At 33.1% G+C, this 52,028-nt stretch overlaps 7 protein-coding genes across 7 annotated transcripts; 4 read left to right on the top strand and 3 right to left on the bottom strand.

The window, feature by feature from the left end:
* Window positions 1-8,923: 8,923 nt before the first annotated feature.
* Window positions 8,924-16,464, bottom strand: LOC117906175. Its single transcript, XM_034819136.1, has 3 exons — window positions 16,146-16,464; window positions 9,761-10,339; window positions 8,924-9,629 (listed from the first exon to the last, which is right to left on the bottom strand). The coding sequence occupies exons 1-3, from the start codon at window positions 16,284-16,286 to the stop codon at window positions 9,063-9,065; spliced, it is 1,287 nt and encodes a 428-aa protein (XP_034675027.1). The 5' UTR covers window positions 16,287-16,464; the 3' UTR covers window positions 8,924-9,062.
* Window positions 11,653-12,449, bottom strand: LOC117906176. Its single transcript, XM_034819137.1, has 2 exons — window positions 12,336-12,449; window positions 11,653-12,226 (listed from the first exon to the last, which is right to left on the bottom strand). The coding sequence occupies exon 2, from the start codon at window positions 12,062-12,064 to the stop codon at window positions 11,741-11,743; it is 324 nt and encodes a 107-aa protein (XP_034675028.1). The 5' UTR covers window positions 12,065-12,226; window positions 12,336-12,449; the 3' UTR covers window positions 11,653-11,740.
* Window positions 16,465-18,867: 2,403 nt separating the features above from the next.
* LOC117905767 (disease resistance protein RPV1-like) lies at window positions 18,868-20,277 on the top strand (the record flags this gene model as incomplete). The annotated part of the gene is made up of 2 exons (XM_034818641.1): window positions 18,868-19,355; window positions 19,518-20,277. Coding segments are annotated over 2 exons (1,248 nt in total), but the record flags the coding sequence as incomplete, so codon positions are not given.
* Window positions 20,278-20,536: 259 nt separating this feature from the next.
* Window positions 20,537-22,663, top strand: LOC117906178 (disease resistance protein RPP2B-like). The gene is made up of 2 exons (XM_034819139.1): window positions 20,537-21,367; window positions 21,529-22,663. The coding sequence occupies exons 1-2, from the start codon at window positions 20,579-20,581 to the stop codon at window positions 21,907-21,909; spliced, it is 1,170 nt and encodes a 389-aa protein (XP_034675030.1). The 5' UTR covers window positions 20,537-20,578; the 3' UTR covers window positions 21,910-22,663.
* Window positions 22,664-24,058: 1,395 nt separating this feature from the next.
* On the top strand, window positions 24,059-28,122 carry LOC117907927. Its single transcript, XM_034821605.1, has 3 exons — window positions 24,059-24,516; window positions 27,157-27,417; window positions 27,538-28,122. The coding sequence occupies exons 1-3, from the start codon at window positions 24,124-24,126 to the stop codon at window positions 27,724-27,726; spliced, it is 843 nt and encodes a 280-aa protein (XP_034677496.1). The 5' UTR covers window positions 24,059-24,123; the 3' UTR covers window positions 27,727-28,122.
* Window positions 28,123-34,535: 6,413 nt separating this feature from the next.
* On the top strand, window positions 34,536-35,677 carry LOC117907928 (ethylene-responsive transcription factor ERF020-like). Its single transcript, XM_034821606.1, has one exon. It carries the CDS (start codon window positions 34,543-34,545, stop codon window positions 35,029-35,031), a length of 489 nt encoding a protein of 162 aa, XP_034677497.1. The 5' UTR covers window positions 34,536-34,542; the 3' UTR covers window positions 35,032-35,677.
* A 3,112-nt stretch (window positions 35,678-38,789) lies between these two features.
* On the bottom strand, window positions 38,790-41,190 carry LOC117907884 (11-beta-hydroxysteroid dehydrogenase-like 5). Its single transcript, XM_034821556.1, has 6 exons — window positions 41,008-41,190; window positions 40,269-40,461; window positions 39,970-40,055; window positions 39,731-39,862; window positions 39,429-39,590; window positions 38,790-39,290 (listed from the first exon to the last, which is right to left on the bottom strand). The coding sequence occupies exons 1-6, from the start codon at window positions 41,188-41,190 to the stop codon at window positions 38,982-38,984; spliced, it is 1,065 nt and encodes a 354-aa protein (XP_034677447.1). The 3' UTR covers window positions 38,790-38,981.
* Window positions 41,191-52,028: the final 10,838 nt, after the last annotated feature.

The following is a 52,028-nucleotide window of genomic DNA, read 5'->3' as shown; positions in this document are numbered from 1 at the left end:
AAAAACCTAGAAGTCAATTTATTTTCTCTAAGTCACTACCTAGTACTAAACAAGTTTGGTTGATAAAGGATATGTCTAAATGTCAAGTTGTGTTTAATGCTCTTAAAGCTAAATCTTTTAGTGTGTGGTACCTTGACAATGGTTGTTCTAGACACATGATAGCAGACAAATCCTCCTTCACTTCTCTATAAAACTATGATGGTAGGTTTATTACTTTTGGAGATGAAAACCTAGCTTGTGTGAAAGAAAAGGGTAGTATAGCTATCCTTGGTTGTCCTAAATTGAAAAGAGTTTTTTATGTTGAAAGACTTAAAGCAAACCTCTTAAGCATTAGTCAAATGTGAGACAAAGACCATAAAGTGAATTTTCATCAAGACTTATGCGACGTAGTTAATAAAGAGATAAAGGTAGTCATCATAAGACATAGGACTATTGATAATTGTTATGCTATAAATCTAAACTCTAGGACACCCCTTATGTGCAGTAAAATTAAGCTTGATCCTACTAAGCTTTGGCATAGAAGATTAGGTCACATAAACTATAGGGACCTTGTACACTTAGTGAATACTAAAAAAAGTTAGAGGTATCCCCACACTTAGTGGTGAAGTTAAACCCATTTGTGGTGAGTGCATGAAAAGTAAACAAACTAAGAATGCACACAAAAAGGTTAAAGAGATAAGGACCACTAGACCTTTGGACCTTCTTTACATGGATCTTATGGGTCCAATGCGAACTAAAAGTAAAGTTGTTGGGGACCCTGGATTACTCCATTCCGATACCCTAGATCACATAGGGTGCATGTAAATCTATCCTAGGCTCTCCAAATCTATCGTAGCAGAGAAACAAGTATTCAAAAAAAATAAGGATACCATAGAAAACATAGATATAGAAAATAAAGTCACACCTTTGATTCGGATGTTCTTAAATCAATTCCAATCGATGTAGATAACTCTAAAGTCATAATGGATCTCGTAAACACCATGATCTTCTGCCCGATGACTCTTTCTTGTGTTTAGGCACTAAAATGGTGAAGATCTCAAGGGTGAAGGTTAGGGTTCTCTCTTTAGACTAAATGGGAAAATACCAAGACATGAAAACCCTAACCCCTAAAGAGGTATTTACAGACTTCCTACTAGGCTTAGGTCACTTAATCTAACCTAAAAAAGGTTGTTAATTAATTAATTAACTATACAAGACCCTAATTAATCAATTAGCCCAATCTAGAGATACCACTCACTTATCATTGTGCAACCTTGTGTAATTACCAAAATGTCCTTATACACAAAATTTAACTAAAAACTCATCAAACCCTCACAAACTATGTCATCAAGGAATATCAGCTCAAAGCGGGGACCACTAGGACCCATAAGAGTACTGACTCCCTCATAATCAAATTCTAAAATTTACTCAATATCTCACTATAAAGAGTCAACTGCACTCCAATACCCTATGTAAATTACAATGAGACACCAAGTGCTTAAGTTTGTGACCTACTATCCATTGCATGCAGACTCCCGTTAAACTGGTATTCATAATTTAACAAGGTAGTGCTATCACTTATCAAGTTACCTCTTAAATCCTTAAGTTACATATCTCACTTATTATATGATCAAATGACATACTCTAGTTCCAAAGAGCATATGTCAAACTCCACTAAAGAAATTACTATTACCATAGATTTTATGATCACATGTCCTTTGGATCACTCAAGGGAACACACTGTCTTAATCCCATGAGATATCATGGTGCCTCTATTAAGAATACTTATTACTACCAGCCTCCATCAACAATGACTCAAACCATACGAATATATGACCACTTTAGCGTCTCACCCATAGGTCAAAGCCTCCTATTGATTTTGGCATAGACTCAATATCCTCTCAAGGTTGAGAGTTCATGCAGTATAGTAGTTTAGTGAGTCATGACAATTGATAACCTTGCATCATGATTCACCGTAGGTCCTGTCCAATGTGCATCACATACATTAGTGCACTCACTATGGAAAACTCATCTCGATAGTTAAGACAAGTCACGCCTCCAATTAGGAAGTGGTCTACTACAGTCTCTACTGGATTGCCTAAATCCATGAACTAATTGTGGATAATTTATCTACTTACAAAGAACCCATGACTTGTATCTTCTATACAACTCCTAATACACTTAAGCCATGTACAACGTAAGATATGTGAGTTGAATGCTCGAATCAATGTCAATACACTAAAAGGATAGCAAGGGAATAGTTAAGTATAACTTTGTTACATCATGTCTAGCATTTAGGGGCTCAATCCAACACCATGTGCATGCACTATGACAACTGTAATGTTATAAATATCTCAAAGAATCATGTTCTTCATTCCCGTACTAAGCACATTGAAATTCGTCATCATTTCATTGGGGATCTTGTTGAAGAAAAAGTTGTTTCTTTAGAGTTTGTTCCCACTATACATCAATTGGTAGATATTCTTACCAAACCCCTAGTTTATTTTAGGTTTGAGTATCTTAGGAAATCCCTAGGCATATGTCTAATTGATTGATCGTCATAAGTATAGGCTTCAAAGGTATTGAGCTTAGTGTTTATATCTTTTTGTTTCTTTTGGCCTTATTTTGTTTTGGGCATATGATTTTTGTTTATTTATTTGATATATTAACATGATTTGTAATACCTCGAGTTTGTGATTTAGAGAAATATACTATATCTACAAGATTTGATGTGGATAGATTCATAGATATTTGTTAATTCACTATTGATGTATTGGATTCCTGATAATTAAATGTCTTTGTATGTTGGAAATTCAATATTAGCTACATCTTATACTTGATCAAGAGGGAGACTTCTTAAGTTGAACTCAAAAAGTAGACTTTGGTTGCTTTGGAAGGATCTGTTGTCATGCTCAAATCTTATTATCCACATACTTATTTAACTATGATCATTATTTGTTTCCTGAAGTGAATCAATACAAAATATTGAATCTTTAGTTAAGCATAACTCTTATTTTATTGTCCAAGATTCATGCTCTTAAAGGCATGCTGCTCAGTTACAACATTTGGAAACACCCTCAAAGTGGATAAAAAGGCAACCTTGAATCAAAACAAAAACAAAAATCAATTGATCATGGTGTCCAATGCCTCCACTTTTAAAAGAAAAAGAAAATAAAAGAAAAATATATCATATTAAAGGGGAGTCAAGTTGTGTTGTATATAGAACAATGAGGTCGTGTTAACTAGAAATTCAGCGATCTTAGTTCAAATTGATTGGATGTATTCTTTAATTTGACCAAAGACTTGACTAGATATCTTCTAAGTGATCAATTTCGAAATATAGAACTAGATAGTAAGTCATATTCCCTTGAAAATCAATACTTGTGTTTCTATGTTGGCTCTTTTATACATTGATGGTTATGCATTGGGTTTTCGAAACTAGGATTATGATTAACTCTAACCTTTGATCATAAAACTTCATTATTGATTGATTGATGTGTACTATCTGAAGTAACTTACTTAATCTATTACTAATTGAGCTCATGTTGAATGTATATTGACTTAATTTTTTGTTCATTTTAGTTTATTGTTAAAATTTGTTACAATTGGTGTCAATCCTAGTTTTAAATTTAGTTAGTTAAGTTTTCAATCCTTTGTTAGAATTGAAATTAGGCTCTAATATCTTAAGCGTTGCATCCAGCGCTCAAGCCTCATCCAACGGCTTTAACGCTCAAACGCCCTTAGTTACATCCAATGGCGCATCTATTGAGCGTCCCACTCAAGCTCTAATCTGCATTCAATGGTACATCTGAGTATAAAAACCCTTCTAGCGTGCCTTTTGACAATTCAGACATTTTCTTTTTTCTTTTAAGTGCTCTAAGATCTCGTCTCTTTATTATTTGAGGTCAGTTTTCTTTGTTTTTCAAGTTTTTGACTTCATAATATTGTTTTACAACTCATTTAGGACATTTCTAGTAATTTAGATTTTTTCATATTTTTCTCTATTTTCTTGTCTTTTCATATTCCACTAGATATGTCTAACCGTAGGCGTCAACAAGAAATGACTCCTCCTGGGTCACTTAAGCCCATTTAGGGCATTGCTCTTTAGGATTCTTTTGACTCTTTTGATCTCCAATAGAGTACTTTTACTCTCAAGAGGCACATGATAGTTTCTATGCTCAATTTCAGATTCGTTGCATTGAGGTCAAGCATTCTATCGACCTTTTTACCTTTCAGAACACTCTTTCCTCTACCATTCTTAGAGAGAGAGGGGGAGTTCTTGTTTACCTTACATGGTTTGTATTATCCTTTTCTCGTTCACATGTTCTATGATAACATGCATACCGTTTCTCCTTGTCGCTCTTTTTGGATGACCATGTTTGGTCAATCGTTTTAGATCACCTCTTTGTCAATCATGTGTGTACTTGGCATGCCTAGACTTGATGTGTGTCTTCCTTTTTTCTTTCTAAATGATCAGTTTCTTATTCTTGGAAGGCTTCTTTTTATTCTTGTTTTGTTATATGGTGCTCCTTGAGAGTTTTTTGTTTATATTCCTCTAGCTTACTTGGATTCTTGTTGTTTTCCTTACATATTCTTTATACCCTTCTTCCCATCATACCGAGATTCGTCAATTGACTACTCGTTTCATCCATGCAATCGTATCTAGAAAACAATTCGATATTAGTCAGGTGATCATCGATACCATCACGCCTTACCAAGACTTCTCCTTTCGTCGTAGTGCACTTCTTTTCGGGCTCCTCATCTCTAAACTATTGAAGCTTATTGGCTTTGAGATTGTTATTGCACAGAGGGTCCAAGCTGCTCATGCCTTATTGGATGAGAGCTCTTGAGTCAAACACTATAGCAATGTATGGTCCCTTGGCCCCTCCAATTCCTAATGGGCCTCAGGATATTGCATCAACTCAATAGGCTACTCAAGAAACACTTGTCGAGGAGGACAAGATTTGAGCCATGGAATAGGATGCACCTATACTAGAGATTGCTCTAAGGACTTGCTCTAATCAAGATCGTTCTAAATCAACTAAAGCTTCTCATGGAGCATCATCTTCTGCAACCCCGACTTCTCAGGACTATCATAAAAATGGTAAAGTAACAAGAATATAAACACGAGAGAACACACAAGAAATAAGCAAAGAATAATAATTTATATCAACAAAAGAATTTATAAATATAAACTAAATAACTAAGCATCCGATAGCAACAAAGTACAATTCAAAGTGCATATCCATCCCCCAATGATAAAGTATATGCATGATAAGAGCTAGCATGATCGAGAGAAATCTTCCACACGTGAAGATGAGAAATACTCTGAATAGGGTAGTATTGTAGTATATGCATGGTAAGATCTAGCATCACCCATCCCCAGTGATGCACAAGACTTTCTTATAGAATCTATCTCATGCAGCAAAACTTGATTGAATTGACCGTTGCTAACACCATCTCTATAGAATATGACTCTGTGAGGTTCTAAGGTCAAAAGAGGAATAGAATGCACAAACTCAATTTGATGACAATGCACGAATGAATAATATTGATCTAGAGACTTTCTGAAGGGTTCAAGTGTCTCAAATGGGGTCATCTTAACCATATCTAAGAGAATACTAAATGACGCAAAAACCAAGAAAATTTCAGAGAAAAACTAAACCATTAAAAATGTTCTAAGCAAAGTGTAGAACTATATTGTAAATTCTAAAACGCGAAAAAATGAAGAAAACTGACCTCAAATGACAAAGAAACGGAGTCCCCAATTGCTTGAGAGAATAGGAAAATGTTTTAAATGTCAAAAAGTGCGTTGGAAGGGTTTTATACTTAGACTGGATGCAAATTAGCACTCGAGTGGGATACTTAATGGATGTGTTGATGAGTGTAACTAAGAATGCTTAAGCGTTAAAGTCGTTGGATGAGGCTTGAGCATCAGATGCAATGTTCAAGCGATTATCAATTCTAACAAATGATAGAATACTCAACTATATGTGTATTTTCTATTATTAACATTTTTGGCCCAGTTAGCATCAAAATATTCAACAATCGCAAGACAAGAATCATAAGGATATCATAAACCATAATCAAGAGTCTCATGTATATAATGAATAATTCTTTTAACAGACATTAAGTGAGACTCTTTTGCAAAACTAAGGGCAAAGTCACTAGAGATAGCTCCAAAAACTATATCATCAACATAAATTTTAGCTACCAACAACTTATCATTGGACCTATTTATAAACAAGGTTCTATCAATTATCTCTCTTTCAAACTTTTTCTCTAGAAAATAACTTGTGAGCCTCTCATACCAAGCTCTAGGAGCCTGCTTTAATCCATAAAAGACCTTTTTAACCTATAGACATGATTAAGGAATTTAGGATCCTCAAAACCCTTAGATTGCTCAACATAAACTTCTTCACTTAGAATCTCATTTAGAAAAGCACTTTTAACATCTATTTGGTAAAACTTAATCCTCAAGGAACATGTTATTTCCAAAAGTATCCTAATTGATTCTAGTCTAGCTATGGGTGCACATGTCTCTTTATAATTAATCTTATCTATCTGTGAGTATCCTTTGGCAACTAGTCTAACTTTGTTTCTCACACTAATCCCATTTTCATCCTGTTTATTCTTGAATATCCATTTTGTACCTACGACATGTTTATTTTTAAGCCTAGAGACTAAATACCACCCATCATTCTTAACTCTTCTTGGAGTGTGGTAGTCCAAAATTCATCCCCTAAAGCTTCATCCACATTCTTTGGCTCCAATTAGGAGGTATAATATACAAGACCCATCTCATTTAATCTTGATCGTCAACTAATAACCACACATTCATTTACATTACCTATAACATTTCAGATTGGGTGGTTCTTAAGTATTCTGGATCTATGTTTATCCTTTATTTATTTAAGAGTGTCATCTAAAGGTACCACTTTATCATTATTAGGGTTAATGTCTCTTTCAAGGATATCGTTAGTGTAATTTTTCATGATCTCACAAGTCTTCAGGGTTATCCCCAATTGATTCCTAGGTTAAAATTTGAGTCTCAATTATATCCTGATCATACCCATTATCATTTATAACTATATTAGAAAACTCCTCGATAATTTGTGATTTTTTAGTATACACCCTATAGGCTTTAGTCATAGTAGAAGAGCCTAGGAATAGGTAAAAGCCATAAGGATTTCAATATTTTAAGTTTTCAAATTAGAGTTTGAGTGAAATTCATTTAAAATAGGTTTCTAAACTTGGCAGAACTGTCATGACCGCTTGAGTAGGATTGCCCACTTGAACGACCCCTACTGTTTTTGAAAAATCATTTTAAAATATTTTAAGTCCAAAAATGAAACCAAACCTTTTATACCTCAAATAAGTCTTATATGTTATAAGTCAAACCTTTTTAAATATATTTGTGGCTTCACAGTTAGACGAACAACAACCCTTGATCGTTAATAGAGAGCAAGTCACTATCTAAAAAGATTTTTATGAGCAAACATAAATTAGAACAAAATTGCCAAGATATAAATAAAACGCAATGTCCTAACAAGTTGTACTTTCCTTTCCTTTTCTTTATTTTATTTTCATTGTTAGCAAAGTTGTAAAGCTATATATATATAATCATAGAATGGATTTATAACATCTGTTTGTTTTGAGAATAATTTGTAAAATAACAAAATCACCTTCTATACAAATAAAATAAAGATGTTAATGAATCCTATATTGAATTTCAAATACTGAATTATAAGTATTGGAAATAATATCTAAAATTTAAGTGTTGAATGTAAATTGAATTATGATTAAAAAATATTGTGTCAACTTGATTTGATTATTTAGGGGAAAGAAAAGATAGAGAAAAAAATATATAACTTTTCTCTTCATTGTCTGTAGAAAACTTGAGTAAAGAAAATTTCTTGAACTCTATTTTACTTTAAGCATTTTATTTGGTAAGGAAATTATACGTTCTTATATATTACATGTTGATTTCATTTGTATATATTTTGTATTAAAAATTTAAATACTATTTATAAATTAACATGTTGAGTATATTCATGACTTTAGTATTTCCTATAATTCAAAATTTTTGTGTTACGTTTTAATATTTTACTGGAATTTATTTATTTTGGTTATTTTCATTTTTCGATGTTCATGTTTGAGCCACATGGGAGTAAAGTCAATTTGCTGAAAATAAATAGATTTATTTTGACAGCAGTGGTCGAGTGAAACCAACAATATTAAAACACTTTATCTGGCTTTCTCACCCAACTTTTTATTTTTTATTTTTTATTTTTCATTTCTTCCTTAAAAAGTTGTTTTTCTTATTAATACAATCATAAATAAATATTTTTTTAAAACAATATTTTAAAAATAAAACTGATGATTAAACAAAAAAGTTACGATCCACTCAATGTTCATCAAATTGATGGTTTAATCAGGGTTAATATATATCAACATGATGTATAAATTAATAATTTATATATTATTGAAAGTACAAATAATTATACGATGTTAAAACATATAAATAAGAAATTTAATGGTGTTTCATATTATTTTAACTATACATTCCATCATTTTATGGTCTCATAAATTACTATTGCTTTTTCTTTTTCTTTGTTACAAATAATAGATTCGTGTTTATCATCTCACAAATAAATTTCAATGGTGATTTATATTTATTTTAATTTTTAAATATTTATAAATATAAAATATAATATAATAATTTAAAGTATGTTTGAAAATGATTTTATAAAGCATTTTTAGCTTAAAAAATGATTTTGAAAAAAAAAATTAGACATTTGATGAATTTTAAAAAATACTTTTAAAAAATAAAAATCACTTATAATATTCTTTTAAAAAAACATTTTATAAATAACTCTCTTTAAAAAAAAAAAAAAAACACTTTCACTAAAACTACTTCAAGTAAAACCACCACCACACACTCTTAAGGTGTAATGCGAGACTTCACTTTGCTCCACACCCTTTCAAAAAGTCAAATCGTTCTATGCATAACTTATGCCTATATGAGTTTAAAAGTTACTAACATCCATACGAAGAGATCAGTAAAACCAACCTTCCACTTCCTACAATAATCGTTTACCAAGTGTATCTTCAATCCTATGCAAGTCTGGTATTCGGCGTTGCAGCTCCTGTAAACTGGCGTCTGCTTGGTCCAGCTCCGGAAAAAGCTGCGCTACTTCAGCTATCTTCTCATTCAAGCGCCTACGAATCACGTCCCTCTTGCGCTCCGCCTGTGCATACTCAATTAAAGGTTGGCTTGCAACAAATGGCCTTCTTAACCAATCAACATTAAAATGCATCCTCTCGAAATCACCCAATGTTTTAGAAATGAAGTTGAAGCCTTCATCAGACAGGCTGCGGGCAGTATTCTCCTGCATCAGGTTCACAATCTCCGGTGTGAGATCTTTGGCCATCTCTGACAACTTGGTTCGAACAGCGGGTCCTTCAAAGCTGCAAGTGGCAGTTATGTCTCCATGTTTGGCCAATATTTTCTGCCAAATTAACTCCTTTGTAACGAAGGTTAATTCAGATCCCTCAACCATCTCAGGAAGCCCTGCAGCTGTGTTAGGATCTGTGAGAGTTTTGTCTCTGTCTTCAGCTTCAGTTGGAGCGAAGGAAGTTTGGATCTCCTAAACCCAAAAAATTTAAGATAAGGAAAAATATAAAACTTGTGCTTGGAATTAACCAACAAAAATGATTTTAATGTAAAGGTGCCCAAGGAATAACATTTTGTCAGTTTCAACTGACGATTTTGACAAACCTCGTCGGCTCCCAAAGCACCTTCAAGTTCATCTGAAGGCCCATTCGGTTCATCTGAAGGCCAGTTTAGTGTATCTAGGCATTGCGACCTGTGATTATGCTCAAGATGAAGTTTTGTGATCACCCATTTTCCATCGCAAAGTTTGACTTGGATCTGGGCTTTGCATTCTGTTCTTGTTTCTGATCTCTGATACCCTGTTCCCTGGTTAGAATGCTTCCTGGCCCGGGAGCCTTCACATGAACAAAGAAAGCATCGCGATGTCCGTATACCTCTTGTTTCCCGTACCTTTCCTTTTCTTACTGTAAAACCAATTCTCTTGGCATATTTTTTGTAAAATTCTTCAGCTTCTAACTCAGAGTAAAACGCCATCCCTTTCTGTGGTATCTGATCATCGTCTTCAGGATTTTTCTCACTAGCCACTTCAATCTCAGTCCGTGGTGTCTGATTATCGTCTTCAGGATTTTTCTCATTTACATTAACCAATGTGTTAATCTCATTACCATTCCCATCACTAGCCACTTGAATCTGAGCACTATATATCGGAGCATTCAACAAATAATGTTCCCAAGTACCCTCATCCTGTACAAAGTGAGATAGATAGAAGTCTTCTATGAGAAAAATAAGAAGTAAAAAGTGGTTCAATGCATAACAACAATTTTCTTGTGTACACCAACTATTAATTCAAATTGCATCTTATCCTGTAACTCTTGTAGAACAGTGAATTAATATAAGAAGAGTAACACTATAACTATTCATTTTCATTGAAAAAAAAAATAGGAGGTTCTATCTGCGACAGGTTAATTTTGTCTGGTCATAAACTCTTTAAATTTTGGATAATTACTAATTACTGGTTCTCTTGAAAGGAAGGAATAAATAGAATACAATCTGAAGCTTTTGGAATTTGATCCAAATACATTTATCTTTACACCAGAGTAATCAAGCACACCTTCAAAACTACCTTCTCTATTAGAATTGGTTCATAGAGCTTTTGTTAAAGAAAATGTGCAGGAGGACTACACTCACCATCATGACACAGATTTCAGTAACAAGTTGTCATTTGTCTAATCTTGACACTTGGCAATGAAGTTGCAGTTAGTTTTATAACATAATTTCCTTCAATTGGCCTTTACAGTACTATTTTTAACTACTTTTGCACTTTGCAGGAGAAGTAAAAGTAGAAGTAGCTACTACCATAGTTTTAAAAGGCTCAAGGCGCACCAAGGCGCGAAGTAGTTCTAGAGCCTGAGGCGCAAGGCGCACCTAAGGCCCGGGCTTTAGTGAAGTGAGGCGCACCCTAATGTACATATATATTTTGATATAATATAATCAAATTTAACAATCATTTATTTGTCCTAAACACATAAATCATCAAATATCATCCACAACTTCAATTTAATCAACACTTATCAAAAAAAAAAAAAAAACTTCAATTTAATCAACAAAAAACATAAAAATAAAGAACTTCAAACACAAAAACAAATCCAAATCCATATTGCTAATAGCCTAATACATATCCAAATCCAAAGTTTCCAAACCAAAACATGAAATTTGTCCACAATTCAAAAACATAATTAAAAAACACTTAAATAACAAATTTGTCCACAACAAGCAATCATCACCATAGTTTTAAAAGGCTCAAGGCGCACCAAGGCGCAAAGTAGTCCTGGAGCCTGAGGCGTAAGGCGCATCTAAGGCGCAAGCTTTAGTGAAGTGAGGCGTACCCTAATTTACATATATATTTTTATATAATATAATCAAATTTAACAATCATTTATTTGTCCTAAACACATAAATCATCAAATATCATCCAAAACTTCAATTTAATAAACAAAAAACATAAAAATAAAGAACTCCAAGCATAAAAACAAATCCAAATCCAAAGTTTCCAAACCTAAAGGTCCAAAACATGAAATTTGTCCACAATTCAAAAACATCATTAAAAAACACTTAAATCACAAATTTGTCCACACCAAGCAATCATCACTCCTCCTCTAAATCAACAAAATCATCATCATCATCATTTCCATCACCACATTTGTAGCCTTCCCCATCTTCTTCATCTGCTGAATCAACCATGTCTCCATCTTCATCTTCATCTATTAGTGAATGAGAAGGCAAAGTTCTAGAACTTGAAGCTATCCCCCTTGTTGGTGGTATTATGCTTGAGCTTGCTCTAGCTCTAACTCTAGTATCAAACCTGGCCTCCTCAGCTCCAGCAGCTCTAGCAACATCACCCCATGTCAAATTATCATCATCAAATACAAAATCATCTTGTGCACCTCCATGAGAATCCTCATCTTCCATTCTCCCTATCAACCATTCATTGCTATCATCTATATCTTTCAAGGAAATTGGGTCAATGGTGTTACGTTCATTGTATCTTCTCTTCAAGGCTCGATTATACTTAATGTACACCAAATCATTCAAGCGTTGATGATCTAACCTATTTCTCCTCTTGCTATGAATCTCCAAAAATTCATAAGCTCATAAATATATTTTAAAGTTTTAACTTTTAAGTTACATTCAAGACTCTATTAGACTATTACTTGTAATTATTTTGGATTTGGTCACTTACATTTTCAAAGATGCTTCAATTCCGTTCACAACCTGATGCACTGCATGTTAAGTTGAGGACTTTCATTGCAAACTTTTGCAAATTTGGAGTTGAAGCTCCATATGCAGCCCACCATTCAGCTGTAATATAGATATTAACAATTTAGTGAAACAATTCACCTATTTTAGGAAAAATACAATCTAATCATTTAAATAAACAAAACTAAATAACTAACTAGGTGCTCTAGTCTTTCTTGTCCTAACAACTAACTCATTCCCGAATAGTCCTTGGGCATTTGTGAACAAACTCACTTCGACCACAACTTTTTCTTGCTTAGCAGGGTCTCTTGTTAGCCTTAAGATGCATTTACACAAATCACTCATAATCTTGGCATCATGCTCTATTTTTGGCTTATCATAGAAGAATTCCAGGTTCAAAAAGTACCCTGCTGCATGCAAAGGCCGATGAAGCTGAATCTCCCACCTCTTATCAATGATGTTGAAGATTTCTTTGTACTTCTCTTCATTTCCATTAAAACTTCTCACAATTGTATCCTTAGCTCTATTCATGGCCTCATAGATGTATCCCATAGGAGCTTTTTTTTCACCATTAACCAAACGAAGCACATGAACTAGGGGACCCGAAACCTTTAAGCAAAACACAATAGTGTTCCAAAATGAAGGTATTAGAACTATGTTGGCTATAGTTTTCCCCTTCTACTCTTTTGCCCATTTACTATCTGACCAATCCGAGCTTGTAAACATCTTCCTCAAATTGTTTTTTGTTCATGCAATCGCGATAATGTGATGAAAGCAGTTGCAAACCGAGTCTTAGCAGGCCTAAGCAATTCCCTTTGTCCAGTAAACCGCCTCATCATGTTGAGTAGCCCTGAGCGATTATAAATATACCTATTTAGTGATATAACCCTCTCCAATGTCCTCTTGATGTTTGGTAGCTTTCCAATATCTTCCAACATCAAGTCAAGGCAATGTGCAGCACATGGTGTCCAATACGAATGCGGGCGCTTTAATTCTAACAACTTCCCTAGGTGACATTGTAGATAATAAATTTACATAAATTCTCAAGATAAATAATTCAAATTTTAAAAGTAAATAAAAATTCAAGAAATAGTATTTATTACCTGTCATCATATAACTTAAGTGATTATCAGTTATAACTTGAATAACATTCTCCTCACCAACTTGCTTTACCCATTTGTCAAGTAACTCAAACATCTTTTCTCTTGTCTTAATCATTGAATAAGCATCAATAGATTGCATGAACATGGTTCCCTTTGAACAATTAACCAAAAAGTTCACCAAAGTTCGCTCTTTCCTATCAGTCCATCCATCCAACATAATTGAACATCCATTTTTTTTCCATTCCACCATATGATCTTTCATCAAATCTTTTGTGAGAGTCAATTCTTTCTTAAGGTTAGTAACTCTTACCTTATGAAGAGTTGGTCCCTTCATACCCACATCATATTAGCCAATAGCCTCAATCATTGGTTGGAAACTCGGATATGTGACTGCATTAAATGGAATAGTAGCCTCATACATCCACCTTTTGATAAGCATACAAGCTCTTTCTCTTGCTTCCTTTTTGTAAGCATCATTGATGATAGTTTGATTCATATTCTCACTCCTTTAATTTTGAACAACCATCTCTGCATTAGGAGTGAAAAAATGATCCATAGGACCCTTTTGTCTTGGTTTTTTTTAAGAAAATATCCTACCACCACTTCCTCCTCGGTTACTACCTCCACTAGAAATGTTGATGACATTCATTCTACTATTAATCTTCTCACCAAAATCTTCATCTTCCAAACCAAACAAATCTTCATTAACATCTTCGCTCCCCATATTCATTTGCTCTTTTTGACTTTTCTTGGAACTCATATACTCTTCCATTTCTTCTCTAACATGTTACAGACATTTTATACACTTTTTAGCATTTCTATATGCCTCATTTTGTTACTTTATCACAAAAAATGCATATGATGGTGTTCAAATTTTTTTCATTAACCAAACGAGCATATTTCCATCCGGGATCTCTTCTTCCACTTGCACTAGAGTCGATTTGAGTTCCACTCTAATTATCCATCTTGCAAACAAATTATCTATACTACAATAAAATAATTATAATTAAATTAAGAAAAAAAATATGCATATCACATTAACAAAAAATATGCACATGAGTATTTTTTGTTTTTTATTTTTCTTTAGTAAAATTTTCATGTCAAAATACAATATGTATATTTAAAAAAAAAAATGTCAATGAGAGTTATGAAACAAGAATGGAAAAAAAAATGCAAAAAAGTGAAGAAAATAGAAAAATACCGAGGTCCCGGAAAGGTACGTGACTATTTTTCCTCTAGTTTTCTCCTATTTTTCCTCCTCTTCTTCGTCTTTTTCACTTCTCCACTGCACGACTGAGGCTAGGGCAAGATTTGGGAGTGGTGTCAGGTTGAAAACAACCAGAAAAGGGGGCTGCAAGGGAAAACAAGGCCAAAACAGCGTCGTTTTGGTCCCAAAAAAAAAATTAGGGCTTCTCTGCCCTTTGCGACCCGACATCAAAGAAGAAGAGAAGGAGGTAGGGGATCGAGGCGTACTTGGGGACCGCGTTGTGCCTTGCCAAAGGCGAGCGCCTTGCGCTCCTAAGCGGCGCCTTCATGAAGGGGTCTACCTTCAGGCGAGGCGCCGAAAGGTGGCGTCGCGCCACCCGGAGCCTAAGCTTAGGCGCGCCTTTCACAACTATGGCTACTACTACTATATCCAAACACCCTTCAAAGTTATGTTAAACTTTCAAACCCTACTTTTAGCTTTTAAAAACTCTTCCAACCCTCAAATCCATTTGTTAGCAAGATAAAGGTATGACCTTTCAAGAAAATGGCCATATATAGAAGCAAAAGTTTGAGTATTGATAAATAATTGTAAATCATGTTCAGGTTCCAAAGCAGTTCTAATTATCGTCCACCTTTTAATGACAAGTACCAAACCACATGCAAGCTTTCCCAAATAGTTGAGAGCTTTGATGAGTTCCCACCTATGGAGCCCTGGCTTCACAAATATGGAAATCATTGTTTTTCCTTGTGAACTTTCAAACCTGTATATTGGAATCAAAATTTGAAGTTCTTTTTATTCTCAGATTTTAGTGGTAAAGCTTCAAAGCTAAAAGTATAGAAAAGTTAGACCTGTTCCACCATGTTTGTAAAAATATTGCAAATTCATTTCTAATTTCATTTTGTTGTTAAAAACCATTTCCAGGAATTTCTGTTTTTAAAAACAAAAAACTGTTTTCAAGTCACACGGCAAAACAGGTTGTTAATTTTCAAAAAACTTCACTGATTGAAAATTTTATTAAAATCTGAAAATAATCACAACCAAAAAAAATATGACATTGAATTTGAAAAACGAGAACCCAACACAGTTACAGCAAAAACAGATACAGTTAAATTTCGCTTCACCCTCTCCCTTGCTGTCTTTCTGATCTTTGCATCTACCACTTATGCGAAAAATTTCTCAAAGGAGATAAGATTCGGTCACTTCCGAAACTAAATACAGCATATATTCAAATACCACCTAAGTGATTTTCTATTGATGCGGACAAAAGATCACCACTTGTACTATAAAGATAAAATGGTATTCAAGAAATTAAATCGATCAAGGTGAAAACAGGCATTGGGACAAAGTTCCAAGACGGCTTATAACAAGTAGATCGGGTACCAAATTCTTGATTTGCTGGTTGTAGCTTTATTTGGGAAGAAAAGTTCATCGAACTACTTATCTACAAAATTAACCTTCGTTCTAGAAAATGGATTGAGCTTACCTGGATAGTGACGCCCCTGAAGGTAGGGCCAACTTTCTGGAAGTGGTTTACTAAATCATCAGATTCCTGTAAGGCACCCCGAACATCTGGGCTTGAACCGATGGAACTATACCTGCCAAGATGATAGGGTTCGATAGACATTCTGGTGCAGTTGATGGGTGTGGATCCAGAGGATCGGTGATTGATTGCTTTGCTTCCGGCTGGACCAGGACCCTCAAATGTTTGGGATCTCGCCTTCCCAATCCAAGACTCGTTTTATGGATCTCGTCGCATGCTGTGTGTGACAACGACCTCTGCTTCCATTTCCAAATTCCAGAGTTCTGGGTCAAAATGGAAAAAATTATAATATCTAACCAGTTCTTGAAACTCATGTTTAAATTCACCTCATTGACGCGATATCGTAAACAAATTTTTTCTTTTCATCGTTTTAATTAAAGTCTTAATAAACAACTGATGCTTTACTTTTTAAGTGAAGTCGTACTTGTTGGTACGTCATTTGTTTTTATTTTTAGCTCTGGTCAGTCATATCATCGAATTGTGCCAGACGGGGGCATCACAGCCGGAATGGGCCAGGACCAGAGTGGCCTCCCCAGGATTCGGACTCAAGACTAAGGTCTTTTTGGTTGCCCTCCTGGTACCATCTGGACTACTAGCTCAGATGATACCAGGTTAGTAGTTGCTAACTGAGGTTTCATTTTTAAACTGAAGCCTCGATTGCTAATTGAGATTTTAACAAAAATGATACATTTTGAAATCAATTAATAAAATTAATTAGGAAAAATTTATTACAAAATATAATTTTTAGTAGTTTCATCAAAGTCACAAAAAATACCCATTAAACATTTATATAATGGAAAAATAAATATCTCTCCCTAATATTACATATCATATAGCTTAAATTAATAAATTACATAATTTTATATTTTATTTATATGTTATATAATTTTATTATTTTAAGATTATTAATTAATTGATAAATAAAATATTTATTTATTATATTTATCAAATTATCTTTATTGAAGTAATATTATATCTTTTAAGTCTACCAATAAATGCTTAATAGCCGAACCAACCAAAACACAATTGTCTATTGTACCCGTAAATTCTTAATAGCCCAACCACCCAAATATAATTCGTCTACTTAAATGAAAAGATTTTCTATTACTTTATTAATTATGGATATATTAAAAAAATTATTAGATAAAAAATAAATTAAAAAAGTAATAAATATATATAATTATTTTTCATGTAGACGATAGTCACACAAAAAACATATAATTAACCAATTCTTTTGTTTAATTATAAATATACTATATTTTTTTATTTTTTTATTAAAATAACTAATAGAAAAAAAATAAAAAATGGATAATCAATTAATAAAATTTAATTCTTTTTATTATTTTTTATATAAAAAATAGTACTAAGGTTTTCAATTTTTATTTTTAAAAATAGTTTTCATTTTTTAATTAAATACTTTTTTAAAAAGAAAATATAAAAAATATAAATCATATTACCATTTTTTTAGAAAGTATTTTTTAAAATAGTTTTTGAACATAATTTTTTTTTATTTATAATTTAAAATAGAAAATAATGCTAATTTTCAATTATTTATAAAAAAAATTAAAAACAATGAAAAATCCAAATTATTAAAATAGAATTATTATGATTGTGTGAATAATGGTGTGAAAATTATTAAAATCTAAATTTAAAAAAAAAACTATGTGAAAGGTCATTAGGTATTTTATTTTAGTACATCACTATTTTATATCTTTAAAAAATAATATATGAAAATTTGAACGATATATTAGTCTCTTAACATCTTATATCATTTCTATTAATTATGTAAGTTATATGGACTAAATGTTAATTTTTGGGTTCAATTGGCCCAAGACACAATTGCCCCATAATTTAACAAATGAGGTGTCTGATTGGAGATCCAATCATCCCGCTTTAAAAATATTATTGGCAAGTCTACCAATAAATGCTTAGTAGCCGAACCAACCAAAACACAATTGTCCATTCTACCAGTAAATTCTTAATACCCCAACCACCCAAATATATTTCGTCTACTTGAATGAAAAAAATTTCTATTACTTTGTTAATCATTAATATATTAAAATTTTCTATTAGACAAAAAATAAAGAAAGAAATGAGTCACGTGGCATCGAAATTATCACGCATCAGTCGTATGTTGGTGAAAAATGGCAAGAAAAAAAAGAAAAAAACAATCATTCGGTCAATTTAACCTACCATTCTTATAATAATTTAAAAAATGAGGTGTCTGATTGGCGATGCAACCACCCGGCTTTAAAAATATTGTTGGCAAGTCTACCAATAAATGCTTAATAGCCGAACCAACCAAAACATAATTGTCTATTCTACCAGTAAATTCTTAATACCCCTACCACCCAAATATACTTCGTCCACTTGAATGAAAAAAATAATAAACTTTAATTTATACAAAATATTTATTATTACAACTAATATTTTAATATCCCTCACTTAAAAATAAATTCTCTTAGAGCATGTTGAGATAAAATAAATAAATAAATAATGGTCTAGAAAGCAGGTGGGTCAACAAGGACCCTTTGTCTTCGATGATCTTACGGGCATTTAATTTACTTGTTGCAGAAACTGCCTGTTCCTTACACTCCGCGAGTTTTGCTCAGACTTGACTTTCACAACTCAAATTTCAGAATCCATCTTCTCTGCCGCCTCGTAATGGCTGATCCTTTCTTCTTCTTCTTCTTCTTCTTCTTTCCAACGGAGCTATGATGTGTTCCTGAGCTTTAGAGGAGAAGACACCCGCAATAGCTTCACTGCCCATCTCTATAAGGAACTACGCACCAAAGGAATCAACACGTTCATTGACGATGACAAGCTTGAGAGGGGTGATGTCATATCTTCTGCGCTTGTTGCGGCTATTCAAAACTCCAAGTTTTCTCTCATTGTTTTGTCAGAAAATTATGCATCTTCCGGGTGGTGTTTGGAGGAGCTGGTGAAGATTCTAGAGTGCATGAGAACCATGGGACAGAGGGTTCTCCCAATTTTCTACAATGTGGATCCCTCGCATGTAAGACATCACAATGGAAAATTTGGAGAAGCACTGGCTAAACATGAAGAAAATTTGAGAACTATGGAGAGGGTGCCGATTTGGAGGGATGCTCTCACTCAAGTTGCCAATTTATCCGGTTGGGATTCCAGGAATAAGTAATTCTCTACAGCTTTCCCATCATCATCTTCATCCTCATATCACTAATTTCAATATATGCTCTTTGCTTATCTGTTCATTAATTATCTTGTTTAATTTAATTTTACCTTTCTCTTTTTGAGTGATGAACTAATTTCATGTTTATACTTCAAATTTGGCAGGCATGAGCCTATGCTTATCAAGGGAATTGCCACTTATATTTGGAATAAATTGTTTAGTAGATCCTCAAATTATGCTGATCAGAACCTAGTTGGAATAGAATCTAGCATACGAGAAATAAAATCCCTGCTATTTACCGAGTCTTTAGATGTTCGCATGGTGGGGATTTGGGGCATGGGCGGCATAGGTAAAACAACCCTTGCCAGAGCTGTTTATAACCAAATCTCTCATCAATTTGAAGCTTGCTACTTTCTTGAAAATGTCAGTGATTATTTGGAAAAGCGATATTTCCTTAGCTTGCAAGAGAAATTTCTTTCCCAACTATTGGAAGATGAAAATTTGAATATAAAAGGATGCATCTCTAAAGAGGCTTTGCTCTGTTCTAAAAATGTTCTCGTTGTCATTGATGATGTGAACAATTCAAAAATATTAAAAGTCTTGATTGGGAAGCATGATTGGTTTGGTATCGGAAGTAGAATCATCATAACAACAAGAAATAAGCAGTTGCTAGTTACACATGGGGTAAATGAAGTGTATGAGGTTGAAAAATTAAATGATGATAATGCGGTTGAGCTCTTCAGTCGATATGCCTTTAAAAAAGCCTATCCTATAGATGATTATGTGGAGCTCTCTCAATGTATAGTGGTTTATGCTCAGGGCCTTCCATTAGCTCTTCAAGTTTTAGGTTCATTTTTATTTGATAAGAGCAAACGTGAATGGGAAAGTCAGTTGGATAAACTAAAAAAAAGTCCTATACATTGAATTTTCTCATGGACTCCAAAAGAGAGAAGTGTAAAGTGCACTTTTCCCAAGGCTTTAAATTTCACTGCGAAGAACTGAGGCACCTATATTGGTATGAATACCCTTTGAAATCACTGCCCAATGATTTTAACCTCAAGAATCTTGTTGACCTCAGCATGCCTTATAGCCAAATAAAACAACTTTGGAAAGGGACGCTATGATTTATCCATGTTATTTTATTTAGATTGTATGTAGCGTTCATGAAAAATCATCTTCTTAAGCCTTGTTTCTTTCACTGCAGGTTCTTGAAAACTTGAAGTTCATGAATCTCAAGCACTCCAAATTCTTAACGGAAACCCCGGATTTCTCAAGGGTTACCAACCTTGAACGGTTAGTTTTAAAAGGTTGTATATCTTTGTATAAGGTTCACCCATCACTTGGAGATTTGAACAAACTCAATTTCTTGAGTTTGAAAAATTGCAAAATGCTGAAGAGTCTTCCAAGTTGCATTTGTGATTTGAAATGCCTTGAAATATTTATTCTTTCTGGTTGCTCGAAATTTGAAGAGTTACCTGAGAATTTTGGGAAGTTAGAAATGTTGAAGGAATTTTGTGCGGATGGAACTGCTATTAGGGTACTTCCCTCCTCTTTTTCTTTATTGAGAAACCTTGAAATATTATCCTTTGAGGGATGTAAAGGACCACCACCATCTACCTCATGGTGGTTGCCAAGAAGAAGTTCAAATTTCAGTAGTTTCGTATTGTCTCCTTTGTCAAGTTTAAGCTCCTTAAAAACTCTAAGCCTAAGTGCCTGCAATATATCAGATGGAGCAACTCTTGATAGTCTTGGCTTCTTATCTTCACTGGAAGATTTAGATTTAAGTGAGAACAACTTTGTTACTCTGCCTTCAAATATCAACCGACTTCCTCGCTTGAAAATGCTTGGGTTGGAAAATTGTAAAAGATTGCAAGCACTGCCAGAGCTTCCAACAAGCATACGTAGTATAATGGCTCGTAATTGCACATCATTGGAAACAATCTCAAATCAATCATTTGGCTCCCTACTAATGACTGTCAGATTGAAGGAACATATCTATTGCCCAATAAATCGGGTGAGATTTTCCTCCGGTATATCATAATTCAATTTCCCACTAAATAATGCACAATTTAATTTCATTTGTGGTAGTGTAAAATAAATGTCGAATGATTTAAGATAGTAAAGCAGCAAGCAATTTCTATCTCTGCTAACATCCTCATCATGTTCATTCTACAGGATGGCCTTTTAGTTCCTGCACTCAGTGCAGTTATTTTTGGGAGTAGAATACCAGACTGGATAAGGTACCAGAGCTCAGGGAGTGAAGTAAAAGCAGAGCTACCTCCAAACTGGTTTGATTCCAACTTCCTGGGTCTTGCTTTGTGTGTTGTCACTGTTCCCAGGCCGGTGTCACTTGCCGATTTTTTTGGTCTTTTTTGGAGATCATGTACCTTGTTCTATTCCACATCCAGTCACGCTTCTTCCTCCTTTGATGTTTACACTTATCCAAATCATCTTAAGGGAAAGGTGGAGTCAGATCACTTATGGCTGGTTTATGTACCGCTTCCCCACTTCATCAATTGGCAGAAGTCACTCACATCAAGGCTTCATTCAGAATAACCACCTTCATGCGCCTTAATGTAATTAAGGAATGTGGGATTGGTCTAGTGTATGTTAATGAAGAGGTGAATTACTCTCTCTTCTCTCCTCCTCCTAATGAGTCATCTGTTGTCCTTCAAGAAATCCATGGGGAGGGATCTAGTGGAAGTGGGAGCTCTAATATTGATGGCTCAGAATCAGAGAACTCCGATTACTATTCTGCTGATGAGGGGGAACCCTCTGCACCCCTGCTGTAAGGATCACTCTTAATCAGAGATGTGGCCAGAGAAACACTTGCAATGCAGCCATTATCAGAGCATCCCTTGATGAGGAGGAACTAGCCAGACAAATGCCTGATTTGCACCCAAATCTTTCCATAACAACTCTTGGTGAGTTGTGTGCTTCCTTTGTTTCTTTTCCTGAAACTGACTTTGAGTTGCTTAGCAAAATACCTTTCTTTCTAGTATTCTCGAAACATCATAACTATTGGAGTTTTTGGGTTGTGTATTAGTGGTGTTGCTGACTAGTTTTTGGAGTTTGATACATGTTGGGTTGTTGTTACTGGTTTTTGCCTCAAGTTTGCCTTGATACATGTTGAGTTGTTTAGCAAACTCTCTTGACAGATTTTGGTTTTCTTTCCCGCATGGTATTGTGAAACATCCCTGTTCATATTCCTATTTTCTTTCTTATTCTCATATACTAAACATATACCCTTAAGGGCATATGTTCTCTTCCAATGTTAGAACGAAACAGATCATGATCATTGTTTTTGGGATATGTTCTTTTATCTGAATATGATAGAGCTATTACAGTTAATGGTTACTTCCTAAGAATTGTAAATTCTTCCATTGATATTATACCATATTTTGTACTTTCATCTTGATGAGTTCTAAGGTAATCCATGGTTCATTTTTCATTCATTTTGTTAGTAATGATGTATAAGATACTCGTAGCCAATGTTTTGAAAATCAGACCAGTCGGTCCAACTGATTGGACCGTCAATCAGCCATCTCTCTAGTCTGATTTGCCCTAAGGAACTGTTTTCATATTAAGCCAGTGTTGAACTGCTTGAGCCGGTCTGGTTTATCCTAGGGAATCATTTTTATATTAAACCGAAGTTGAATTGCTCGAGTCGATGGTTGGACCATCTAATTGGATGGACTGTCCGGCTTCCTAAGAGTAGTCAAGCCCAAAACCAGGCGAAATTGGCACTTGTTGTGGAAGCCCAATAGGCGTCACAACTAATCACCCATTAAAAGTCGAAACAGGTTAGTCCAAAAGGGTTTGATGATCGGTCATCATGGTCCGACTAGTAAATCATGAACCAGTAACTTTTCTAATTCAATAACCGATTCGGTTATGAAAATATTGCTTATAACTTAGGTTGTTTCTTCATTTTCTACTGAGAATGTTGTCTTATAATGCAGGCAAACTATCACCAATGGAGAAAACATAGAGAAAAGAAGAGTTTTATTTTTCAATTTGTTTAGCCAATAAATACCTTTCTTTAATTTACTTTCCAAATATGATGATGTTCAAAAATTAGGGAAACTTGCCCATGAAAATATAAAACTTGGGTCTGCTTTGGATTAAAGAGAAATCAGACTTGGCGGTACATGGATGTTTGCCCAAATATATGAAATTAATTTAAGTGAAATTAGGGGAAAAGTATATTAATACCTGCATTCTAGCATATAGTAATGGTTAGGTTGGTACTTGAAAATAAATTTTTTGTTCTTTGGAACTGAAATAATTTTCAGTTGACAGATTTTATTATTTGAAACAATTTTATGGAGAATTTATTCTTAAAACATAATAATTTTTTAAGAATATATTGATGGTGTTTTCTTAAAATATTATAAGAAATAATTGAAAATGTAAAGAATATTTTAAAGATTTTGCATTATACAATATTTTCATGAAAAACAAATCAAGAAAATTGCTTTTTCAATACAATATTTTTAATAACTATTTAAAAAAAATAAAATATTATCCAAGAAAACCCTATACCTAAAAAAGTCGGCATAAAGTATCTAATCCCCATTTGCAAAACGTTCAGTGTGTGAAGCGTAAGGGTCTTAACAAAAAATCATGGTATAAAATGTGGACCAACCAAAAGGCTTTATCCAATTCTTGTGGCCATGCAAAGCCCTTCTCTTTCTCTGCCCCACTTTCCACCCACACCTCTCACTCCACCCCCTCACCTCCTCTCTCTCTCTCACCTCCCACTTCTCCATGGCCACCGCCGCTGCCACCAAGCTCACGCCCCATCTCCTCTCTCTCTCCTCCCCCCTCCGTCGCCGGAAACCCCTGCTGCACCACCTCCCTCCGCCGCTGCCCCGGAATGACCGTTCTTCTGTCTTAACACTGGGACTCTCTTGCCGGAGAATTACTTGCAAGGCGACGGAAGTGTCGGTGGCGGAGGAGTCGTCGGCAGCCGGCGATGGCGAGAACTGGGTGCCGGTGGTGCCGCTGTCGGCATTGCCCAAGGGGGAGCGGCGCGTGATTATACAGGACGGAGAGACGATTCTGTTGTTGTGGTATAAGGATCAGGTCTACGCCATTGAGAATCGGTCTCCGGCTGAAGGGGCTTATTCCGAGGGATTGCTTAATGCGAAGCTCACCCAGGTTTGATTTTCAAATGCCTTTTTATAATTGCTACTATCCATTTGTTATGAATGCAAGTAAGCAATTTCGCTAGTTAATGTTATTAAGTGAAGATGCAAATTGGTATTTGAAGATTGAACATTTTCCAACTATGGAATTATTTGATTGATCCTACATCATTGTTGCAATTAATGTTAGGATTGAAAATAAATTAGGAATTTGCATATAAGTGTATCCCGCAAATCAGTAATCTCACTTCTCTTCCTGTTGAAGTACTATTGCTGTTGTTGTTGTTGGTTATGGTAGTGCTAGTAAATTTAGAGGAGAAAAGTTGTGTATTGATGTGGGTATCCCGAGAAAAGACTTTGGCATCACTTATTGGAAGGGTTCCGGAATGGGTTGATGGTTAATGGTAGGAAAATCAGAAGAGCTTTTTGAGTTTTGGGTATGATTCAGGAAGTGCTAGCAATGCAGGAAGTGCTAGCAATGTTTGGAATATTTTGGAATGCATTGAATAATTTGGGCTTTGATGGTTTCATGAAAATTTTATTTGGATTTGAGATTTCTGTTGATGAGTTGAGAATTTAGTTCAATTGATTGGTGTTGATATATGAGTAGAGATTTGAGTTGCAGCAATGATAAAGCACAGTGGATATGGGACTCTTACTGTGGTTGTTGTTATTACTGTTTTTGTTGTTTTTATCGTTACTTGTTGTGGGAGTGCTAAAAAATATAGAAGACAAAAGGTTGGGAATTGATTTGGATTATTATGGGAAAAGAACCCAAGCATTATTTGGTATTCGAGTGATTGCGAAGGGATTAGTGGCCAATGCTAGGAAAATGAGGTGTTTGTTGTTATTTCTTTAACATTGGGAGTATTTCTTGAATTCAGGAGCAATTAATGATGTTTGGGATATTTGGGAATTTATGAAGTATCATGAATAGCATAGATTTTGTTGCTTTTATGAGAAGTCTTTTAGATTCAAGATGTTTGTTATTGATTTGAAAACGTGGTCAATTGTTTAATGTCAATACATCAGTGGAGATCGGAATTGCGACAATAATAAATCAATGCATGGATATTAGATGGGTAACTAATAACTATCACATAAAAAGGTTTGGTTGATAAAGTAGAAACAAATCTGAAAAAATTTGTTGTAGTTTTTGTTGTTTAGTCTTTATGAACTAAGCCTTATAAATTCAAATACTTTTTTCAGTCTAATTAAAACATAATGAAACTGTTGTGCACGACCAAACTGTTGCAGATGTCTTCTCTTCGTCTTTCTCCAAATTGGCGATACCTCCATACTTCTTATCGGTCCTTATTTAAGAATCTAAAATACGTTCTTTTTTCTTTTCTTTTTCTTTTTTTAAATGCTTGTTATTTAAAAAATAACAAAAATTACTCAGATATTAAAGAGGAGCTCTAAAGAGACTTCAGTAAAGACAATTCATTGTGGATGCTTTATGAGCTCTTTTTAAGATTGTTACCAAATGGAGTTTTTCAAAGTGAATGCGATGGGTTTTCCTCAAAATTTTGACAAATTAATCAACTCATCAATAGGATTTGTCAATTTAGAAAAATATGCAGGTCCCTAGAGTCCAATTAAAATTAGACGTCAAATTGTTATATAACAATCTTGGGAACATATACAATGTGGGAGCCACATAACAGAACCTTGCAATGGTGATCAAAGACAGAGACTGAAAAGTTACCAACCAAACAAGGAAGTGAAAAAGTTCAGGGGCTGACATCACAAACTGATGCATCCGTAGAGATGCCAACAATGTTGATCATATCGGACACAATAACAGTGTCTTTATCTTGGAGTGATTTTGAAGGTATTACATCCTAATAAAATAAAAGATTGTTGGGTTGAAATTATACTACAACTTACATTATGAGTAGTTCTAACTAGAGAGGCACACAGGTTATGTGTAAATTTACTTATTTTGATCCTTGTATCACATCATGTATTTTGACTAAGCCTGAAATGTGTGAAATTTTTATTTCACCCTTGCTCACAATACGTCTTAAGGAAAAAAAACAAGGTTACTTTTGGAAGCACAGAAAGGGCAGATAAAGAACACATATATACCGCTTCTTTGTATAGTGGATTAGACTGTGGTTACCCCTCATGATAGAACAGGCCTGAGAGAAGTTTCCATTCAATAGAAATGATCCAGTGAAATGCTACTATTACACAAAGAGAAATCCAAGTTAAGAGGTTCTAAATCAATTTCTAAAGAGATGGAAGAGGAAACTTTCAATTCGATATATGTAGGTTCCTTTTTTTTCCCTTTCTTTATTGATAGAATTGCCCAGACACTCACCAGTTCCAGATTTTCACATACATTGGGTTTTTATGTAAGAGGAATTGAAAATGCAAAACCAATATGGAATTTATAAACCTTATTTAACCTCCAAAATCCATACAAGCAACTTGGAATTCAAGTAATAAATTGACAGCATGGTAGGATTATTCTGCAAACCTATGCTCGGTACCAGTTAGTTAGGAACTTACGATACATTTTGGTGCTGCCAAAGTATAGATTTGAAGGACACCATATCCTAACATTCATATATAAAATGCATTGCCTAGTGATATTTTTCTGGAATGACGAAAAGTAAAACCTGATGATGAATTTTTTTTTTTCCAGGATGGCTGTATTGTATGCCCAACAACTGATAGCACATTTGATCTTCAGACAGGAGAAATCAAGGATTGGTATCCAAAAAACCCTGTGCTCAGAGTTCTCACACCTGCCTTAAGGACGCTCTTCATTTATCCTGTGAAAACTGATGATAAAAATATTTACATCAGAATGAGTGGAGGTGTAAGTTCAGATGCATCAGCAGAGATTGTTTTCAGTGGGAAGGCTCAACCTGGTTTAACTGCAACCGATGTAAATGTGGAGGAGGTAATTTTTTCCTTTTGAAGTTTGCCAAATGATAATTCAAACCCATCACAAACTAGGGAAAAAAAAGTCAATATTTTCCATCTTCTGGTTTTAACCTGTGGTTTCCAACTTGTGTTCCAGGTTAGAATGATCGTTGATGAGGATCAAGAGGGTTTTGGTTTCACAGGGAAGAATGAATTGATAAATGGAAAGGCAGCTGTAGTTGGCTTCCTGTTGTTATTAGATTTTGAACTCTTGACTGGTAAAGGCATTCTCAAGGGAACAGGCTTCTTGGACTTTCTTTATGCTGTTTCAAATGCATTCAAGTAGGCCTCAGCTTCCTCTTAGGGATGAAAAGAATTTTTCTGATCCACATGGAGGTAATTTCTTTGTGTAGTCGGACAATACTTATATGCTTTATCTTTTGCATTTTTTTCTTGTTTTACTGTATAAATTATGTTGGTTCTATAAATCAACTCATGTCAATGATTGTTTATGTTTTGAGAAATATCTTTCGTCACACAGTCCAAAGTATTGATGGTTCAAATGTTTGGAACCACCACAGGATGTGTTTAGACATTTTCACAACTTGTATTTTGTACACTACTCTAAGTTGGATTATTTAACTTGTAACTGAGAATTCCTTACTGGCTGAAATTCTTAATTGTTCCCAGTAATCCTACTTTGTCAATATATTTCTAAGTGCCAATGAGCTACATTTCTGGACTGGCAAACGTCACTTTCTACAATGGCCATGCTGCTCTATTGTAAGCTTATTTCCCCACCATGTTGTGTTGCATTTCTAGCTGCTCCAAAGCATAGAAAAAGGTGGGCTGTGAATCTTGTGATAGGTGGTGATTTTCTAACATACAGTCACACTCCATGTTCATGAATAAAAAGGGTTCATATAAACAACCTCATTAAGTCAGGGTTAAGGCTTTATTATGTTTTTGTGCCTGAAAACTTGGTGTGGATAATTTTAGGGGTAATCATTTTAATATGCTCAAAATTGTGCACTCACACACAAGTAAATCAAGCTCCAAAGGAATTCTGGTTTTGAGGGTATCTTTATATGTGCTGTTCTCTGTGCACTCCACATCCTGGCGTTGCTCAGGGGTGCTTATAGTATGTATGCAAGAAATAAAATATCGATGCATTGAATACCACCCAGAGTGTTGTTCTCTGAGTTTATTCTTTAATACTGCTTCCTTGCTGAAATGCACAGAAGATGTGGACCTCTAGATTAAGTTGCCACTCTCTTGGTATGATGGAAATTTCTTGATCAGAGATGTGCATTTATGATTTATGCGCTTGTATGTGTGTGTGTTTTTTCCTTTGTCTTCTTCCACTGTTTTATTGATTCAACAGACACTTGATGCTTAGATAAGCTGTTATCTTGATGTATTATCTAATTCAGAAGCCCTTTGGTATATAGTTATTCTGTGAATCAAAGATGAATATGCAAATATTTGAGGCTTCTCTTGTCTACTGTAGAATAAATTTCTCAACTTGGAATAGGTGTTTTGCCCTTGACCGCTATACCAGTATTTCAAATTTCCCAATTCCGTAAGATGCCCGTTAGTCTCTGTAGCCAGAATAACTTGGAAGCAGTCTTTTGAGGGAACAGCGATATCCTGTTAGTTTCTGTCACTAGAATACCTTGGTAACGGTCTTTTGAGGGAAAAGCGATATCCAACAATTCTAAAGTTTCAAAGTTCAGAAGCCAATACACTTTGAATTCTTGATTGCATTTCTTGTTGTGACCAAATGATTAAGAAGCATCATCCTGGGAGGGAAAACGATCTTTGACAAATAGAAGTTTGAATGTTCAGAATTCATCTTCTTGTGATATGTAGTTTTTTTTCCAAAGTTGTTGATAGGAGACTAGACCTGCACCTGATGGTTGGCTTTCATTGTTGCGGTCAAAGAGCATGTGTCTGTTAACTCAAATCTTGTTTCTCTGCATCCCAGCAACCTTTGTACACCTTAAAGATGTTTTGAACTTTGACATATATGTTCATGTCTCTTTCAACAGTCCTAAAGTCATGTTCTGTTACTAGTCATCCCAAGAGTCCCACTCTCCATGCATAAGTCATGGATATGAGAAAACCCATCAAGCCTCTCTACTGATGAGCTTTGAGTGCAAGCTCTGTAGTTTATGAAGACCTTGTATATAAACACTGAGTGGATTTCTCAGGCTTAGGTTGATGTCTTCATTGTTGAGCACTCATTAAAGAACTTCATCACCATTTTTTTTGGGCGAGTCTCTAGTGAAAAATGGTTCATGATTCATGGTTCTTCAGTTGCCATCATACTATCATGGTCTTTGTTAATATGTCATTTTTCCTTACTTGTAGTAGTGTTGAAATCTGGAAAAGTATGGTGGTTGCATTACTTTTTACATGATTTATAAGGCATTCTAAGACTTAGCAAATGGAAACTTTTGAGGTCATGTGAATTAGTAAGCAACCTTTTTAGGTTGATTTGAAATCTTTTACTTTCAAAGGTGTTTGGGAGACCACCTTAATTGTTGAAAAGTAGGAAAAGTAGCTGTTGATAGTCAAATCTAACTTTTCATTTATGTTTGTTTCTTAAAAGACCACAAAAAAAAAAAAAAAAAAAAACTAAAGAAAATAATTTTCTTCATGTTATGAAAAAATGTGAGAAATTGAAATACTAATAAAAATAAAGATTTTAATAATTAAAATTAATTAAAAATTTATATATTTTAAAATTATTTGATCTTTATATATAAAAGGAAAAAAAAGAGTGAAATAAGGTTGAAGAAATGTAAAAAAAATCATTATTAACAGTAAATTTATTTTTTCTTCTTTTTTTTTCCTAATTTTTTCCCTCTCATTTTCTCCCAATTTTAAATATAGCCTAAAATATTTTCCTAGAAAGAAAAATAAATATTAAGAGCATGCTTGGATTTTAGAAAGTTTGAGAGGGAAAAAAATAGTGAGAAAAATTACAAGGAAGAAAAACATAAAGAAGATTTATAAAATATTTTATTTTATTTGGATGTTAAAAGGAAAAGTTGAGGGGAAAAAAATATGAAAATTATTAAAGAATACAATTTTCAGGTGAGTATTTAATTTTGTGCTAAAAAATTATTATAATTTGTATTTATTAATAACTACATTGTATTGTTTACTAGTCAGGCATACTTCAAAAAAATGATATTTACATCATAAGGTAAGATACCAATTTATGGGAATTTAAATTATTTGCAAAAATAGTATAAAAACTTGAAACAAATATGCAAAAAAATGTAAAATAAATTAAAAATGATTGATATTAATGTACTAAAATGTTAATTAAATCTTCATTACTTTAATTTAAAAAAGAACACATATTTCTTATACATCTAAATATTTTCATATTACAAAAATATTTATTAAATGACATTATACATAGTTTTTCAGATCAAATATATAAACATATATCCTTTGATATTGGTTTGTTAATAGTCAATCCATGATTTTTTAAATGAATATATATATACATATATATATTTGGTAAATCTAGACCCGTATTTTCACATGCGTTTTTATTCAATAATGAGATAGTCTTAGTAAATGAACCAATTTTAAGGGTAATAATGAGATAAAATAAATAAAATCCCGATCACATAGATGCTTATTTAAATTTAATAATAGGCTTGAACTCAAAAAATACTATTATTAAGCTTTATTCTAGGGTTGACTAATATTTTTTAAAAATTAGAAAAAAAATGGAAACCCCCTCAAAAAAAAACTCAGATTTGGGTCATACATATTCAACATTGGTATAAAAATAATAATAATAATAATTAAAAAATTGGAAAAATTTAGGATTCTAAGAGAAGCATCCCCAACCCCATATCATTTTTCAACCGGTGAATTGAGTATGACAAAGATTGAGAAGCTCAACTGGTAAATGGTCAACGTGGTCCATGCATGCATGCACCTCATGATTCCATTTTTCCAAACTGTTTCATGGTCAAAACTCCTTTTGTATTTTTGGTAATTTCTGAAGATCATACATAGTCAAAATGTTTTTGAGCCACCAGTTTTACAAGTGGGGGGAGAAAAAAAAAATTGAAATGCCCATTATAACCTTTGTGAGTGTTTTTTTCTTTTTCTTTTTTTTGAAAAAAAAAATTAGACAAAAAGTTATTCCCTGTGTGATGAGGATATTATTATATTAAAATATTTTTTATTTTTTTCCTTCAAAAAAAAAAAAAAAAAACCTATCTTTTAGATTTGAGGCCACTGTTGACATGATAGCCTACAATGGAAAAGTCGAGGGGCATAGAAAGCCATGAAAATGGATGGTCAATTGACCACTCTGAATTTCCATTGTGATTCATGACATCATGCATGACCTAAATTTAGATATTTCTAATGTAAAGTTAAATTTGACCCATTACAAGATACTGCAAATATATAAATTTTAGGTAAAAAAAAGGTTTAAAGAATAAAAATATAAAGTTTAGGTAATAATAATAATAATAATAATTGTACTATCATTTTCAAAGGTTCTTGTAGTTATGAATCAATTCTTTGTCACAATATATGTATATTTTCATAAACCAAATATGTACACAAAAATTTCAAGACAAATTCCCATATGGATCATCAGTGTCCAAAGAAGAAAATTGAAAAAAAGAAAAAAAAAACAACAAAATTGAACCTTTGTTTTTTTAATGGTTGATTAGTATTTTCCAACTACAAGCATTCCCGTTTCACTATAAAACTTTTTAAGTAACCAATAAAAATAAACTAACTTTAGGGCCACAAGCAAGCCTTCCCACGTCATCATCAATTGGTCAATTTAGAGTATAAAAAAAGATTGAGTCCACTAAAGAAAAGGGAGCAAAAATTTAAGTTTCAAGTGCAATCAATATTGTCACAATGCAACTATTGTATGGTCAACTTAGTCCATGGACCACGTTTTAGATTTTTTTTTTTAATATATGATAATTACAACAAAAATTGACAAGCATGTTTTTATATGGGTTGGTTTTATTGTGGGAATCTACACCCACTTACAATTTATTATGATGCTGAAATGATTTGGAAAAGCATTTTGTTTTTCAAAAATGCCTTTTTTGGTAATGGTAGAGTTCAATGATAGTGACCCGTCTTCATTACCCATGTTTTGGTATTAACAAATTTAAAATAATTCAATATGCAACAACCCATGCCAAATATATTATTGACTTTAAGCTCAAACAGACTCTCATAGTTTTAAAACGTGTTTATAAAATTAAGATAAATATAATCCCAATAATTTTCTCTCATATTTGATATAAGATATCACAAACACCATATCAACACAATGTCCTCATTGTATTCATAAGATTGTGAGGTCAAATAAACAAATACATTGTTTTCTTATATTGGGATCGATGATAAACTCTAATACTATTTTATAACGACTTATATTTAATCGTATAAATATTGTTCGTTATAAGCTCAAATAAGTTAAACTTATATATATATATATATATAGTCTTAATAACTTTTTTTCATATTCGATTTGAGTATAAGATGACAGCTATTAACATAAACTTTTTTTTAAAAAAAAAAAATTATATTGATTTTACTTTGACTCAAAATTGGAATAATTTACAAAACAAAAACATATGAAGCACTTTTAATTTAATATGTAAAATAAATTTTTGGTTCCAATTTATTTATTATCCTACAATAGATTAAAGGGAAAACTTTTGGTAATATTTGGATATACATTCTATTTTTTATTTTTTTTAAATAATTTTTTGTACAAAATATAAAAAATTTGAGAAAATAAAAATATTTAATAAATTTTAAAAATTTTACAAAGCGTTATCAAGTTTTGTATAAAAAATTTATATTTTATATAAGATTTTTTATTTTTAAAAATAAAAAAATACAGGGAAACATGTCCTTAATTTCTTTCTTTCTAATATCATAATAAAGTATATAAAATAAATTAATTTTTAATTTAATTTTGATTAGAATAATTTAACAATTAATTACTTTTAAATCCCTTCTCTTTAAAATTATTGACTTGATCCTCCAAGGCCATGAAAGGATGGTCAAATATGGTAGGTACATAAACCATCTGAAATTTTTATCCTTTGAGATTGGCCCTTGAAGATGCACTTTGGGCACGTGACGTCAAGCATTGTCTAATCATCATCATCTGCCTTTTACACTGCACGACGCTTTTCTCCGTTAATTGAACACTATTTTTTATTCACCATTTTTTCTCAAAATTTGTACTATATTTTCATGCCAATAAATTTGATCATTTTTATTTTTATTTTTAGAATATTATGTATATAATCACAATTTAAAATTTATTTGTTTATATGGTATAAAATATCACTATATAAACCTCAACCATGTGTTTGGTTCTTAAAAAGTATTAAAAAAAGTATATATTTTTAAAATTTTTGGTTTCATTATGAAAAATAAAAAAAAATCAAATATAATTAAAATTTGTCAAAATTTATATATTTTTAAATTATTTAATATTTATATAATAGAGAAAAATAAGTAAAATAAATTTGAAGAAATAAAAAAATAATTTAAATCTATTTTTTATTTTTAATCTATTTTTTTATATTTTCTTTTCTTCATATTTTCTCTCAAATTTTTTTAAACCATACATAGCCTTAATATATTTAAATAATATAATATTTTATGTAACATATATAATTTACTATATGATCTAATTAATATAAGAAGCAATTAGCAAAAATTAATGAAATTTGGCATAAAAACACAAGTGCAAAATTAAATATATATTTTTTTAACCACAATGCACGTGGGAAATTCCACGCCCTTTCAACACGTATTGAACCCAAGATTTCCAAAACGTGAACATTTCCACAACTTGTCCATATCTCTCATATCCACCGTCTACTCTTCTTTAAGATTTTACTAGAAACCCACCACCCTCCCTTACTTTGACCTTTGAAAATCTTGACTTTCTTCGTCACTCACAAATCATAATATCTCTTTCAACAGTCAACCCTTTCTACATTATTATATTCACCATAAAACCCCAAACCCCACTTCAACCCTTTTGACTTTTCCCATCTTCAACCTTTATAAATACCCACCTTCCTCCCACCTTTCGCACCATCACCTTGATAATTTTTCTTCCAGAATGAGTAGCTCAGAGGAGTTCGGAAGCTCAAGCTCACCCGTCAACAAGAAGTTCCGGGGCGTTCGCCAGCGAAAATGGGGGAAGTGGGTGTCGGAGATCAGGGTCCCGGGCACGCAGGACCGCCTCTGGCTCGGCTCCTACGCCACCGCCGAGGCGGCCGCGGTGGCCCACGACATCGCATCGTATTGCCTGCGTGGGGGCACGTCCTTGGACGGGCTTAACTTTCCTCACGTGATAAGTTCCAAGGTGAGGACTGATCTGTCCCCCAGGTCGGTGCAGAAGGCTGCGTCCGACGCTGGGCTGGCGATTGATGCTCAGTTTGCGATCCAAAAGTCGTCGGAGGATGGCTCCGGAGGCGGCAGGAGAGCTCAGGGTGGGGATCAGATGGAGGTTTGGGGGAATGCGGATGATAATTATGGAGCTTCACGGCAGGGGAGTGAGTTCAGAGGAGAAGAGGCATTGAGCATCTCCATTGATGATTACCTCTAAAATCCTACCAATAATACGAATGTACATATAATATCCCGAGCAAATTTTATCCGATCGGTTTTATTTGGATAGAGAGTGGTATGTTTTGTAATTTTTTTTAAAAAATTAGCATATTAGTTTGTAATACAAAAGTCATGGAAATGAAAACGGGATGATGTTTTCACACCCTGTGTGTTCTTGTTGTCTTTTGATGGAAGCAAACGGCTAGTATTTCGTTCAAATTTTCTCCTCCCGTCCAGCGAATCGTATAATGCCATGTGGATTGTTCAAGGGTATTTTCGTTATTTCATTGTGGTAAGGAGACCACGTGAATTACTATTGTAGCCTGCTGCGGGTGGACAATGGTATGTTATGTCTTCAGTCTTCACACCGTGTGCGCTCATGGTGTCTCTTGGTGGAAGCAAACGGCTACTGTTTCGTTCAAATTTTCTCCCCCGTCCAGCGAATCGTATAATGCCACGTCGACGGTTCAAGGGTATTTTCGTAATTTCTGAGTGGTAAGGAGAGCACGTGAATTACTATTGCAGCCCTGCTGCTGGTGGAGAGTTACATCACCGTCCTCGCCGCGTCAAAGTCAAAGTTACTGACTGGTCCCCTTGACCAACTTATAATTTTTTATGTATCACACAAATCCATTCATGATTCATCTTTAGCTGTATTTTGAATCACTTTTTGACGACTTCTTCTCATTTCGAATCCACAATTATTATTGACTTTTTCCTTTTTATTTTTTCTCAATATTCAAATTAAATTTTCAATTTTGACAGTAGGGCTCCCACTTGATCTCAAATTGAATATTCCAATCATTTGAACATAATTTTATTTCTAGCGTATGGATGAATTTTTTTAAGTCATATTTAATTTTTAAAAATAAAAAATAAAATTTATTAAGGATGTTGGATAAAACTTAATATTTATTATTTAATAATTTAAATTAACATTAAATTAAAATATAATTAAATTATTAACTTAAAACATATTACTTAATTCTTATTTTAAATATTAAAATTATTTAGTAAAATTAATTTAAAATTTATTTTAAACTATCAAATTTATATATTTATTAATATAATTTAAAATTGCTTCTAATTTTAAACGTTAAATTATTTTATTGAATATATTTAATTTATTTAATAATTTAAATTAAATTATTAAATTACTTTAAGTTACTAACTTGGTTTACCAAACATTCACTACCAGTTGACTTTAAATATAAGAATGGAATTGAACAAAATTGATAAATAAATGGATAATTAGGTAATATTTCAATGAGTAACCAAAATCGTAAAATTAAAAACCAGTCAATTATCACGGGAAAGTATCTGTTTGGCTGCTGAGAAAATTTTCCAAAGTGGGTATTAGCTAGACTCTTTGAAAACTTCAAAAGTTAGGGGAGTCGATCAAGACATGCATTGATGCCATGTGAACATTCAATACCCATCAACATTAATTAATCTTCAACCAATCTTATATACAAAATTAATGCATTTAGAAGATTAAGTGTGAAAGTTTTGAATGAAAGTTGAGGATGTGAAATTAATGAATGCACATGATATTGTCGGTAGATAAAATATAGTAATTGAAAATGACATGTCGGTTTGGTCACATTACTAAGTTTAGTTGATTAATTTAATTATCATTTATTTTTGTGGTTGAAACCGTTAGATAATGATTTGTATCATATCCATATTAAATTTATTTCAATTATATAGGTACAAAATCTATCTGTCCTCAATAAGGGTTTCCAAAAAGCCCGCGGCCTGCGGCCCGACGGGCTAAAGCCCCGCCCGAGCCCATTTCTGGATGGGCCGGGCCACGGGCCCCAATTTAGGCCCGGCCAGGTGGGCCGGCCCGTAGGCCCGCCACTTTAAAAAATATATATATATTAAAAAAATATTCAAGAAATAGAAAATATTACATTAATAAAAATATTCATTGTTAACTATTTTATTCATTGAATGTATACATTACATTTGAAAATGTGGGAAAAGTTTACATTACTACAAAATAAATACATCCCAAGTAGGTTGTCACCTACTTATTTGTCAATCATTTGTACTTTTCAACCATAAAAATAAAAATAAAAATATGACATACATTTAGTAAAATATTTTAATCATTATCTCTTGGCGGTGATGACGAACTAGTGAAATTGAAAGGTTGTTCTGCTCTTATTATATAACCAATCATTTCTTCACGACAATAAGATTCATCATAAGAAAATGTTTTTAAATTTCCACTTTCATCTTTACCTAATTGCATATAATTTCTAATATTTACATTAATTTTAGTTTTACAATTTTCATGATGCCTTTTAAAATGACTTGTACCTGCATTTGAGCCACCACTAAGAAGTTTGTTACAAATTTTACATTTTGCTTTTATTTTTTTATTTTTTTATTTTCTAAATTTATTTCTATTCTATAAAAAAAAAAATTCCATATATTTGAAGTAAATTTTTTGCTATCACATGCATTGGATGAAGAACAAGAACCACTTGCCATAATTATAATTATTGATAAAATATTATGCTAAAAATAATAAATGTAAAATTAAAATGTAACAAATAAATAAAAGAAAAAGTGAAGTATGTTACTAAATTGGAGAACCGAAGCAGAAATTCCTTCAATTTGAACTCTTTGAACCACCAATGCTTGTTTTTCACCACCAATAATATTAAATAATTTGAGACAAAATGCAATAATCGGAAATATTGTGGAATGGGAGAGAACTTAAGAGTTGAGAGAATAGAAAAAAATTGAGGGTATTTAATATTTATAGGGATTTAAATATTAGGATTTAATTTTTTTTTTTTAAATTTCAAGACCATTCAACGGTCGTATATTTGAAATTGAATTATGAGTGGCATGTTCAACGGTCATGTAACCGTTGAACAACCAACTCACTTTTATTTTTTTTCAAAAATCATACAATATTTCTAATATATATATAATTAATGCAAAATAGTTACACAAAAGAGGGCTAGCTGAGTTGGTGGCTAGCTCCCTTATGGTTCCAAAAGTCGACCCCTTCCCTTCAAAATTAAAAATTATTTTAATTTTTACCCCGCCCGCCCGCCAAGCCCGCCCAGCTTGAGGGCCCACGGGCTGGGCCACGAGCCTTAGATATATCAAGGGCCCGGCCCGGGCTGAGCCACGGGCCTTACTCCGGCCCGGCCCGTTGGAGACCCTTGGTCCTCAAGTCCTGCCCAAGAAAATAAACTCCACCCACCATTTATTTTTTCTTTTAATTTATTAATTACAAATGATGTCAAAAAAAAAATAAATAAAAAAAATTGAAACCATCTCCTCTTCAACCCTCACCCATATCTCCAAAAACCTTAAACCCATCCTAAATCCTAATTTTAATCTCTAAAGTTAAATTCTTCCTCTCCTTCTCCCTCTCCCCGTTTTTTTTTTTCTTCTTTCTCTTTTATTCATCCCATCTTCTTATCCACTTTAAGTTAGCAAAATAATAAATAAAATCAAAAGGGGAAGTGCCACATGACCTTATATCATGTTGCTCCAATTGCAGCAGCAAATGGCCATGGCCAAATGAGATTGGGAGAGGAGGGAAAAGGAAGTAGAACAAGAGATTAGAATTAGAGCTTTTGCATGCATGGTGTAGGCATGAAGGTTGATGAAGAGGTGCAATTTTCCTCCTGATCACATGCCTTGTACTATTTAAAATCGAAAATAAAAAATGGGTATATCTATTTGGACAAAGCCTGGTCCAAATAGAATGCCCAAGTTATTATTCCTCATTCCTCAAACCCTTCACTAGACATTATTCAATTCCCAAGAGAGGCCAACCCAAATGTTTGTACACCCCATTCATCACAGTTTGAGATCATAACAAATATCCCACATGACCTGTGAATCAAACCAAGCACATCAACCACACCACAAAACATAGAGAAAATTAAATGTCCCAAGAAAATCCCATCTTCACTACTCCATTTTCTGCTGATGCTGTTGAGGATTGTGTTGGGGAAATGTAAAAGGACCACCTGTGAGGAGCTTTGGAGGAGAACTTGATTCCAGAAGAGGCCTTCCAGTACCGATGAGGGAGGTGGACCGTCTCGCTCCATTCGTTGAGAGCAGCAGCCTGAATGTCCACCCAAGAACATTAGGTGCAAACACCCTGTAAAGGAGGAAGATATCATACCAGCTCGGGTACTTCACGTATGCATCTCCACGACAGGCCCCCGCCACCATCAACCTTGCAAACTCCTCCACCGGTCCACCGGTCACCTGTACCTAACACGAAAAAGGCAGTAGTGATAAGCATGCAAAGCTTTCATGGCAATTAATCACATTGTTGTAGTAGTAGTATGTGAGGAGGAGGCCAATGAATACTTTCAAAAATATTTATATAGATCAAAGAAAAAGACTTACTTCCCTTTCTTCCTTCCACTGCATCTCAGCACCATCCTCCAACATGAATTTGCCTCTAGTCATGTCACTCCCTATCCAACCATGTGTTGCAATGGTAATTCCAACCTCTTTCGCTTCGAATCTCAACGTCTCATAGAAGTTTATCAAAGCCGCCTTCGCAGCCTAGTTCACATTCAAAAATATATATTGCAATAACAATTAGAAACCACTAAATTGTTGTTTGCTTACTAAGAAAAAGTGCCCTCAACCAAGATTAAAAAACTAAGCATGAAAATCAACTCATCCAATGGATGTATACTTACTGCATATAAACTCATTCTTGGCAGAGGCAGCCAGTTCTCCACCGATGCATTAACAATGACTCGGCCATTGCTCTGTCGTAGGAAAGGCAAAGCGACGTACGTTGGATAAACATTTCCCCAAAAATTTATGTCCTACAAAGATACATGAGCAAAACATACATAAAAGAGAATCAAATTAGAACAATTCAAGGCAACTTTCTGCAATATATTGGAGTTCTAAACCAGCATTTAGTCCTTACCATCAAAGGGGGAAACACGGATGTGTCTATAGCTTCCTCAAAGTAGAAGGTGTGCCCCAAACTTGCCGTGTTCACTAGATGATCCACTGCAGAATTAAACACAAAAACAATTACAATCCAGGCACAAAATCCTATAAAGACCATACTTATAATCTCAATTCGATCATGAAGTATTGTTTAAGTCATCAATGCATATCAGAATAACTTATCAAATGAATGGTGCCAGTACTGCAATTGTCGAATTCATAGATATCAGCATTGACACCATTGGAGATGAAGTATGTGAGGATGAGACTAACCGCGGCCATAGTAATTGACAGTTTCGGTGACGAATCGCCTACAATCATCTAGCTTAACGACATCTGCAGCCATGATCATAACATGTTTCGCCCCTAGCTGCCTTGCATTCTCACCAATTCCTCGTAGCCTGTTCTCTCTCCTCGCAACCAACACAAGTTTCGCCCCCTTCTTTGCATACTCATATGCAACTTGCTGAGAATATTACAAACACAAATTTCATCACATACATGGGGTTTTGTGATCTGAACATAACTGATATCAGCTCACATGAATCAACGTATTGGGAGGTGGGTGTTTGCAGGTTAATTTACAGATATTTCTTGTTTTGTTGTCAATTTTGTTTGCTGGTGGGTTGATAAGCTCTCAAAAATGCTATTTTAGTTGAAGTATTTGATGTTTTTCAGTGGTTTGAGTGTCTTAAACTCACCTCTTACACCAGAAATTTGATCATCATCTCAACTATTCAATTTTGTATCTAATTCAAGTGGCCAATGATGCAGCCTAAAACTAGTTGTATCCATCAAAAGTCAGACCCTAATTTCATCATTTTGAAAATCCACAAACATGATATATATATATAAGAATTCATCACAAGAAAATGCCTTGATTTCCACAAAATCAGAAGTCATTGACATGATGAATGTGTTCCAGAAACAAACCATTTTCATATACTACAACACCCAAAAGAAAAAAATTGGAGACAAAAAGGGCAATTAATTAAAGAGGAGTGATCAGTACCTCTCCAATCCCAGAAGAAGCACCAGTGATGATAACTACTTTGTCCTCCATGTTTTCACTGTAAAGGGTGTTGTAAACCCACTCACAGGCATTGATGAAGGACAAAGCAGGCCATGCAAATGCCAGCATCACCAAGCTCGCTGGAGGCACCACCAGATTCAACAGAGAGTTGATCAGATCCATCTCTAGTAAGAAGAATGAAGGGCCTGCAGGAGGGTGGGTGGGTGAGTGGGTGGAGTAGTGAAAATGTGAATGTAACAGAAGAGAGATCTATAGAGAGAGAGAGAGAGGAAAGGGGCTCTGGATTTGGCCTGTAGTGCTGAAACATCAACAGACCATGGGCTCATGCAGTGGGTGAAGAGACCACGTGTAGGCTTGGAGGCTTAGTTTTGTGACGGATGGAGGTGGTTTTGGAAGGTCTTGCATGCAGACGTGAGCAGTGTTTGAAGCTTTGTGATCAACTGACGATAACCCCATTTGAGATATGCTTTGCTTTTGGTCTCTTATCCATTAATGCTTGTGGGGTCTGCTTTGAATTTTGTCATTTCACATTTGAATGAAGACTCAGCACACAAAGGGATGAAAGCTTCTTGTTGGTGGGGTGATTTTAATTCACTGTAATTTTTTTTTTTCCTTTTTTTTTCCCTTACATGTTCCCTTTTATTTTCTTTCCTTTTTTGCTTTCTTTCACACTTTATAGAATCCAAATACACAAACATTTAAGATATGGTAATAGATTTTCATGCTTTAATGATTTTATCTCATGCTCTTTAATTTCCTTTATGAAAACTATAGGGTATTGGTTTGCTCACTATGGATGTTACAATCTCAACTATTGAAAAGGTTGTACTAAAGTCTAGGCCATTGTGTTGCCCAAGGTTTTTCCTAAGGCAATTAATCAAAAGCCTTGATGATAACAAGACATTGAATTCAAATTCAATGATTTCAATGAAACCCTTTAAAAAAAAGTGATCTTAAAGGGCTTGAAATCAAGAAGACCATACATGAAATATCAAGATATCAAGATGGGGTTATATTTTAGTTTAAGTTTAAAATTAATGCCATGTAAAACTAGGAAAAGGTGCTATCAATAATAGGTAAATCCTTCAAACTTTTCCATGGCACTCAAATTATATATCAAAGATAGATTTAAATTATGTTTTTCATTAAAACATCATTTTGAAAGATTCCATTTTAAAATATTTTTGAAAACCAAAGATCTCTATAAATGTCGTTCAATTTAAAAAGGTTTTCAAATATATGCAATATCAAGTGTGTTAATGTTCAACATTATAAATTTGTTTAAAGGATCAAAATTTAAGCAAATGAGAAATTGGACCTTGGGGTTGTTGATCAATTGATGACTTTATTGACTGATTACTCGATGTGGCTAATGGTGCCCCTGAATGCTTAAAAAATGCACTCATCTAATGGTAAGTTGTCTTGAGTAATTCAACTCAATTGCATGATCAACTTATTGTGCCTTCCTGCTTCTTGATGATCACATACACGTAGTGCATTAAATGCACAACAACTAACTCGCTAATAAATCAACCAAGTGTTTGATTGAAACTTCAGGAAATTTGTTTCTAATGGCTAATTGACTTTTATTTCATATAAAAAGGCATCTTAAGTCACATTTGTGTTCTTCCACGGACCTAACATTCAATTATACTTATTATAAGAATTGAGAAACAATTATAGAGTGCATTTATTTCAAAACTTGCAAATATTTTATTGCACCTTGAAATCCTAGCCATGATTTTCATTATACTTAAAACTATTGAAGTGCAAAGTTTTGTAAAATCACCTTCCTGTGAACTCATTTTTGTATCATCTAGGTCTTAGTGAGAGAATGTGAAAGGAGTTGAGGGATACTCATTGGAGCATTATAAAAGTCTGTTAGAATATAGAAAATCCAGGTGTTAAAAAAAAATGCTTTGGTTGAAAGAGTTCTTAAAACACAGTGGATTACCTCTTTGCTTGAGATTGAAGTAAAGGAAGTGGATGTAGACGGTTAACCGAACTACCATAAGTTCTATTTGCAACTTATTCTCCCTTCTATCTTCATTTATTACTCACTTTACATATTGCATTGCTATCGTCTTATTTACTAATTGAAAATTAATGAAAGTTTTCAAAAATTAAAAGACACCTAATTCACCCCCTCTTGGGTGTTTTTCTAAGTTAGATTAGCTTGTCTCCACGCTTAGATAAAAGTACAAATATATAGAATCATGCTATAAATAAATTAATAAAACTAAAATACAAACTAATGGAACTATAGTACAAAACAATGGATGCAAGTTGGGTATATAGTATTGAGACCAAATTAACTACATAACATATTGTGATTGATCCTACTTTTTGGTACGTATCGATTTAGTATTGTAATAGGACTCTTTCCTTTATTTTGTTTATTAAATAAAAATATGTAAAAACATATATAATGAAAAAGATACATTTCCTTTTTGAGGAAAGAATACATTTGATTAAGGAAAGATTAGTATTATTGTTATTGTTATTATTTTATATTCTGAAAATATTTAATTAAGAGATCTATAGATAGAGGAGAGAGAGACAAAAACCAAAAACGAAACAAAACAAAAAAACCAAAAGAGGAAAATCATTTTGTACATTTGAGTTCCTTTTATCCCCTTTTTCTTTTTAGATCACACATAAGGGAGAAAATTATACACTACTGTTATCAGAGGGAACCAAAGAGCCACCTTGAGCTCACTATTGTTGTCTTCTTTACTCATTTTTACCCATTTTTTTTTGTTGAAATACCCATTATTATAATCATCAAAAACAAATTTTAGCATCATGGATTAATTAGGACTTTAACTGAACATAATTCTTTACTTTATAGTTGAATCCTAACTCAATATAGTTTTAAGGGTAAACACAATCTTGAGCTAACATATTTTGAAAGGCAAACACATTTTCAAAGATAAATACAAACCTTAGGCCAACAGAATACCAAAGACACATAATCTCTCGAGCTAATACAATCACGAGGGGTGATTGGCATCATTTGCAAACCTAATAGTTCTTCCTTCGATATGATATTTTCTGACTTAAACACTTAACCTGGTTTTGAAGCTGATTGTATAAAAGAGTAAGTTTGTACTTGTGTTTGCCAATGAATCATATTAGCCGAAGATTGTATTTACGCTTGAAACTATGGTGATCATCATTTCTTGGGAGTAGTATTATTATAAGCCTTACACCTATTGAACACTTTGCATAAAATTTAATAACAAAATAACATGATATTTAGTTTTTTAATCGATGTTTGTGCATTTAACCCTTTTTAAAAATTTCTATCAAATTTAAAATTAAAAAGTAAAAAATAAGTTCTGAAACATGTTTGATAAACTTTTTTTTTTCAAAATTAAAATTTTAAAACAAAATTTGAAAAATTATAATGATTTTTTACATTCATATTTGACAAGAGTAGGGTTGGATTATATAACCTAACATAAATGCATTTAATTTTATTAAAATAAACATTATATTCATATGATCAATTTTTATTTTTATCTTTTTTAATGCTCCAAACATGTCCTTCCATTACCAAGGTTGGACATAGATGAATCCTATTAATTGACCTTTAGATCCCAAATATTAAAATAAAATATTGGACTCACTCTGATGCTTGGTTACAATATTTAGTGTTGGGTTTGTTAACTGGTGTGATTTAGGACTAATTTCAATGTTGGGATTAGTAGTTTTCCTTAGAGTTTTTTAAAATTGGATTCAAGTTATTGGTATAGTAATATAGTGTTAGGCTACCTCATTTAAAATTTGGAAAAGTAATTTTTTTATAAGAAGATATTAATATCAATATTGTATTATATAAATCATAAAACTTAAGCAACAATAATATAAGCTATAATTCAAAAGCGAGTTTAGATGAAATTTAGCATTTAGGCTATATTTAGGCAAATTTTTAGTAACCTTTTCCACCATGATTTCATATTTTATAAATATTTATAGTAATGTATTATTGAGCATAGTCTTGTAATAAATTGATAAGAGGTGACAAAGTTTGAAAATACTAGTTTAAATTGAGTATAACAATGCCCATGTCAAATTCATATTGACTTATATAACCCACTTAATAAATAATTTGTTATTTTTGGATTAATCTACATAATATAAATTTGATCTGAATTAACATATTTTAATTGTGTTCATTAATCTAATTATAACCATAACTTATGTAACTCACATTTGATTCATTTAAACTCTGATTTTGAATAAATAGATCACATGAATCCTAAATATATTAGGTTGGGAGGTTAATTATATTAACTCAAAGAATACATAACATGATTACTAAATAAAATCTAATTATTAAATGGGTTATACTTTTAGACCAATTATTATTCATGCAATACTTGAGTTGATCTATTTAGTTGAGTATAATCCTCATTTTTCAAGACCGAGAAAAATCATATAATCCTTAAAAATTGTTTTCAATATTATTTTTGTTTATTAAATCATATCAACATCCTGATATTTTCTCTATCTCCCTCTAATTTTTTATCCATTATCATTCCATTTTACATCTAGGATTTCCTTCTTATTTATTATCCTTATATATATATATATATATATATATATATATATATATATATATATATATATATATATATAATAGAATACATAAAAAAAAAATTCCAATATTTATTAAAAATTACAAGTAATCTTTGCAAAATTACCTATTACTTTGCTCACTATAGAATTTTTACAATTAGTTGTTGACTATTGCATGCTTATTAAGCAATTTGGTACTTTGTTGTTAGTCTCGTTTATGTGGATGACATCCTTTTTTTGTAGTAATGATTATTTTGTTGTCTGTTCTATAAAGGATTACCTACATGGTAATTTTTCTTTGTAAGTATGTTGGTCTACTTGATACTTTATGGGCTTAGTAGCAGCTCACTTCAAACATTAATTTATTTTTCTCAAAGGAAATATGCAATTCCCATATTAGAAGATACAATGTTTCCTGCATCTCAACCAACTATAGGGATGACAATGGGGCGGATTTTTTTGAGTACCCACCCCGTCTTGCCCCAAATGGAACGGCGTTCAATTTTAATAAATGGATTTGAGGTAGGTTTGAGAATTTTTTTTAAAACCCGAGACAGGTTCGGATATTGCCCTGCCCCGCCCTGCCTCACCCCAATTATATATAAAATTAATTTAATTTAATATTTATTTTCTTATAAAATATGAGATTCTGTACCACTATGGTAACTTGTGGATGACCATCCATAAATATCTTGTGGAATTCTCTATAAAAGGGAGAGACCCCTAACGAATTTCAATAGAGTTTTCCCGTGCATTCTATTCTCTTCCTACATTCTGATTTCTCTTTCTTGTTTTCTTCTCCTTTCACTTTATAATTTTACAACACATTATCAGCACGACTAGTCTCTACAAAAGAAATAGAAAGATCTTCTCTCTTCTTTTTCACAAAAAGGTATGTGATAAACTTATATCATGATTTTATATTTTATTACTCTTTGATATCTATTTTTATTTATTTTATTTGAATATATAAATATGTATAATCTTTATAACCAGAAGTTATGAGATAAATTCATAACTAGAAGTTATGAAAAATATATATAATCCCTATAACTAGAAGTTATGGGATAAATTCATAATCAGAAGTTATGAAAAGATGTATAATCCCTATAACCAGAAGTTATGGGAAAAATTCATAACCAGAAGTTATGAAAAAAAATATGTATAATCCATATAATCAGAAATTATGGGATAAATCTATAACCAGAAGTTATGGGATGAATTCATAACCAGCAGTTATGAAAAATATGTATAATCCTTATAACCAGAAGTTATGGGATAAATCTATAACCAGAAGTTATGAAAAATATGTATAATCCCTATAATCAGAAGTTATGGGATAAATCTATAACAAGAAGTTATGAAAAATATGTATAATTCCTATAACCACAAGTTATGGGGTAAATCATAAATTATGGGGTAAATTCATAACTTCTAGTTATGAAAAATATGTGCAATTCCTATAACCATAAGTTATGGGGAAAAATTATAGAATTACAAATACATTACCAAAAGTTATGTATATGATCCCCAATTGTTTATTTTTAATTATACGGTATAACTGAATATTATACCAAACAATATTATATAGCTAGAAGCTATAAAATAAATAAATAAATGTTCATAGATTGAAGCTATGTACCAATTTACATAATGAAAGTTCATAGTCCGAAGCTATGAAAAGAAAATATATATATATATATATATATATATATATATATATATATATTAAATTTTAATTCTTATTTCATATTTCTACATTTTTACCATATTTATAATTGATAAATTTTAGGTTATTATATTTTTAGATATTGTTTACTTGAAATATTGTTAAAGCATTTTTTTAGTTTATTATAATTGAAATATTTCTCTGATTAATATTATATATAGCTTTCAGATAATGTCAAACCTTGCAAAGCTTGAGTTTGTTGCCCTTGATATTTTGGGCAAGATCTACTTATCTTGGGTTCTAGATACCGAAATTCATCTAGATGCGATGAATCTTGGAAATACCATTAAAGAAGGAAATGACGCATCCCTGCAGGATCACGCTAGAGCTTTGATATTCCTTCGCCATCACATTGATGAAGGATTAAAAAGTGAATACCTTATGGTTAAAGATCCTTTCATCATTTGGAATAATTTAAGGGAACGGTATGACCACCAAAAGACAGTAATCCTTCCAAAGGCACAAATAATGTAAAAAGCCTCTGAAGAGGCACATATTGAACAAGAACAACTCAAACCACCAGAAGTGGAATAATTTAGAGGCACAACTTGAAAAAGGGATAGAACCACAAAGCAAACATGCTCGTGAGAGTAAATGTCATAGATATGGCATGAAAGGACATTAGCCACATACTTGTCGTACTCCAAAACATTTTGTTGACCTTTATCAAGCCTCAATAAAATCAAAAGGAAAGGAAGTTGAAATGAACTTCATTAATAGTGATGGCTAAGAGGATCTAAACCATTTAGATGTTTCGGATTTCTTTGAGAATCCTAATGGGAAAATGGACCATCTTATTGTTGATGGAAATGTTATGTTTTTATCTAGTTCTTTGCAAATAGGTTTATTTTGTTATCATATTTGAACACATTATTTATTATTTACCTTTTATAGTTTATTCCACATTTTACTTAAATTCTTCTCTTTATTTATACTTGAAGATACATGGATCTTTCTCATACCTTGGTACATCATACAACATCCAATGTAGATGCATGTCTTGCAGATTGTGCCATAACACACAATCCTTCGTGACAAAAAATATTTTTCCAACATATCTTTGGGTAAGTCTAATGTTAATACAATATCAAGTCCTGTAGACTTGATTCAAGCCTCCGGAATAGCAACTATTATTTTACCCAGAGGAACTAAAATCCACATTAATGATGCCCTTTATTATGCTAAATCCAAGCGAAATCTTCTTAGTTTCAAGGATATTTTCCGAAATGGATATCACATTGAAACTATGAATGATGATAGTAATGAATACCTTCTCATTACTTCAATTATTTATGGGAAAAAACACATCTTGGAAAAGCTTCCTCCTTATTCTTGTGGGTTATATCAAACAATCATTAGACCCATTGAATCATATGCTGTCATGAACCAGAAGTTCTATGACTTAAAAACTTTTATGATATGGCATGAACGTCTTGGTCATCCAGGATTATCCATGATGTGTCGTATCATCAACAATTTTTTAGGGCATCCCTTGAAGAACCAGAAGATTCTGATGCCCAATGATTACAATTGTGTTGTTTGCTCACAAGGCAAATTAATTATTAAACCACCATTTACCAAGGTTGAATATGAATCACCAACCTTTTTAAAACGTATTCAAGGTGATATTTGTGGACCTATTCATCCACCTAGTGGACCTTTTCATTATTTTATGGTTTTAATTGATGCATCAACTTGTTGGTCTCATGTTTGTCTTCTTTCAACTAGAAATATTATCTTTACCAGGTTACTTGCTCAAATAATTCAACTCAAGGCACAATTCCCTGATCATCCTATTAAGAAAATTCGTCTTGATAATGCTGGTGAATTTTCCTCTCAAACATTTCTTGATTATTGTATGTTGGTTGGTATTGATGTTGAATATCTTGTTGTTCATACCCATACTCAGAATGGATTAGCTGAATCTCTAATTAAGCGTTGTCAACTGATTGCAAGACCATTACTCTTGAGAACAAAATTGCCTTTGTCTGCTTGGGGGCATGCTATTCTTCATGCTACCACTTTAATTCGAATTCACCCTATAACTAATCATGATTGCTCACCTTTACAACTTGCTTTAGGCTCCCAACCAAATGTTTGACATTTTCGGATTTTTGGTTGTGATGTCTATGTTCCCATAGCCCCACCTCAACGTTCCAAGTTAAGACCTCAACGTCGACTTGGTATATATGTTGGTTTTAATTCTCCCTCCATTATTCGTTATCTTGAACCTATCACAGGTGATGTTTTTACTGCCCGCTTTACAGATTGTCATTTTGATGAAATGGTTTTCCTGCCATTAGGGGGAGACAAGCCAAAAGAATGGCTAGACATTACATGGTATGTACCCTCCTTGTCTCATCTTGATCCTTGCACAAGACAATGTGAATTAGAAGTTCAAAGGATTGTTCATTTGCAAGGACTTGCAAATCAATTATCTGATGTTTTCACAGATATAAAGAAAGTAACAAAGTCACACGTGCCAGCTGTGAATGCCTCAGCACGTATTGATGTCCCTGAAGGACAATTGGAGAATGTCATAGCAAATGAATCAAAGACACGCCTGAAGCATGGAAGACCTATTGGCTCAAAGGATTTAATTCATAGAAAAAGAAAAAGTACAACATATGAAAAACTTAGTACTCTTGAAGAGTTCACAAATATGAAAGGGTCAAATGATGAAACCCAACTTGACAAACAGTTAGCTCCTGAAGAAGCACAAATTGATCAAATACCGGTATTTAGAATTCAAGAGATCTCAATGAGTCACACGGGAGAAACCAAGGACCGTGGTGACATTATCATAGATAATATATTCGCATTCCAAGTGGCTATGGACATCATGAGAAATGATGAATATCAAGAACCACAAACTGTGAATGAATGTCAAAAAATGAAAGATTGGCCAAAATGGAAAAAAGCAATCCAAATAGAGCTAAACTCGTTAACAAAATGAGAGGTATTTGGACATGTAGTTCAAACACCTGGAAACATAAAGCATGTTGGATATAAATGGGTATTTGTGAAAAAACGAAATGAGAATGATGAAATCATAAGATATAAAACACGACTTGTTGCTCAAGGCTTCTCTCAAAGACCTGGTATAGACTATGAGGAAACTTATTCCCCGTAATGGATGCAATCACATTTCAATACTTGATAAGTTTAACAGTCTCTGAAGGACTAGATATGCGTCTTATGGATGTTGTTACAGCTTATTTATATGGGTCTATAGACACTGACATATATATGAAAATCCCTGAAGGATTCAAATTGCCTGAAACAACTAATCCAAAGCCCCGAAACATGTACTCAATCAAACTACAAAGGTCTTTGTACGGATTAAAGCAATCTGGACGTATGTGGTATAATCATTTGAGTGAGTATTTGTTAAAAGAAGGATATGTAAATAATTCAATTTGCCCATGTGTTTTTATCAAGAAATCAAAATTTGGGCTTACAGTAATTACAATATATGTAGATGATTTAAACCTTATAGGAACTCCTGAAGAGCTCACAAAAGCAGCCAATTATTTAAAGAAGGAATTTGACATGAAAGACTTGGGGAAAACAAGATATTGCCTCGGCCTGCAGATTGAGCATTGTTCAAATGGCATATTAGTCCATCAATCGACATATATAGAGAAAGTATTAAAATGATTTTATATGGAAAAATCACATCCAATCAATTCCCCTATGGTTGTTCGTTCACTTGAAATGAACAAAGACCCATTTCGTCCTAAAGAAGAAAATGAAGAATCGTTTGGTCCAAAAGTACCATATCTCAGTGCAATCGGTGCACTAATGTATTTTGCAAATTGTATTAGACCAGACATAGCATTCTCTGTCAACTTACTAGCAAGATACAGTTCTGCCCCAACTAAAAGGCATTGGAATGGGGTTAAACATATATTGCGATACCTTCGTGGAACAAGTGACATGGGTTTATATTATTTAAAAGAATCAAAATCACAATTGGGTATGCAGATGCAGGATATCTTTCAGATCCTCATAAAGCTCGATTTCAAACGGAATATGTCTTTACTTATGGTAGAACGATAATATCTTGGAGATCAGTCAAGCAAACAATGGTAGCCATATCTTTAAACCATTCAGAAATTCTTACAATTCACGAAGCAAGCCGTGAATGTGTATGACTAAGGTCAATAATCCAACATATACAAGAAACATGTGGACTACCTTCTATTAGAGGCAATGCAACCGTGTTACATGAAGATAATGATGCTTGTATTGCACAAATTAAAGGAGGATTCATAAAAGGTGACAGAACTAAGCATATTTCCCCTAAATTCTTCTATACTCATGAGTTGTAAAAGAAAGGTGAGATTGATGTTTAACAAATTCGGTCATGCAATAATCTAGCAGATCTATTCACAAAGGCGTTACCTTCCACCACATTGAAAAAGTTAAGGTATGACATTGGAATGCGAATATTGAGAGATCTACCATTTGAAATGTTGGAGAAATCATAATCATATTTACCTGAGGGGGAGAATGATAATATGGATATACTACACTCTTTTTTCCTTCATCCAGGTTTTTGTCCCATTTGGTTTTATTGGCAAGGTTTTTAACGAGGCAGTTATAGTAATTCAAAAGAATATTGTACTCTTTTTCCTTCACTAGGGTTTTTCCTAGTAAGGTTTTAATGAGGCATATTCTTATG

This window comes from Vitis riparia, chromosome 18 (genome assembly GCF_004353265.1).
Source record: "Vitis riparia cultivar Riparia Gloire de Montpellier isolate 1030 chromosome 18, EGFV_Vit.rip_1.0, whole genome shotgun sequence".
NCBI lineage: Eukaryota > Viridiplantae > Streptophyta > Magnoliopsida > Vitales > Vitaceae > Vitis > Vitis riparia.
This window is presented reverse-complemented; position numbering and strand designations above follow the sequence as displayed.

Coding starts and splice junctions, on each gene's coding strand:
- LOC117906176 (XM_034819137.1), bottom strand. CDS start 12,064: ATGGAAGATGAGGATTCTCATGGAGGTGCACAAGATGATTTTGTATTT.
- LOC117906175 (XM_034819136.1), bottom strand. CDS start 16,286: ATGTCTATCGAACCCTATCATCTTGGCAGGTATAGTTCCATCGGTTCA. Junction 10,340..16,145: donor TCAGGGGCGTCACTATCCAG/GTAAGCTCAATC, acceptor CACTTTGTACAG/GATGAGGGTACTTGGGAACA. Junction 9,630..9,760: donor GTGCTTTGGGAGCCGACGAG/GTTTGTCAAAAT, acceptor TTTTGGGTTTAG/GAGATCCAAACTTCCTTCGC.
- LOC117906178 (XM_034819139.1), top strand. CDS start 20,579: ATGAATCTCAAGCACTCCAAATTCTTAACGGAAACCCCGGATTTCTCA. Junction 21,368..21,528: donor TCTATTGCCCAATAAATCGG/GTGAGATTTTCC, acceptor TTCATTCTACAG/GATGGCCTTTTAGTTCCTGC.
- LOC117907927 (XM_034821605.1), top strand. CDS start 24,124: ATGGCCACCGCCGCTGCCACCAAGCTCACGCCCCATCTCCTCTCTCTC. Junction 24,517..27,156: donor TTAATGCGAAGCTCACCCAG/GTTTGATTTTCA, acceptor TTTTTTTTCCAG/GATGGCTGTATTGTATGCCC. Junction 27,418..27,537: donor CCGATGTAAATGTGGAGGAG/GTAATTTTTTCC, acceptor CTTGTGTTCCAG/GTTAGAATGATCGTTGATGA.
- LOC117907928 (XM_034821606.1), top strand. CDS start 34,543: ATGAGTAGCTCAGAGGAGTTCGGAAGCTCAAGCTCACCCGTCAACAAG.
- LOC117907884 (XM_034821556.1), bottom strand. CDS start 41,190: ATGGATCTGATCAACTCTCTGTTGAATCTGGTGGTGCCTCCAGCGAGC. Junction 40,462..41,007: donor CTTCTTCTGGGATTGGAGAG/GTACTGATCACT, acceptor TAATATTCTCAG/CAAGTTGCATATGAGTATGC. Junction 40,056..40,268: donor TGTCAATTACTATGGCCGCG/GTTAGTCTCATC, acceptor TTAATTCTGCAG/TGGATCATCTAGTGAACACG.